Source organism: Plectrocnemia conspersa, unplaced genomic scaffold (assembly GCF_051122295.1).
Source record: "Plectrocnemia conspersa isolate PC_06_02 unplaced genomic scaffold, ASM5112229v1 ptg000009l, whole genome shotgun sequence".
Lineage (NCBI taxonomy): Eukaryota > Metazoa > Arthropoda > Insecta > Trichoptera > Polycentropodidae > Plectrocnemia > Plectrocnemia conspersa.
In genome coordinates this window covers 25,667,734-25,739,822 of record NW_028277173.1, presented here as the reverse complement: position 1 = coordinate 25,739,822, position 72,089 = coordinate 25,667,734, and the positions used below count along the sequence as shown (strand labels likewise).

General features: G+C 29.1%; 4 protein-coding genes across 12 annotated transcripts; 1 reads left to right on the top strand and 3 right to left on the bottom strand.

Annotated features, from left to right (window-relative positions):
• Nucleotides 1-29,126: 29,126 nt before the first annotated feature.
• LOC148232432 (fork head domain-containing protein FD4-like) lies at nucleotides 29,127-30,674 on the bottom strand. The gene has a single exon (XM_088192220.1). The coding sequence runs from the start codon at nucleotides 30,600-30,602 to the stop codon at nucleotides 29,886-29,888; it is 717 nt and encodes a 238-aa protein (XP_088048346.1). The 5' UTR covers nucleotides 30,603-30,674; the 3' UTR covers nucleotides 29,127-29,885.
• Nucleotides 30,675-34,011: 3,337 nt separating this feature from the next.
• On the top strand, nucleotides 34,012-36,493 carry mRF1 (mitochondrial translation release factor 1). The gene is made up of 3 exons (XM_088192218.1): nucleotides 34,012-34,800; nucleotides 34,864-35,118; nucleotides 36,243-36,493. The coding sequence occupies exons 1-3, from the start codon at nucleotides 34,123-34,125 to the stop codon at nucleotides 36,480-36,482; spliced, it is 1,173 nt and encodes a 390-aa protein (XP_088048344.1). The 5' UTR covers nucleotides 34,012-34,122; the 3' UTR covers nucleotides 36,483-36,493.
• LOC148232430 (uncharacterized) lies at nucleotides 36,480-39,968 on the bottom strand. Its single transcript, XM_088192219.1, has 4 exons — nucleotides 38,895-39,968; nucleotides 38,732-38,834; nucleotides 36,865-37,023; nucleotides 36,480-36,796 (listed from the first exon to the last, which is right to left on the bottom strand). The coding sequence occupies exons 1-4, from the start codon at nucleotides 38,922-38,924 to the stop codon at nucleotides 36,507-36,509; spliced, it is 582 nt and encodes a 193-aa protein (XP_088048345.1). The 5' UTR covers nucleotides 38,925-39,968; the 3' UTR covers nucleotides 36,480-36,506.
• An 82-nt stretch (nucleotides 39,969-40,050) lies between these two features.
• On the bottom strand, nucleotides 40,051-66,595 carry stj (voltage-dependent calcium channel subunit straightjacket). 9 transcript variants are annotated; one of them, XM_088192208.1, is made up of 26 exons: nucleotides 66,404-66,595; nucleotides 64,438-64,519; nucleotides 64,007-64,367; nucleotides 63,812-63,943; nucleotides 63,219-63,745; nucleotides 62,918-63,100; nucleotides 59,372-59,512; nucleotides 59,217-59,300; nucleotides 58,906-58,962; nucleotides 56,908-56,988; nucleotides 56,383-56,457; nucleotides 56,218-56,322; nucleotides 56,078-56,149; nucleotides 55,334-55,536; nucleotides 54,928-55,055; nucleotides 54,404-54,448; nucleotides 51,772-51,856; nucleotides 51,406-51,444; nucleotides 49,162-49,260; nucleotides 48,827-49,097; nucleotides 48,509-48,760; nucleotides 45,711-45,828; nucleotides 45,353-45,370; nucleotides 43,672-43,894; nucleotides 43,409-43,610; nucleotides 40,051-41,212 (listed from the first exon to the last, which is right to left on the bottom strand). In XM_088192208.1, exons 1-26 carry the CDS (start codon nucleotides 66,520-66,522, stop codon nucleotides 41,090-41,092), a joined length of 3,825 nt encoding a protein of 1,274 aa, XP_088048334.1. In that variant the 5' UTR covers nucleotides 66,523-66,595; the 3' UTR covers nucleotides 40,051-41,089. The 9 variants fall into 9 exon arrangements, with proteins under 9 accessions (XP_088048334.1, XP_088048335.1, XP_088048336.1 ...); XM_088192209.1 differs by lacking the exon at nucleotides 51,406-51,444; XM_088192210.1 differs by lacking the exon at nucleotides 58,906-58,962.
• Nucleotides 66,596-72,089: the final 5,494 nt, after the last annotated feature.

Below are 72,089 nucleotides of genomic sequence, written 5' to 3'. Positions count from 1 at the left end.
CAAAAAGGCCGATGTTTATTTACACGTGTCTCGCATAAAGCCTGATTTAGAGTGTCGGTCGAGTTAAGTCGGTAATCTGTTGTGCGGCATCTCTGAACAAGTCTTCACCCGCGTGGGGCGGAGGCCCCAGGGGGCCCGTACGCTCGCCCGCTATTAAAAAATGATTAACGTTAAATTTTGCAAAGCGGCGCTTTGTAACAAACAACATAAAACACGACAAGGATCACTCCTACATGGTGAACGCAAAGAAACAGTTACTTAAAAAATATTTTTTGTATATCAAACTTAACTTATATGAATATGATGAAAAAATACATCTTTTATTCCTTGACTTATATACCAAAATATGATTCTTAGAGCTCTCAAAATGCAAAAAGTACCCCCGAAAACTAGTGTAAATTATTCTAGAATAAATAATTTTCAAATAGAAAAGTATTTTTAAATCTTATATTATAAACCGCTAGATTATAATATATTTTAAATATGCACAAATAATAATGATATGTCTTTAACAAGTAATGCTAAAAATATAATTAAAACCATAATTACAATGCGACAACTAATATAAATTTAAATTAACTGAATTACAGTTCATTAGGTACCAAACATATGAAGCTATTTATTATAAAACAAAACTTACAATATTATCATGGAACGCTAACGGTTTACGCGGAAAAAAATCAGAATTTCAAGAGATTTTATTCGATGAACAAATAACATTGTAATTTATTAAAACCGTTAATAACTGTATTGAATTCCATACATACATTTTATTAAAAATATGATTTATATTTGATTGATTTTATAAAATACAATACAAAATTATTATTTGAGCAGTTTCAACTAAAAAATACGTGACTAATGCTGAAACGCATTATTCGCTAGCTACGTTAATAAATAAAATATATGTGAGAAATATGTAAATTTATCGCCCGCAATTCACCGCCAGCAATTAATTGCTAGAAGTTTATCGCCACATCAATTGATCGTATAAACAATTTATATATTACAAATGTTTGCTAGCATTTTTAATCGTCAAGAAGCAATGATATGTGTTTATACAAACAAGCTTATTCATTGGTTAATTGACGGTTTGGCAAGTCAAAATATTTTTTTCAATCAAGACGTATTTTAATATGTTTATATTATACACTGTTTTAAAGTTTCTATGAAACTCGATTTGACAGTCGCGAAACATCTATTCTCTGTTAAAACCCAAACCTAACATAAACAAATTAATCTATTGAAAGTTCAAAAACTATAATTAGTTTTTGAAATTTACGGGCTTAAACAGAAAATGGACGTTTCTCAAATGATACAGTTAAATTATATTTTCAATAGTATAGCTAGGCCAAATGTATTTATAATTCCACTGGTGTATAATAGTTTATATTATAAATACCGTCACTGATTCAAATATGTGTTGAAAAGGTAGTACTTTTGTGCATAACATTTCCTGATAATTAATACAATGATATGATACAAAATTTAGAAATAAATTGTCTAGTCTACAAAGAGCAATAAATTCATTTTTTATTTCTCTCATTGCTGAAGCGCCATCTGCTTACATTTATTTATTTATTTTTATTTAGTTACTTACATAATGCGCAGCACCTAACAGTTAAATGCCCTGCACATGACAAATTTACAAATATATACAGTCCGTCCAAGATATGAACGCTCATCGTCACAGTATTGGTGAGAAAATATAATAGGACGACCATGTGAAATTACAAGTGCATTTTTAAATTAATTTGTTGAGGAAAGTGTAAAATATTACTTTCTTACTTACTTTGTTTATTTATATACATATTTAACTCAAAAACATGATAGCAGTTATGGAATCACTCTCCAGGTTGAATATCTGTTTAATATTTTTAAAAATACAGGATATCACAGGAATTGTTTTATTGATTATAAAATTACACAACATGACAATAATTTATAATAAAAATATAACACATTATAATTTGTAATTCAATTTCTAGCATATGGTCACCCTACCCTTAAAACAACCCTGATTTAGTATTAGTAACGTTCTCCTATCGGTGTAAGTAAATTCGCAGAAAACTGTATATGTATGTACTCTTATTTCCAACACAACGATGATGAGCGCTAACATCTTGAATGGACTATACATGTAATATTTTCCTTGTAAATATTTTTTGTATATATTTTACGAAGTTAACGGCGGGCACTCAGGTGCCCGCGAGCACCAGGTTGCCGATCACTGGTTTATGCGATCAATTGATGTGGCAAAATTTATAGTGAGTAATTTCTGACAGTAAATTGCTGGCAGTAAATTGCGAGTAATAAATTTTCCAGACCCTGACTGATATATGAAGGACATGGGTTCGAATCTCCTATGTTTTTCAATTTCTATTGTGTCTGTGAGATCGGAATTAGTGATTATTAAATAATTATAATTCCGGTAGATCTTTACAGATTGTTTTTTCATAAATTTACTTAATGCCATGAAAAAATATCATGTTGAATAAATAAAATAAAATTGTATTGCTAATATTAGTTTTTAATTATTCACATAGATTACATTGAATTACATAATTTAATCTGGTGTCTCACTACTTAATGGTTGTTGAATGTGTACATTGTTGTTACATAAAGATAAGCTGCGTCTTTTGTCCATACCGAGTATATAAATATTTTTTGGAAGGCATGGAACGCTGTGTTGCAGATAGAGAGAAACCTATTGTGAATTCTGATCGCATAACTGATGACCTAATTTGATAAACGTTCTTCATGAATATAAACTGCATTTAACATACCTTCCTAATTTATATTTCATTACACAGGTATCACGATTGGTAATTCACAAAAAATAATTATACTAATATATGTACATATATCTAAAAAATAAAAATTATGATGCACATTTAAAATATATATGTAAGCACCACTTCACATATTTTTTCCAGCTCCTCAAAACTGTTCCCGAAAACATTTTTGTAATATTCTGTATTAACGCCATTGGCTGAAATACATAGATAAGAATCAGGAAAATTTAGAAAAAAAAATATTGATTGAATTTATAATTATAAGTATGATAAATAATTATTATTATTATTACATCTATACTCTTGTTATTTTAAGAATGTATTACTACTATCCCCAATTAATTTACACTAATATACTATATGTTGATTTATTAATTGATAAATAATATTTATATTATATAATAGTAGATAATAAAGTCAAAACACTTTTCGATCATCCGTTACATTGACTGAAATATGAGCGCATAACGTTGAGAAAGAAAGGCAACAAACGAGCCGCGATCGAAACTGAGGAGGGAAGAGTGGGAGTACGGGTCTCCTCCGTCCTCACTAGTGAATCGGTGGGGGGAGTTAAATGGGCGGAGCTTTATTTCGCGTGCATCCCCCCCACAAAAATCGTTCATGTTTACTTACTTTAACACTTTAATGACGGATAATGTGTTCACGGCACTAAATGCGACCGAACAATTACATATACGTGCAAAATGTGTTAAATGTGCGAACGACGCTTGTCTATTAGAACGACGCAAGCTGTTCGAAAAATAAACATAACGATCTCTTATCAATTGCAATTTAATAACAGATACATATTTATGGGATGCTCGTCCTTTGTTATTTGTGCTAAAGATTATGAACAATGAAGACAGAACAAAGGGAAGATTGAGAGTCATTGATCAGAAATCTTGGCAATCGCGCGGGTGATTGCCAATTAACGAGATGTCTTACAACCTGTTCAACACCCTTCGGCTCATGCAACATCACTTACGGTATCGTTACTCCATTTTATGAATGGCGGTAGTTGGTAGCACGTTTTATTTAATAAGAATAAATAGATTTTTGTTGTATAATTATTTTTTAAATAGTTTTTATGATAAAAAAAACAGTTTATTTCTTACTCACTACTCTACGTGTTTTTTGTTTTAAGAATGTATTACCAGCCGCATACGGCAACTTGACTTATGGGTCATAAAGTAGTATGCAAATAATATTGTATATCCATAAATATATATGGGTTAAATGATATTTTGTTTTATTTAAATAATGTATTATAAATGTCTGCAGTCTGTTCGTGCTCTTAAATTTCTGCCCTATGATTGGTCAGTTGCCGTCAGGGGCTGCACTAGTATGTGTAAATACACAGGTCGGTATTATTTTATTGTTTTTGAGGTATGGTTGTTATAGTTGTATTTTAGATTATTTATACAAGAAGTTCGTAGTAAAAAAATATTATATACTTATTTTACAAACGGTATTGTCTTTTTTATTTTTATTATTTGCAGTCAAGCAAATAATAAAAATAAAAAAGACAATATTTTTTTATTTTTTTTCCTTCTATGCATTATGATGTCTATAAACATTTACAAGTGCAGACTACAAAAAATATCTATTTGGTGTATGGTAAGGGTACTGTTAGTCAGAGAACTTTAAGACGGTTTTTCGAAAAATTTCTTATTAGCGATATTAAACTTAAAAATAAATATAAAATTCCATAAAAGACCTCCATTTTCCGTTAATGAAAAAAATATTAAATCACTTTTTATCTATTTATTTATTTATTAAATTTTCCGTTGTAACCTAAGTTGGCATAGGCCCAATGTGTTACAACGGAGTAAATCTGTACCAATTGAGTAAGTCAATCAGATTTAATGAATACTTATAAGTGAGTATTAACCACCAGACTTTAAGTCTGAGAATCGGTGAAATCTATATTTTTTTTATGTGTAATATAATTTATGACCAATAGATATCACCGCATCTGTGTTTTTTAATTAAAGCACATTTTTTTATAAATAAAAATTTGAGTGCCGCTGCTGGGGCTCGAACTTGCAACCTCAGAGTTAGACATTTTGTACTACTCTATTCCGTACATCCAGATACCAGAGACGTAATTTAAAGGGGGGGGGGGTATTTCCTGTGTTTATTACGTCAGAAAAAGTTATAAAAATTATTTTTTTATTCGATATTTTGTGTATAAAATTTTTTTTTGGAAAAATTTCAGTGTGATAATTTTACATAATAATCGAGCTATTTTTTTATTTAGTTAGTTAGTAAGTTAGTTTTGCTAAAACAATAAAATAAGTTGATTATTTTGTAAAATATTTTTTAACACAAAATATCGAATAAAAATATATTTTTTTAAACTTTTTCTTGAAAAAATTTTATTTTAAGCAAAACTCTTTTTGTAAGTAAAACCAATTGGTTTTACTTATAAAAAGAGTTTTGCTAAAAAAATTAAATTACTTGATTATATTGTAAAATTATCAATCTAAGATTTTTCCAGTAAAAAAAATATTTTTTAACACAAAAAATTTAAGACATTTTCTATGATAAATTTGATTTTATTACAATATTACATATTAATAAAATATACTATGACATAATATACATATTGATTTATTTTTTCATAAAAATCGTATTATTATCTAAAAATATTTAATGTTTTTATGAAATTAAATGAAAGATTGATCTTTAATACACGTTTAATATTTTTGGCAAAAAAATCGTACAATGGCAATCGGCATTTTTTAAACCAGAAAAATCAAAACAAATTATTGTAAATTTTATATAATTACAAAGTATAATTGAAATACGCATTGTTACATGTATTTACATAGTGATAGCTTACTATAGGTATTGCAAACCATAACTTCTCTTTAGACAAATATTAGTTGAAGAGTAAAAATGGATATGAAGACAATACTAAAAAAGTCGATTGTTCTCTTTGTGTGTTTTATACAATACGTAATTATTGTATTTACCAAAATCTTAAGATATGCATTTAATAAGATAGAAAATTATTGCTTGAATAGCTTTGTAATGAAAACAATTATATTAGTTCGTTACTCCAAAAATAAGTTTCTGCTTAAATTAGTTTAATAGTTTTTTTAGTAGTAGTAAATTTATTTTAATTAACAAAATTGCTTAAACACAAAAATATTTAATGAAGCTTAAAATATTTGTATAGCAATTTTCTTGAAACTAATTTACATATGTAAGAAAATAAATGATGGTGTTTGTGCATAAAATAAAATTTAGGACGTGAATAATTTAACTAGATTCTAAATCTATTTTTAGTAAAATTTTGAATATGGCGTTCTTACCTATTATCAATATTTAGAGACACTTAATTTAAATTTTACTATTAAATTTAAAGATGTGTGATTAGCTTTTAGACCTTATGAGTTTTATATAATTAGATAATTAACCTTTTAAATAATGACTTAAATTTGAGTTCTTAGTTGTATTTTTAAGCCAGCTTTTAATTAAGAAAATAAACACACAACGAAGTTAAACAATTATACATTGAGATAATGTTTATACTAGCTGAGAATCAATACAAGGACCTTGCACTTTTTTCTTTAATAAATAGTATTATTAAGACTTAAGGTTACAGTGAAACATTCACATGCTAAAATTAAATTTCATACTTTTAATGCTTGCCTAATTTTTTTTACCCTTCAGAAAAATTAAGATATTATATATAAAGAGCTTTCTTAAATGTCTTTAAAAAAAGGATGACGTACTAAAATATTTGGCAAGCAACTAAAAAGAGTATTAAAAAAGTAAATTGATATGTACGTATGCTTTTTTAATATCAAAAATAGCCTCTACTAAATTTGGAAATTAAACCCTTTCACTATAATATGATAGTTAAGAACAATTAAGATTGCATGCTTTCGCATTTTAAAGTAGAATAAAATTGAATTGTAACAATGTACTAGAAATTGTTTTCATTGTTATACATCATCTCGCTGAATATAATTTTATGTTTATGATTCTGCATAAAACTTTTTAATACTTTCCCATTCATATGTTACAAAGTACATGAGTTGACGTGTACCTACATTTGTACCTATTCATGTTCATACTGTGTAAAATTGACTGACGCTAAATTATTATTGCTTGACTATAACGAATGCGGCGAATTAAAAAGAGTAATTAATCATCCGCGTTCAGAGCACATCAAAAAAATAATAATAATTCATTGAAGTGAAAAAGATACAGGGTACGCATTAATAACGACAATTACCTTATAATTGCCGTGTTTTCGTTTAGAAAAAAATATGAACTGGGAGTCAATCATATTTTGCGCAAAATTATAACAATTTTCTTCTCGAGATAAGATCCGATAGGTGTTATTTTCGAAAGCGTTATTGCTCAAGTCTAACTGCTCATCTTTCGAAAGAGGACGGAAGTTGATTTTTTTGACGTTCGACTACAATATTAATTAATATGCAGATGACTCGAAATTGGACTGAAAGACAATTAAAAACAGAGTATTAGCTGCAGCGTTACGTGTTCAGAATCTTGTGATTTTCTTCCATTGAGCAATTATGAAATTCGTTTATATTGAAGATGGTATCTTTTTAATTTGATCTTTACGTGGGTAAAGAATAGTTTTGTTCGTTTTAACATGCGATTTTAAAAATACGTTTTGTCAGTTAAAATATTAATTTTGTTGGTAAAATTTAATTAACGCGAAATTGAGATAATAATAAAATATAATAAAAATAAGCAAAACGATTCGTTCACTCTATTTACTCATACGGTCTATTGTATTTGACTTATAGCAAATCAGAAGCAATTGTGGAAACATGTTTCTTATCTCTATTTTAAATAAAAAATCGAAGGTTTAAGTTTATTTTTTATTATTTAAAACTATATTGATAAAAAGAAATAGAAAACCATAAAACCTGATTGTAAATTTTAGTCACGCTCTTTATGTAATTTCATTAGAGATTTTGACTAGTATTTTTTAAGATTTTCGTTCAAAAACTATACTGCTTAATTAAATCATTTACAATAGATAAGACTTTTAAGTTTTACTAAAAATCAATCAAAACCAGCTTAATAATTAATAAATATAAATACAATTATAATATAATATTAGAAATGATAACCTAAAACTATTAAAATAAAACATAAATTACAAAGTTTTAACTTAAGAAAATATTTAACAGTTTCTTAATCTTGCATTTATTTTAAATACTAAATAACCTTAAATAAAAAGTACTATTTCGCTAATAGAAAATGGTTTTATTATTTTTTATGGTTGGCTCAATTTTTTTTGAAATTATATTTAATTGTTAGAGAAAAAGATTTTTACGGTTATTTTTAAGCAATTGTGTTAATTAATATCTTCTTTGGTTTATACTTAATCATATCTTTACTTTAAAATATTTAAGTACATTTTAAGCTATATTTATCGAGTTTTAAAACTAGTATGAAAATACTAGATTTTGCATATAAAAAATGGTTTGTCGTATTTATTAAGACTAAAATTCTTCACAAAGCTTAAAGTGTTAAGCTATGACTTATTTGTAATATATATTTAGGCTAATAAATAAATTAATGACGATTTAAAATCAAAATATTTTTAGTAAAAAATCTTTTAAGATATTTTTTTTTAGTATTTACAAATTTATTAAATAAAAATCAAATAGTATTATATCATTTTAACAGAATATTACTGACATATGTTTTTCCCCATTTTAGATAATTTTCAGAATCAAAATAATTTTCAGAATACATTAATGTTAATTCAGAAATGTTCATTTACATCATTTAAAAATAATTATTTTAAGCAAATGCTCAAATGCTATAAAAAATTGATAATTTAAAGTTTTAATATTAGGTAAATATGGCGTGTATTTAAAACCTTTAATTGTAATTTGATAAACATATTTTTTTTAATTATAATTCTTAAGTCTACAACTGATTTTTCCACTACCAAACATTAGGTATAGCTGAATGTATTAAAGAAACCATATATTTATAAATATTATCTAAATTATTTATATTCAATATATTATTTAAGTAATAATAAAAATATTCGAAAAAAAATATTAACACTAACACTGATAATAATAATTATCAAAATTACCAAAAGTAAAAGATTATTTTACAAAAATATTTATAATGTACTGGTTACAAAAATATAATTAAATATACACAAAAACTTCAATTTTTGGTTTAAATCCAATTAGTAAAATATTTATAAGAGTTATCAATATATCTAAATATTTGCTGTCAATTTTGTTTAATCCTGATTAATTTCAATACATCGTGTACCCTATAATAAGTATGAATATCATAAAATAATGCTTAAAAACTTAAAAGAACAAATTTCCGAAACGCAATTGCGTACGACTTTAAAAAGCTCGTCGACAAAGCTTATTAAATTTTTAAATACTGACTTTTTCAGTAAAAGTATATTAAAATCCTTAACTTTTTAAAGTATTTTTAAAAAACTGTTAGAATACATATTGGAATAAGGAAAAACTTTTTATTTAAAATTACTTCATAAAAGTGTAAAATAAAAAAATCGTATTAAAGATGTCAAATAAAAAAAAATATTTGAAGGGTAGGGACTCCGTCTTTAACAGTTTTATTTCAATTAATATTTTTGAACAGCTTATAAAAATGATTTTTTAACAGCTTATAAATATATTAAAAAATAATAGTTTTTTTTAAATTAATTAAAATTGCCATTTATGTTAAAATTTTTGGTTACTATGATTTCTGAACTCAGGCTTCGTAGCCCTGGTATGATTTTTTTTTAAATATGTTGTTTCAAATAAAAAATACGGTTCACACATAAATAATGACCCATGAAATACAATAATTTCTATTTAAATGGTCACCGTGTTACATGAATATAAAAAAATAATTATTAATATTATTAAAAAAATATTTTAATATTACTTTATAATACAGAGTATATTCGTTTATATTTGTAGTAAAACATTTTCAAATTTTTAATTTCTAAAAAGCAACCTTAACACAGTGTTTTATTTATTTTAACAACGCAGGTAGTCAATTTTTACATCCCGATTTACAGCTATATACAATACAATTGTGCCTCTTTTTTTGCTGAATTTTTGTTCTTAACTTTATGCTATTTATAATTACAATAACCTTAAAACTAATGGTAACAAACAAAATAACTAATAAAAAAACTTTTTGTAATTGCCGAAATTATATAAATTACTCATACTTTCCAGTTTATCTTTTGCAGTTATGGACTTTTTCAATGATTGGTGTTGAATTTTTAAACTCTTTCAAGTACTATACTAATAAAAAAATACTAATAGTGTCTATCTTTAAGTTTGTTTGAGTTATTTTTTTTTGTTAATATGACAAGTTCTTCGATAGCAGCAATAATTAAAATAAAATTACTGATTTAAAGTTTTAAGCTCTATTATTTTTATAATTAAAATAAACAGTTGTCTTATAACATAGAACCTGTATTTATTATTCAAACTTTACGAATATAATAAATATTTTATCGTTTACTATTCAATAATTAAATAATTATTAAAATATCAATCAATCTATTTAAAATAGTTATAAAGATCCATCAATGGAGCTGTAATATGATTTTTAAAATATGTACCTATTTAATATATTTATAATTTACGTAAGAAGAAATTCAATTTCTTGAACTTTTCACTACTTATGTATATCATTAAAGAGCAAAATTATAATTATTCTGAAAGCCAGAATATTTATGAATGATCACCATTTTATATTTTTTTCTAAAGCATATTTCTATAAGCATCACTTATAACTTCCAAAACGAAACTCATGACTATTGAATAAAACATTTTGAAGTTGTTTTCAACATAGTTAATTTACACGCCTCGCGACCCATACTTTGAGCATCGCCCTCGAATATCAAATTGAACCCGCTTAATGAACGCTTTTAATGAAATAACTCGTACGAGACGAGTACAAAAAACACACACACATACACACCTCCATCGACTATAAATCTTTCATATTCAATTATGAGTGCTGTAAAACAAATTGCCTTTGACGCCATTAAGCCTCGCATCCCATTGTGTATATGGAGTTTATAAGTCGTTAAAGGTCTGATTGAGCGACTTTTAAGTCCTCCGTACCCGTTAATTAATCAAAGGGAAAACCCGCAAAATGATACTTTACGACATTGGGAAAATTCGTTCTTTACCGAGCCAATCGATTGAAAATCGAAACGGTTTAAAGGCACTGTCGGCAATATTTCAGCGTTTCAATAACCATGGAAAATTAATAATATTAATTGAAATGTTCCTTTTTCAAGCAATTTATGGCACGGTATGGTGTATAATAAATTGTGAGGAACGATCGTTGTTAATGGTGCGTCGCAAATGTTTTAAATAGAATTTACTATATATTATTAACTATATCTTTATATTAAACATCACTAAATCAACTTTAAAATGTTATGTGTAATGTATAAAAATAATCCTAATTTTTTTTTCTACAAATATTACAAAAAAATATAACTGTTTTATGTTCAGTCTACCAAAACTCAGCGTCACAAGCATGAAATCACAATTACACAAAACCGTTGATATTTCACAGTCATAAATCAATTAAAACACACACTTACATGCATTTCGACGGGGAATGTTAATTTTATTCAAACACTTGACTCTCAAACAGTTTTTTATTCAACTGATTTATAATCTTAATTATAATTTCGCACACACATTTAGGGCAATCATCTCTCGAGTCTTTAGTGATATTGAATATTTTTTTTATTCTTCGGAAAACTTCCAAACAAGGCTACTTGATATGCGTCTCCCATCACACGGTACACGAGGACGGCGCAAACTAATTAAGGCCCTCTCGCTGCCGTGGACCATAAATCAATCTGTTCCGTATAATCACTATTAAATAGGAGTGTTTGGTCTCGACTAATCACTCCGGCCCTCGATGTTCTCGTTATCCCGAAGAAGTGTCTCGGCTTTCCTTCAATATCCATTACTCATTAACCGCGATGAGGTCTCGGACCCACGTGTGTAATGCGGTGAATGCTCAGGTGTGAATCAGCCGGCCCTCAATCACCTACAAGTGTTTTTGTGGTGCTCATGAGTGTAAATATATATATTACTGTAAAAATTATTTATTAATAAATATATTTTATTAATAAAAACGAATGTTTAGAACCGTCGTAGTGTAATATTAATTATAAAATAAATCTTTTACGTATTATTTACATTTTAAAAGCAAGCAAATAAAAACACAGCTCTTTTTAAATAAAATCTATACTATAACTATCCACGATAGTCCTTTTGTTTGTCTGTTTTACTAAAATTGCAATAGCGTAGTCCGTAAGATCTAGACTAGTAACTAAGAGGTCGCGGGCTCGAATTTTTATTTATCTGCCTTAAAAGTGACATCTATTAATTATAAATTATAAAACGCATATAAATTATTACTTATATAAATGTCATTAATTTCTATGATATATTAATTACGAGGAATATTAAAAATAAATAAAGATTAACGCATTTTATTTCAATATTATTCTAATAGTATATCTTCATATATAATATTAAATATTATTATACATGTAGATTGTATGCTTTTTACAACTTTCAGTTGCAGTACGTTAATTTTACTTTATTTGCGTTAACACAGGTGATTGATAATGGTATTTTAATAAATGTGACGATTGGACTTTATTATGTACAATATAATGCTTATTACAAATTAATCTAATCGTGATGTCAAATCGTAGCATGCTTTTAATAATATTTATTATTATTTTTATGTATATGTTGCAGTTAAAGTATACAATGACTAGACAAAGTATGCACTAATTATAAATTTTAGCTCAAGCTTAACTCCGTGCATACTTTCACTATACTAGATTTGCGTTAACACAGTCAGTTCGACAGCTATCTATTTCATCATTATTCATAATTGAAAAATAAATGGTAAGTTTGGGTTTATGCTCCTACTATTAGCTCTAAAGCATATTGTATTTAAATCTAAATATTTTAACAGTTGCTTCATCATCTCAAGAACTGAGTTCCAAGGACGCCACAAGGCCAAGGTCCAGTTCCGCGATCTAAGGGCCAACACGAGCGTGAAGTCAACCTAACCTGTCAACCTTTTGATCATCAATCAAGAGCCATAGCTTGCGGCTGCTGTCAAACCATGGCTCTCTTCGAAAGCACTTCTTCCAAATCGATCCTCTCGAACAGGTGGTTGGCCGTTGAACCTCGTTTCGGGTAAATCTCGAAAGCAATCTACACCAAAGATCGAACCTCACACGTGAGTACATACAAATACCTACCTACCACAATTACTACACGTGTATACCTCCATGTGTGTGTGTGTATAAATATAACTGGCAGGCACGAAATTTGTATAGTTTTCGAATTCGCCGAGGTCTCGCGTGTTTCCAACTCTCAAATTGAATATGTCAACTACCGCTCAACATCGGAAACGTGGCGTGATGATAAGTATTTGTGTGTGTAAACAATGCGTGTGTGTGCTTGTGTGTGTACGTCAGGGTTGACCAATCTTGATTGAGGTGCCTCTATAAATAGTAGAAATGGCTAAATGTTGAATATCTTTAAAAGCTCTTTGAGTACTATAAAGGCATATTATATACAACATTAAATATAATAATACCGTTTGCCTATTAGTTATTTTTTTATTTTATTATAAAATATATACACACAAAAATGTTATATTTATTACACACACACAAATCACACAAAATGTTAAATTATAATATAATTAAAAAACACTATTGTTTTGGACAGTTCTATGGCACTCCAAGCTTTGCAGCTGTAAAATTGCAAAGCACTAATGGATTGTCGACACCACCCTTTAGCAACTTGAAAAGACGCTACGCTGAAAATATAATGAATTATATCACATCAAAATGACACTACGATTTGAAGGAGAACGCGCGTTTTGTTCTGCACCAATAAATCCTACTTAATTCTTTATAAAAATAATAATAAAATAAAAATAATAAAAATTAAATATAAAACTCGTAGCTGACATTAAATATATCAATGTCCAATTTCAACATTTGAAGGAGCTGGATGATAATAGCCACAGGCAAGTCGGTTAGCGCGGACGTTCTAGCTCTAATGGACATTAGAAGAGGACGTGATCAAACTGAAATTCTTCGAGAGTTATTGAATTGTCAATAGCGTCATTCAGTAGTTTTAACAAATGCTTCTCGACATACAACATTCTATGAAAACTTAGCAACGCAAATAAAAGAAAGGCGCTGAATGAGATACAATACAAGAACGGATAGCTTCATAAGATTACCATGTCATCTGGACGAAGTACCGTTACACGAAAGAGCATGCTTTATCTCTTTCTTCGTTGCATGCGACACCATTCCCACTTTTATTTCTAGGAGATCGGTGTCAGTTCTGGATTGTTAAATTAATAAATTTGAAAAACCTACAATACCACTAACTTCATTCTATAATTTTACTACTTATGTATCTGATATTTTTAAATTTTGTGCAGAATTTTAACGATATTTTAAATAAATATAATTATTATAGTCATTATTAAATGTATTTCTACTATTTTTGTTTCTAAAAGCAATAAAATATTTATATTTATTATAAGAAAAGAGCATTATTATATAATAAAAATAAAATGGTAAATATTTCTTTAGAAGCGCAGGGTAACACCCCCACGGTGTATGGCTGAGAGGCAAATAGTAGTGGATTCTAACTAGAATGTACCGGTAAACCGTCGAGTTCGATAGGGAATCTTATGATACGAACGGATAATAACCAAATATCCTAATTTAAAGATATCTCAAGAAGCTTTCTTCATATAACAGGTATTTGCTACTTGGGATTTTTAAAGTATAAAACCTGATTTAAGAATGCTGCAAAAGTCTCACAAAGGACACGGTTAACTAATGCGTTCATTATAATGAATTGTTATATGTTATGTTATGCTATGTTATGTTATAACATAGCCAAGAATCTTGGAATATATTTGTTCTTAAATATGACTGGAAGATTCTTTAATATATCATAAGAATAATCTGATGGTAAATGAAAACTGGAACATGATACAATATGGCATTTTCAGGTACTCAAATCAGGTGGTTGAAAGAGGATCATCTCCACAAAGAATCACAATCACTCTGTAGATAAAAAACCGCAACACATGAAATAAAAATGTTTTTATCGAATAAATTGTTGGCCACACCTGTCGTGTATTATAAATATGGACGATTTGCAATTAGTAAATATTTGTAAAATCTTATTATATTCGGCACGCCATTGTAGATATTGAATATAAATTTTTAATTGCCTTTTCGTCAATTTACAGTAGCAAATTACAACGATCGTCAACATTTTTTTTTAAATATATTTATGTAATGTTTTATAATAATTTATAAAATAAAACTATAAGGAACGATACTTTATTATGATAAAAATAAATTATGTAGCCTAATTTACCTATTTTATTCATGCGTCAATTCACACGTGAAAAATGTACATGAGAATGACTTGTAGATTTTTTCCGTAACACCAAAGTCTATGGAAAATTATAATGTAGACCTTACGTAACCTTTCCATAATGGCGAAATAAAATACTTTAATTAAAAACGAAAATAACGTCGTAAGTTATGGGTTTCGTGCGCAAAGTTGCCGGTAAAAGTTTTCCGGTGTTGTGGTACTAGCGTTCTGATGGTAAAATAAAACACCATCAACTAGTTTCTTTCATTAAACTTATTGTTTTTCATAAATATTTATTCAGAGGTGGCGTGCCGTGGTAGCCGGGAAAACTCCGGAATGAAAACGAAAAGCCTTCCGTATTGCCTCACTTACGTGCGAGGCGATAGCATGTGAGGTTCTTGCGATAAAACTAAACATTTGTATTATTTATTTAATTCTTAAATAATAATATGAGCCAATAAGCAAAACTTTTAATTTATAATACTATTCCATAAACCTCAAAGATATCCAAAACTAACCAAAAAATAAGATAACGGCTGATTTCCCATACGCCCACCACTCGTACGACGTACGATGACTAGTCTTGTCCCTTAACTCATTTTTAAATAGTGTTTTTTCTCGAGAAAAATATAAAATCCATAATTCTCATTTTTTTTAGAAATTTGCTGATGAAAATTAAATTCGTACGAATATTTTAAAATGTTTTACAACTACTGCATTTTTTTATACCGCTGCATAATAAATGGTGAATCAGATGTTTTAAAATATGCATGCTTTCTTTCACTTTAACCCTTTGAGGAGTATCGCCGTACATGTACGGCGGTTGATCTTTCCCTGTTTTGAGGTACCCCAGATAGTTATAATTTTTTTATATAATATAATTGTTATATATTTACATATATCTAAAGAAATAAATTATGAAAAATCATTTTAATTATATAATACTTTTTTTATGATTTCTATACAAAATAAAACCAATAAATTAAAGAGTACGAAATAAATGAATTTAACAAAAAATACTTTGCATTAATTTTATGAAAAAAATATTTAAGGGCTCTAAATTGATATAAAAAATCCACAAATACTGAAAATATATATAATAAATAAGTAAAACAAATTAATAAAATTTAATAATAGAAAAGTGGCAAAATAAATTAATAAAACATACTTATAAATAAAAATAAAACTAATAGAAACATTGTTTTTTTTTATTATTATTTACTATAAATGCAATATTAAATAACAATAAATAAATAACAACAGAAATAATTATGGAAATATACGTAAAATGAACTCACTCCCAGATGTATACTAACAAATTAATAAATGTTTATAAATTAACTCACTATTCAAAGGGTTAAATAAAAGTCTTGAAACAAATTTTTTTCTAGAGACTGAATCGTAAATATTTGAGGAAGAAAAAATAAAATGAGTTTGTCTATATTTTTGAGACATTTTCTCTGAAAAAGCGTTACTATTTATGAGATTCAACTTATATTTAAATTACTGCCACATATGACATAGATCACCTTTGAAAAAACTGGACTTAGAAAAGCGCCAAGAGATGAACCACATATTAAAGCTGAAAAAACACTATTAAATGTTTTGATATTTAATTGCCTATTGATGTTACTCCCAATATCCTCAACCCACAGCAACTGTTCTTGCTGAAATTACTATATTTTATTATGACACATTCTTTTGACTGAATTAATTAATTAACCATCGGTAAATAGTTCTCTTGTAATAGTTAATAAATGAGATATCTGTGGATTGATTTTAATTACAGCCTGCTTTTTTATTTATTTTAAGAAAAAAATGCGTTGTGATTAAAAAATATTGTAAGCTCTCCAAATTTTCTGTAATGCATATAGTTGGTCACAGTTGACTTGATTGCGTCCCTTATTCGTTCAGCTATTGAAAACGCTTTTTAACACAATAAGCGTTTAAGCTTAAATATCTATATATGTATGTGTTTTGATTTATTTGAGACATGCCTACTAAAACGATTGTTATGGTCAATATGGTTGGACCAACCAGAAGCTTCCGCCTGGTCTTATATCGTTAAATATATGGCAAAGTAAAAGGCAAGGTATATGTTTAAAAAAATGTAAATAAAGTAAAAATAAATTATTTAAATCAATCTCAAATGTTTTCGCTGGTCCTTCGAACACGATAAAAAATACCTTTTTGCAAGGATCAAAGATGCAAACAAAAAAACTTTTTTTAACTTATCTTCAAGAGAAAAAACAGTATACATGATATGTGTTCATAAGCACTTTTTTATCAAATTCAATATCCAAATAACTATTTAACTGTGCCTCATTTAAATTCCAGGCTACGAAATTTAAAAATCAGCATTTTCTTCTAGCTCTACTGCGATTGTGTTTAGAAACTTTTAGATGTGTATTTTTATTTTATTTTTTTCATTTCACGTGCGTGCTTGTTTATGTCGGAAAATCGTGTTTACGAAAAATTAGGCAGGGCCGTTATTTATGCGCCGAGAAGGGAAATTGGAATTAGAATCCGCGCCGCGATACGATCGGGTCCTTCGCCCGGGCCTTAACGAAAATTACAGGGGCGACTCGTGAAATGTGTGTTTATTATTTTGATTTATGCTCCTCGTGATTATTCATACCCTAGTTATGCACCCCCGATTTTCCACCCACCCCGCGACGGCCATTTTTGTTACCACCGACATGTACACTGGTACTTTTTCACAGTCCAAAACCAACACGGTGCATGCGAACGCGAGACACGTGTAAATAAGTATTATTACGCTTGTTTTTTGCTTCTTACTGAATTTTACTTCTAGGCGGGAAGTCGTAAATTCGTCGATGTTAATTATTAATTTCACGCTTCGTTTAATTTGTGTGTTTATCTATACAAATGTGTACGTAGTTTTACAACTGTTTTTTTTTTAGATAGATAGCATTAAATTAAAGATAACTAGTGTTATCAATAAATATTTTTATTTTTTGTTAATTACACTGTAGAAGATGTTTGATTTATATTAGAGATAACTTTTTTATATGAAAAATCACACACTGCAACATATTTTTATTTTGATAAAGTGCAAATTATTGATAAAATACTCCACACAGAAGCAATCAATCATTTGCTTATATATAAATATATATTATTATTTTTTTATCAGAGCAAAATAGTTTATTGCAATAATTTTGCATTTATTTATGTTTAAACTATTTTTGTACTATTTTTGGCTTTTCAGTTTTATTTTCCCATTCGAAGGTTTCCCACAGGTTACCTAAAATGTATACAGTTATAATTTATAAAGCTTCTCTATTACAATCACTACTATCCTTTCCAATAACACCCATTCGTAGTACGTGTCCGCGGGCGCATGCGCACAACGCGAGGTTTGGGTGCGTCAATAACGAGCGAGCCGCCCATTACAGGTAATCTGATCCAAATTGCTTTTCTTAATTATTGATTTATCCGTAATCGTCGATTCGGAGTCGATCATTACGTACTAGATCGGACCGGTAGTTTGCAGTCGGATATGTGAACCGTGCGAACGGGAAACCCAACAAAAAAGGTTGGCCTCAGCTGGAACATTTCAAACCTCAGTATTCCATATAATCAGCCATACTGTGTAAAGCTGTAAGAGTTTAATGTTTATTAAACCGCTAATTTAATGCTTTTGACGTGAATTTTTGACTTCTGAGAAGTGATAATTGTTTTTTACGCCCTCATATTTGTCAAAATTCGGTTTATATATACTTAATTTGATTCCAACTTATTGTACACTTTTTAATATCAAAAACTTATTATTACATTAAAAATGCAATAAGATATTGATCTCGACAGATTTTTCTCAATAACAATAAACCAATATTTTAGGCACACCTCTCACGGCGTTTGACTAATCATAAGGCAGAAATTTAAGAATACATGATGATCACATTCATTGTTTAAGCAATGCACATACCATTAAAAATAAATCGATTATGTGGTCAGTGGCGTAGCTATGGGGGGGTGGGCCGCCCCGGACGGCACTTGCTTGGGGATGGCATATTCGCGATGGAATTGTCTAGTGTGGTTCTTAGCCCTGAATAAATTAAAATTTATGTTAATCTACAAATAGTAAGAGCTTAACAATAATCAATTTATTATTTTAAGAAATGCTGATTTTATGACAATGCAAAAAAATGTATGGGGGGGGCGGCACATACCCTAGCTACGCCATTGTATGTGGTTAATGATAAGGGTTACAATTTTTAAATCTACACAAATTGAGTTATTGTTACTTAATCTATTACTAGACTAAAACGATTGTTTCATATCATTTTTTATAGCAATAGAATGACGAATAGAAATTAATCAATATATATTAACGGTATTTAAAAAAAGTTGGTAAAGTTTTATAAAGGGCATTTATAATTTGCTACATATTTTGATATTCTCATTTTCACTTTATAAGTTTCCATGAAAATAAAATCTTTATTTAATATAATTTTGCTTTGAATAAAATTTTTATTTATTTTGAAAGACTTGTTTAAATGTTTAAAATCACTAATAAGAATAAAAAAACATAAAAAATGATAAAATTGTAATTAAGTCATATTAATAAAATTGCTATAAAAATAATAATTGTATTATTAGATTAAGAATCACAAACATACACAAGCTCAGATATTATTATCCAGGCACCAAATCGTTTAGCAGTCTAACAAATATTATTATTCGTCATCAAACGAACTGTATTAGAACGCATGCCGCGCGAGGAGCACTATGAATCGATTCTCAAAATTTGACTGTCGTACAAAACAGTTTAGCGTTACGATTATTTTAAATAACGTTCTGTATTGAATTTATAGTTTTACATAATTTAATACATATTATCTAGGTGCTAACTATATATAACATATTTTCATAATTTCTAATAAAAAAACCATGGTTTTGTAATAGATAATATGTTTTAATTATTTTTATATTTTATTTACTGATATAAATGTTTAAACCATGCTTTAAGAATCTTTAAAGTTTCTTTGGTTTAAAAAAACTTATAAAAGACATGCATTACATACATAAAATGTTAATTCGTTTCTCTCGATCATATTTTTAATAAGAAAAAACTTGGGTTATAATGATAAGACACATTCAAAATAAGTACATGATTACTTGAAAGACTAACAAATTGTGTAAAATATAATATTAAGCTTTTTTAACCCTTTAATTGCCAAGTTTTATGATTGCTATATAAATATCAATATTTTAAACAACAAAAAATGAATACCATATTACTCATTTTATTTTTTTTTTCTTTAAGGATAACATTGGTTCTGTCAATCTTTGCTAGAGTAGCAAAAAACAATATATCGGATTTCAGCAATCAAATGGCTTATTTAACATTTAAATTGTCCTTCTTTTATTAAAAATATGAAGGTTTATTAAATAAACTGTAGGAAGGTTTATTTACTTAATTGACAAGATCAATAATTTTCCACCGCTTAACCAGTTGTGTTTCTGAACCTTTTTTTATATATACAATTATTTTCTTATAAAATTTTGTATATACCATTTTTTGAAATGGAATTTTGGAATGCTTGTAAAGTATATATAAACTAGCTTACTATAATACTACAATATTTAAATGGAAGTCCACAAAAATATTTTTAATTCAAAAGCGGCTTTAAGTATAACTTACATTAAAAAAATCTGTTTTTTGATACAAAATTTAGACTATAGATTAGTGATATAAATCAGTGACTAATAACAGTATTTGAATCCCATATAAACCCTAATGTTTTTCAATTTTTATCGTGTTGAGGAGATCAAAATTTGTGATAATCATAGATTAAGTTTTTATATTCTCATGACTGAATATCATTATGAATAATTATAATAAAATCTTACATAGTGGCATATATATTTTTCAAGTACTTAAAAGTTATGAAGCTGAAGTAGCTAATTAATAAATATATTATTTATTGTAAGCTGTAATAATAATTCATAAAAAATAAAATAGATTTAAGGACTGATTTCAGTGTGATGTTCCACTACTTACTTATTAGTTGTGATTTGCGCTTATTTATTTGTAACGCATTGATCTAATGTCAGTTGTGTTGCAATGAAAGATTTACAATAAACTAATTAAATACATTGAATAGCCATAGTGATAAGATTATAGTACAACTCGAAAATATCATTAGATAACATTGACACGCCAACTAAACTTTTGTTCCATCGACACCGTTCGTGCAAAAGTCAGGCGTGTTTACAAATTGAATATTGTATATAATGAGATAACGACAATTTTAACTGTGTAAATTGTTATCTGTAATGAATGTTTTATATGTTTACAATTTTAATTTTGCGACACGTAGCGTATATTATTATATACACATGTACAATATAATATGTACCGACGTTATTATATTTTTAATATTGAATACCGCAATAATTATTAGTTGTGCTATTTTTTTATTGTAATAATATTTTATTGCCGTTCATTTAAATACGTCGACGGCTCGCAATAGCCCCACATTAGCATTATGATATTTTTATTGCAATCGTAAATATCGCAAATAAATATGACCAATCAGCGCATTGTAATGTGTGCACATGCGACGAAGTATGAAATCAATTTTACCACAGGTTTCATATCGCACATCAACGATGGTTGTATAATATAAAAATATATGTCAATAAAATAAAATAATAGGCTATTTATTATTTTTATAGCTATTAAAAAATCGCGCAAAACCACCCTTGATTGTTCATAATACTGAATAATTAAAAATAAAAAAAATATTTATAAGCAATCAATAGCTTTTTTCTTGATTATATAAAAGCAAAAGAAATGAGCTTAATTATTTTATTATATTTTTTTTAAGATCTATATAATCGAAGTAAATTCGTACACGAAATATTATGACTTGAATAATAATATATACACACATAAATATAGACTCACACACGCACACGTACCCATACGCACGATCGAAATGCGTAGAGCTAGCACAAAACGATATAACAAACTATTATTATTCTAAAAGTGTGAGTCTGAATTATTTCCTGTGCCTGTATCAGCATTTTTTATATTTATAAAAAATAATAAAATCGTGTGTAAAAACCGATTTAATCGTGTCATTGGTTTAAAAAGCAACTGAATTTTGTGTGCAAAAGTAATAATAATACCGACACAGGGCTGAAGTTACAGTATCTAATATATTTTTTCAGTTTCTAAGAAGTGTATAATATTCAGACGTGCGCTTTTTTTATATTTTTTTGTAGAATATGAACAAACATAGTATTCTCATATCATCAAGACATTTTTTGCTGGCCATAGTTTTTAAACATAGTTTGCAATGACTTTTGATGTGATACAAATGATGTACATTAATATGGCTTCTCATTGTGCATATTTTTGCAAAGATTGTCTTAGTTATACTCAACTCACATTTTTGCTTATGAGATTTTTATGAATTAAAAATAATAAAGAGAATGAAAACTTGATTGTATCACTAAACTGTTTTTCTAAGACAATTCACACTAAAGAGTATCATGTCCGTTTCGTCAACGTTATCTATATATTTATTATATGGAATAACAGCTAGGTTTGGTAAGGACAGAATAGCGTAGTCCTAATGTCTCAGACTAGTATCTCTGAGGTTGGGGATTCAAGCTCCGGCAGCGTCACTCAAATTTGTATTTATAAAAAATGCGCTATTATAAAAAAAATGTCCCAACTGCAGTGACATCTATTGGTTATAAATTATATTGCCTACACTACACTCTCTGGAAATTGTCCGAACCGAAGTTACAACTGAAGTCGGCCGAGACCTACGACTTCAAGTAAGCTACCACACTGTCGCAAATTTCATATGCCATCCGGACGGATGGCATATGAAATTTGCGTGAATGAGGTCCGGTCGGCGGCTTCTGTTGGCATAGTTCAGCTGGCATATTTGCGCGCGATCAAAAAATGTGCCAAATAATCGCAATTTTTAAATTGTCATTTTATTAGGTTTGTGTGGACTCACCAATACAATACCAGTACAAAACATTTTGATCGTAAATATTCAATTTACGCAAAATCTTTGTCGGCTTTTGCAAAATGTCATAAGGCATAAAAATTATACTTCATAATACGAACACCACATCTGTGACTATTCTAGAATTTGTCGCCATCGATTCTAAATAAGAATTCGTTATGGTGTGATGTTTATATAAACCGATCTAGAAAAATACATAAGGATATTCGAAACAATTTTTTTAACAAAATCAAATACCACTAATTATATTTTAAATATTAAATTTTATATGAAAAAAAATATAATAGCGATATCTGTTACAAGAATATACTATCAAAAATATAATTAATCCTTTTTGGTGCCCTAAAATATTCAAAGATGTCAGTAAGAGTCTGTTGAAGTCTCCGATAAGTATGTGGTATTATAACTTGACCACGTGACCACGATGCAGCGCTCGACATGCGTGTTAACCATAGGACGCCTACGCGCATACTGAAATTGAACCAAGTTACTCGTTCTATTTCAGTTTACTAATGACCATATCATTATCTCTCTCACTCTCGTCACATCGCTATAAAAACTTGTTTTTAAAATAGTTCTTATAAATATATCAACTAGGTTTATAAGTAAATCTTGTTTTAAAATAACAGCTAACAAAAAATACAAAAAAATATTAAGAAATTGTATATTTTTATATAAATAATATTTTTTTTTAATATCCAACAAGCGCTATTTTAAAACATGATGGCGGATCAGGATAGCTGAAAAACTAATCTGTGATAATAACAACAGTTGCCGTGCACTTAAATATTATATTATATTATTAAAAATATATTTTTTTTTTTACAAAAACATTTGTTTTCATTTTTATTTCGCGTACCTACAATATAAACTTAATATTTTTACAAAGCTGTACTTTAATTATTAATCTTGATACAAATAAAAATTGTTGCAACAAGTATTCGCCCCAGTAATGTCTTGATATAACTGCAGTTTTTAATTAAAACATTATTATTAAATACATTTAAATATAATGTCTTACACTGCACATCAAAAAGTCGACGTCGTTGAATAGTTGGACTGACACCGCAAATTATAAATAAACTCTCAAAGATCGCCTCGCATCCGCGATTAAACATCTCCTATTAAATCTGTTTAGTGTACATATTTACCCGCTTATCCGGCGGCGAATCTGTTACGTAGTTAATTACAAAACGGATCTTCGTGCGAAAAACAGACGCACACCCAACATATACATAGTAAATTTAATAGGCGTGCTTTTTTTCTATTTCGCCGCGGTAATCTAATAAGTTGGCGAATAGATTAGACGTGTATATACATATGTATACAGCATACGTAGGTATATACACATAGTATGCCGACACATTATACCAGTCGGCTAGATCCCGACTAGAGGTAATTACAGGTTGGGCAGGTAAAGTGAGAATGGCGTGCCGCGGCGATGCTGGCAAATATTTATTTAATGCCGCTAATGAGAGAGTGTGTGCCGCCATTGACCCTTTAGCTGTGGCCATTTTGAGCTGCTTTTATATTTTATATATTTTTTCTTTTATTTTAGCTGTTGCCGTGTTAAAACCGAGAACGTGATACAATGCAGGCGTGATCAACGCAGGGCATAAGGGCGCTCGATAAAAGCACTGCACGAATAATTTTATTAATAAAGGATTGACTTTTATATAATTATTTTTTGTAAATATTTCGTTAAAGCATGACAGGCGGCAACCCAATGCACTATAACATGATAAACATTATCAAAACCTACAAGTAAGTAGTAAGATATAAGACTGAACTCAATCTGTAAATCATGATATATATTTTATTAATTATGTACTAATAGTACAACTTCCAATCAATAAATTTTATTCATCTGTAAAATAAGGAAAATTATCTATCAAAATGATGATTTTCGAACATCGTGGCGCATTGGGGTAACCTGTTAGGCCACGATGGTCTTAATTTAAACTAAAAATAATAATAATAATAATCACTAATTCAAATCTTCCAAATATAATATATATTTAAAAACACTAGGATCCATAAAGAATTGGAACCCATGTCTTTTAAGTATAAGTCATTAATGTTATTTTATTTTTGATACACAAATATATTATCTTACAGAATATTTAAATAGCTTTTGTATATACAAAAATTGGTTGCTATAAACGGTATCATCATTTTTTGCATCTTCAAATTTAAAAGACGGCAGTTCTTGAAAAAAAATCTAAATTTCAGCTTTTAAGCCAATTTAAATAGTTCGGGGTTCAACATATTTTTTTACTTTATTACTAAGATCTTAAGAGTAGGAAATCTTTGTTATCAAAGACAGATTATAGTAATGTTTCATATTAAATTCTAAATTTGCAGCTTTTGACATTCAAAGAATCTGCCATATTCTAATATTCAATATGTTTTTAAAGCATATGTAAAGTGCTTTTGAAAACTTATTAATTACCCTCTCTTATAATTTTTTTCATGTTAAAATTAATGTTTAAATAAACAAAAATACATTCACAGATTAACCTTTATTTATTATATGAAATAAATTTACGGAAATTTAACGTTAATTCGGACTACGATTTATTATCTAATTTAATCACATACAATATTTTAAGCTATAAGAACAGTAATGTGATTAAAGCAATCTTGGATTTTTAAATCAATAATAGTTAATAATTATTAATATTAATTTTATTCATATTGAAAAAAAATTACGGAAAATATTGATTAACTGAAGTTATGTTATAAATAGGATTAATGTAACTCAGCATTTTAAATAAAATTTAATATATTTTTCTAATTAAATTTCTACAATATAATACAGTGTCAGGTATAAATTATGCAATAATCTATTTGTTGGTATACTTAATGAAAATGTAAATATCATATTAATTTTTATAAGTGAAAAAATGAGATTTGCAATTATGTAAAATTTTATATTTAGAAAGGTTGAATATTTTATTCGCAAAAAAAGTTCAATCTTTTTTGTCATGATTTTTTAACATTAGGGCTACTTTTAAATGCGCCATTTTAATCTAGATGACACAAATCTATGCCGTACTGAAAAATATGATTTCGAATGATTTTTAGAAAACAAACTTTAATTTCGACAAATCTAATACTTCTCTTTATATAATAGTAGATTTCATGCTGTACTCCTTTAATATTAATTAAATTTAAAATATACCATAAAAAATCTCAAAAATGATATTAAAATATTACAGTACCTACTGACAAAATGTATCATACTAATTCTAAAAAAATATATCAATGATTAATAATTATTTTATAAAGGCCAGTTTTATGAAACCTTAAAAATGACAATTGCTTATTCTTTGTAGCTTTCAGTATTTTTTTAAATTACATAAAAAATAACATTTTAGTAGAAAACTTATGAATTTTGTATAAATTGGGCAAATTTATTATTTAAAATGGTTTAATATAATATTTTATTCGCAAAAAATATTGTTAAAGTATGATCTTGAAAAATAGCTATAAGACGTTTAATTGCTTTACTAAAATTATAATATGTAGTAAAAGCGTATTGACTAAAAAATGTTTATAATTTTATTTTAAAAAATATGCTTAAATTGTACCTTAATTAATAAGATTATTTTTTTTAATCTGTCAAAGATTTTTTGCTCTCATATATTATTTATCAAATACATTTAAATGCATTATATAATAATCTTCAAAAAAATTGGTTTTAATAAATACGATGGCATTAATCTAAAAACTGCAAATGATTCTTATTGTAATATCGGAATAATAGTATTGAGGCTATTTTTAAATGAGCCACCAAGCTCGTAATTACTAATATAAACATCTGTCTTTGAAACGCCCTTATGAAAAATATGATTTAAAAAATATTATTTTTTCAGTTGCAAAATAATTAGGCTCATATAAGTTCTATCTAAAGAATTGTTTTAAGTCGTTAAATATTTTTTTGCCTACGATACTCATTTATAGAATCAAATCTACTTTTAAACGTGTCACGTAAATTTTAATCTTTTAACAAGACTTATAAATACAATTATAAAAAATGGTTTAAGTACATAAAATATTTTTTTAGCAGTGATAACCGAATAATCAATACATTTTTAATATCGAGGCTACTTTTAACTGCGCCACTAAAATCGTAATAAATCACATATACAGATATTATCTGTTTTTTGAACGCTATGACGAAAAATATGATTTATTGTAAAAGGTTTAATATATTAAGATCAAAAAAATTATGCTTAAATTATATTAAAGCTTTTTTGCCTTTGATATCTAATCTATAATTTATTTATAGTATCAAGGCAACTTTTAAATGTGGCACCTAAATTGTAATCATGATTATTTTCACTTCTTAAAAATATGATTTTAAAAAATGGTTTAAATCCGTCAAAGGATTTTCTAAAATGATGTCTGAATGATAATTCAGACATCATTACTGTATCAATACAGTAGACATCATTACTGTATTGATAAATACATTAAAAATATGATTTTTTTAAATAGCGATAAATTAAATATATATGTAATAATAATATATGTGATAAAAAGTGCAATTTAAAAAAATTCTAAATGGTTTATAACCTTATAAATGGTTTAAACCCGTCAAATCATTTTTCAGCAATGCTATCTGAATTTTCAATACATTTACACTATTGAGACTATTTTTAAATGCGCCACTAATTAATTATTTTAAAATATATAGACATTACATCTTTTTTAAATAATTAAAAAATAAAAAAAATTATTAGTTCGATTTTTATAAATGGTTTAAAACAGTCAAAAGTGTTTAATATATTAATCTCAAAAACTGTTTAAGTTCGATTCTTATAAATGGCTTAAATCCGGCAAAAGATTTTTCAGTAATGATGTCTGAATTTTCAATACATTTATAGTATTGCGGCTACTTTTAAACGCGCTGCTTAATAATTATTTAAAAATATATAGACATTGCATATTTTAAAGATGTGATGATAAGTTCGATTCTTATAAATGGTTTAAAATGTTTAATATTTTAATCTCAAAGTTTGACCCTTATGAATGGTTTTAAAAACAGCAATGCAATCTAAATTATCAAAACAATAAGTATCGAAGCTATTATTGCACATTTGAGATGCTGAGACGAAAAAGGTTTGATTACCAAAACAAGTATAAAGGATTACTTTAAGATATTCAAGGATTTTTTATTAATGATATCTGACATATCCACACATTTATAGAAGCCACTTAAAAATGCGCAATTTAAATCTTAATGACTCAAATCTGAATCTAATGCTTCAATTTATTAATTGTTTTAAAATACATCATAAAAAATACAGATTATATTGAAAAACTAATAAAAATTACTATACAAAAACTTGAAAACACAGAGATTTATAAAACCTCAAAAAAGCAATTGATTATTCTGAACTTACGCCAGCATTTCTCAAGTCACCTAACAAAAAATAACTGATCAATATTTTTTATAATGATCAAAAATAATAAATGTACAAAAATACTTTTTTTTAATTACTCCTAATCACTAAATTTATTTATATTTTTTTATTGCAAATAACAACATTTTATTTTATTAGTATGGTATTCATTATAAAAACACTTTTCTTATTAATTTTAATTTATAAATATTTTATAAATAAATAAAATTAATGTGTGTGAATTCAACGTAAACTTCACGGTCTATCTCACGCGGTTACAATGGAAATTGTAATTATTAACCATATAATATAATTACATATATTTTTTACACTTCCTATTGTGTACAAACTTTAGATTATATTATTGTTAACCTTTCATATTGAGGATGTATATAATGAATTAAATAAAAATCAGTATTGTTTGACAACATTAATGTTTTTTTTAATGTACATATTTATATTTTATATATGTATAATAATATATAATTTTAATAACACGTTATTAATTTACATCTTTTTACGCTACTACTACAATATATTGCAAGATCCAGTTAAATTATTTTATTTACAATATATTTTAGGATCGACATTAAGAAGCCTCATCATTAATTATATAATAATAACAATAATGACTGTGTTGTATTATTTCCAATTATGGACGTATAATAAACGTCTAAGATAGACTTAAATTAATCATATACATTAATATTTTACATATTTTGCACAACAAATCACATTTAAAGCTTACACTTTTTGCAGTCGATTTAATTATTTTAAAATCACGCTTGTTTACTTGTATTATATTGTATAATATAAATATATTTTGGAAAGTACAAATAAATAATGAATAATATTTATATTTATTTATAATTGGCACAGTATAAAATTATAGATTATTGACTGTTTTGATATAATCACTTTGATATTGCCAGATTGGTATTTTATGAGAGATACAGGGTTTAAGTACGTGATTACACAAATAATACTGTTTTAGCTCGATTAAAACAATTATAATAATAACATTTATTAGGAACTATTTAAGTTTATATGTACACTTACGATTGCGCAATAAATAATTTAATTCGATTAACGATTGGCTAATACGTACCGAAACTCGGTTTTCAGCTTTCGAACAACTAATAAATAGATCACGTTTTGTACATATATTTACATGGCGATTTTAACAGTTCAAATGATCCTCAGCGGCGCTGGTCCGAAACGATATAGGGGAGCTAGGGGAGCCCTCAGTGAGGCTGCTGCTAATAGTCCGGCCCTGTATTGAAGTTCTAAGGCGCTGCATGGCGGTGGAATGGATATTTGCGGCTCCCAGCATGGTTGAGGTCTTTGAGGTGGCGGAGGAGTTGGCCTATCTGGTGATATCAGGCTCTCTATGGTGAACGCCCTCTTGGGTCTCTCTGGGGTCAATTCCGTGAACGCTGGCAATGTGGTTGCCGACGGAGGAGAGATTGGAGGCATAGGCTCTTCTTTAGATTCGCCGCCGGCTAAGAAGAACCTGTTCAGATTGGCAAGAGCTGCTAGTTCTTCGTTCAATGTATCTTTATCTGTCTTGCGCAGTTTGAAGCGCTTCCTGCGTCTAAGTAGAGATCCGTTCTCGAACATGTCGAACGCTTGAGGATGTAGAGTCCAATAAGCGCCTTTGCCGGGCCTGTCCGGTCTTCTAGGCACTTTTACGAAGCAGTCGTTGAAGGATAAGTTGTGTCTCAAAGAATTCTGCCATCTTTGCGTGTTGCGTCTATAGTACGGAAAGCGATCCGTGATGAAACGATAGATGTCCGCCAAAGGCAGCATCTTGTCCGGAGAACTCCAAATCGCCATTGCAGTCAGAGATATGTAAGAATACGGAGGTTTTTGTTCACCGTAAGATTCGCGCGGAGGACGCGGCATCTTGATTTAATTATTTTTTCAAGTTAAAGTTAACCGTTGAACACTCGAGGTGCGAGACGACCGTGCGCGTTAAATCCCAGAATCGAACTGGAGTCCTAGCGAGACCCTGTTACGCCCTCGATGCTAGTACCGCCTTTTAAACCCCCACCATTACTGGAAAATAACCAATGAGAAGCTCTAAAGTTGGAGGCGGTGCTTTGTGGAACTGCAGCCGAATTTGTGGAACGTTCACGCAGCATATTTTTATTAATCAGAGATGTGCAAAACTCGGCACGCGATCTTTTTTTAAATAGTTTTTATTAAAACCACAGTTGGAATAAAATACAAATAATCAGTTCGCACGTAGTTGTATGTATTGAAATGAAAGGTGAATATTAGTACATTGTTTTGTGGTCCAGTTTGATTTAAATATGAAATGGAAATTTATTTCCACTTAACTTACTATAATAGGTTTGTGTAATAGGTGTTTTTATACATAAAACATTTGCGGGAAATTATTTGATGTCTAAGAACATTTTATATTTGATACTACGAACATTTTCAGGTATTATAAATGGTCCAATTTAATATCAAAATGCAGAAATTAATTAGAATTGGGCATTAACCATGAAATTATAGTTTAACTCAAAATCAATAATAAAATTAATATTAAATATCTTACTGACTGAAATTAAATATGTAATGAAAATTAAAAATTAAGCATGACGCCTTAATCCAGAGCGAAGGAGGACATAAGTAGGCTTAGAAAATGATTAGTTAATGTCAATGAAGAAAAATATCCATTTTAAAAGGCACATTTTTCGGAAGATTCGTCACTAAAATCACAACCACCAATTCCATATTTTTTCTACAAGTTTGTTGTTTCCATTGATGTGGATCAAACACCACATCTTATACCCGGGCCCTGGAAAAACAATGATTCAGAGCCTCATGACAAAAATAGCATTTTACATATGTTTTAACATCGTAATATAATTCTTGAATGAAAAATAATAATACGAGTTAACCCTTTATATGCTACAAATAAATATAAAAATAAGTCACCGTTGCGACATATTTTATGCGAAATATTTTAATTAGGCATTAAAAAATATTAAAAATGTATACTCATAATATTTACCTGATAGTCGTACTTTATTTGCTGCTCAGTGTTGCCATATAGTAAATTTCCAGTCCCGGTCAAAAGCAATAAAACCCCACATTACTTTTCGAGACTGATTTAAATCTTTAAATTTGTTTTCAAGAAATCGATTGGTTTATCTTTGTACTGATTGTGGTTCGTTCAAAATGGCGCTTTAAGTTGGATGGTTTCATGTTTTTATTTGTTAGATTTTCAGAAAAATGACGCTAAATGGAACAAGCTCTTTTTCATCTCCAGTCCATGAGAATCCAAATTTAAGATATTTTTTGTCGTGCTTGGGAGTTTTCCTTGCTTCTTTCTTAACATATTCTTTCAGAATTGAACGTGGTACACCCTCGGTAATTTTAATATTTTCTGTTTGTTGATTATTACTACAAACACTACTACTTCTTTCGATTTAAAAATCCCATATTTCAACAACCGATCCATAATCTTAAATGTTAGGGATAAAAATTATATTTAGTATGAATTAGCAAAATCAATGGGGCTTACAAAGCACAAAGCAAACGTACCTCCACCAAACACTTCCCGTACCCCCAAGGGTACGCGTACCACACTTTGGAAAACATTGCTCTAGTCTTACCATATCCCCACAGAAAATAATCCACATGATCTTGGAGGCTTATTCACATGTTCATTACGCGAAATTATGCGCTCATCGAATATTTCCTTTAATAAATTGGTTGTGGCGCGCTGTGTGGCATGTTGCGTCGTCTTGTTGAAACCAAAGCTTTTTCACATTAATTCAATACAATTAGACAACGAATAATCAGCAATCATGAATCTATAGCGCTCTCCATTAACTGTAACGTTCTGGCCGGCATATTTTTTGAAGAAATAAAGACCAATGATTCTACCATCTCATAAAGCACAGCAAACAGTGACTTATTGTAGATGTAATGGCGTTTCAATAATGACTTGTGGACTTTCTTTACTCCAAATACGGCAATTTTGGTTGCTGGCGTAGCCATTCAACCAAAAATGAACCACATCGCTGAACAAAATTTTGTGATGAAAATGAGGATCAAAAGCAATCCCGTTTTCAACCCATTCACCAAACGTACAGCGCATATGATGGTCAAACGGCATTAGTTTTGTAAGCTCATAAACCAAGATCTTTCCGCAAAATCTTCCATAAAGTGGATGGACACAGTTCTAATTGCTGTGCATGATAACGAATCGACTCATTCGGGTGCTCCTCAATGCTTCGCTCCACAGCAGAAACAACTTCTTCGGTGTGCACTGTACGACGTCTCTGCGGATGCGTATTATCAATTAGAGTGGTGTGCGTAATGCGAAAACAGTCTATGGTTATTCGAACTACTTGCTCGGATGGACGTTTATATTGACCGTAAAATCGACGTAGCGCACTATAAGTTTGTAAGCGTTGTTCTAGCGTATTGCCAATTAGAAAAACAAACCTCTAAAAAAAACACCCTTCATATATTTTTGACTATTATTTTGCCATATTTTGGTTTCTTTTTTATATAATATTACTTCATTAAATTTAATCTAAAAATAAAATTAAAATGTATTAATATAGCGACTGATTATTATCTTGTTGGCGCCTAATTCGTATGCCATGCGTTTTTGTGAATAAAGCTTTTCTGCAAGGCGATCAGGTAACGAACATATTCTGGCGTGCTTTGCCCGGTCTGTCGCAACCATTCAAACGAAGCGGTCGTTAAACTGAACCATTATTCACAAAAATAAATCTTTAGATTTTGATCTCAGTTATAATAACCAGTATGCGCATCCCAAAACCTTAAATATCCTACCGTGGTTTTAAATTTGTTATTGGTAAATCCTCAAAATATTTGCCCATATGATATTTGTTATTGGTAAATCCTCAAAATATTTGCCCATATGATATTTGTAAAGCCTTTTTTTGGCTACCTCTGATATAAAACATATATTTTAAAATAATTTTAATTATGTCATAAATAGCATTACATACATAGACACTCTGTCCAACTAATGATTTAAATATAATGTAATAGTGTATGTTGGGGGTATGATTGGCATTAAAATCACACATATAACAAAATACAATGTTAAAAAGTTGTAATATTCTAATATAAAATTAGATGTAATACATTTTCTATAAATATATTTATATTAGTGAAATTTTACCATAATTTAAAATAAAATCAAAATAATATTTTTATTGGCCATATTAATAAATTAACATTTTTTTAGATATATTTATTTCAAAATATTGTAGTATAAATTATAAATTAAAGCTAATTGAGTTATTTATTTAACGTCACATTTGTATGGACATTTTTTTGCGTCTTACGGCCAAATACGTCAAATGGCTATGTAAGGTTAGATTGTTACGTCAAAGTAATTCGCGCTGCATTTTTAGCATAAATCATAATGTTTTCGATTCGAAGGCTTTTTTATAACACTTTAACTCATAATTGGCGCCTATGCTCTAATGTATCTTCTTCGATCAATATAGACATGTCAGATCCAGTAGTAGAAAAATATTTAGAACATTTAAAAAACGATTGGTATACAATGAAAGCCAAGGGAATGTACGATCATTCACTTCTACAGATGTTGCAAAACCGAGATCAAATCTTAGACGATTACAAAATGTTAGACGAGCTGCAAAAGCAAGACACTAAAGATGACATGTCGGAATTGGTAGAGTTAGAAAAAAAGTCATATGAAAATCAATTAAAGACTTTAAATGATGATGTTTTAAAAGTTTTGTTCGCCGATAGGGTATTATTTCATGATACTGAATGTAACGTTGAGGTTACGGCTGGCGTCGGGGGTAAAGAAGCGATGTTGTTTGCCAGTGAAATGTTTAACATGTATTGCGGATATGCTAACTTTAAGAATTGGAACTGCGATATAATTAAAGAAGATTTGACTGAATTTGGGGGGTTGAGACACGGATCGTTAATAATCAAAGGTACTGGGGCTTTTGATCTTTTACGACAAGAAGGCGGAGTTCACCGAGTTCAAAGGGTACCTTCTACTGAAAAGAGCGGTAGGCTACATACGAGTACTGTTCAAGTTTCCGTGATAATGCAGCCGACTGAGGTTGGTATTAGAGTTATAATGTAATATATTATGATGTATTAATGATATTATTTTGCCTTTAAGATTGAAGTAGAATTACCTGATCGCGACATAGTCATTACAACAAAACGATCAACTGGCGCCGGAGGACAGAATGTTAATAAAACTGAGAGTTGTGTAAGAATAACTCATTTACCGACAGGGATTACTGTCGAATGTCAAGAGGAGAGAGACCAACACAAGAATAAACGTGTGGCTTTTGTTAAATTACGGATGTTGCTCTATGAAAAGAAATTAGAAGAAATGACCGAGAAGGAGAGAAACGAAAAAAAGGCACAAGTGAGAATTTTTCAACTTTTAACCAAACAACTTGAATGTTTCCAATAATTCACCATCACACTATTTTAAGGCAAATTTAATTTTTTGACATATACATAAATAATAGGTACTGTCTCGTTCAGTATTGCTACTCAAATCCTTTACCATTATCGGAAAGCGACCACAATGGTTTTCCTTATATAGGGTTACCCGGGACAAACAACGTATTATAGGTGGAGTTTAATAGTATGGCTATTGATCCAAATAAGCCTAATTTAAGTTACTAAGAATAAACATAAAAAAATCTTGAGATTCGCGAATTTCATGAGGCACTTAAGAGGACTTATTCAAAGACTCCACCACTTCACCTTTACAGGGACTTCTGTGAATCAATCCCGACTTTTCACTAACATTTTTTTTTCAGTCAACCTAGACTCATTCAACACCTCCGCCCGATACTGACACCAGTGGAGATTTATTTTAAACTTACTTGTCGGATGACATTTCTTGTTGAACGTAAATGATGCTTATAAAAAATCACTGCTCACTCCGACAGGTTCAAACTTGAAAAAATACTACACCAGACGCTCCATATGCTTGCTAGTTAACGACTGATGCATTCTTAATTTACATTGGAAAATTCCAATATTGAAATACCAGGCAAAAGTGGGTTTAATAATTGATTTCTGAAGCGCAGCTGCAACATACTAATAAAAGCCACTATTTAACAAAGGTAGAAACACCGTTAATGCCAATACAGAAAGATCGATATTTCTACAAATTTTTTTATAAATGGAATATGTGTAAATTGATTTACACGCCTTTAAAAAAATACGGCAAAAATATAAGCAATACACACACTTTCGAACCTTTAGAGTAGGGCTTTGGTATTTGAGCAGCATTCTAATCTGTATATTTGTTTGAGAGTTAATCAGAGAGCAGCCAGTAGTTTATTTAAATATTTCAACACAATGCAGAACTTGATTCAGAAAGATATTCTATTGATCTACAATGATCATATTTTCTGTTATACATATAATCATTTTATATTATTATTATTATTAAAATTCTCTAATTTATAAAATATGATCTTGTTACTTATCAACAGACATGATTTATATTGATTTAAAAAAAAAAATTTTCAGATCGGTGGAGGATTACGCAACGAAAAAATCAGAACATACAACTTCAATCAAGACCGAGTGACCGACCATCGCTTGGGAAGCTCAACGGGCACAGTTCATAACATTGTAGATGTTCTAATGGGCGGACAGACTTTAGACAGTCTCATAAACCGAATAGTGCAAATGGAGCACAAAAATAAAATTTTAGCCGAAATAGAATCATTCAGAATGGCCAACAAAAAAGTAAAAGTAAATAAATGATTTTAATATAATCGTTTATTTTATTCACTCGGAACACACGTACGTGATTGAGCATTGTTGCAACATCGGATCGAAGAGAGAACCATAAGGACATGTATAATTGTAATACACATTGTTCACACACAAATAATATTTTTGACATCTGGAATTGGAGATTGGAAATCGACCAGATTTGGCGCAGTCTAAGTTGTCGCTCGTTTCGGGACAGTCTGACGTTCCTGTCTCGGTGCAATATCTAGGTGGATTGCTCCCGTCATTGGCGTTACACTTTGTATTTTGTGGACAAGTGTAAAGTAATGTACTCGGCATTGTACCTGTGAATTAAATAGATTATGAGATATATATTTGTTAATATCAAATTGTTAGTAAAGAATTAGATTACCAGTACAAAGAGCAAATTGAGTATCACTAACGCACGTATAAGTGCCTGAGCATATACCACATTTACACTCCGGTGATAAATAATAACCGCATATTGTTGATTCGTCTGAATTGCAAATCATTCCCATTGGACAAGTACTTACTTCAGTGCTTGGTAAATCTATAATAATAGTTGTTAACATAAAAAAGTGAAATATAATATATATTATGTATAATGTGTCAAGTAAGAAAGTGTGGCATAATTTTAAAACCATTATTATAAATAAAAATATAATCTAGATATATACATCTACAATCTTAACATTTCTTATTGTTGTTTAGAGATTTTTGCTCTCAAACCGTTTATCACACTCAACTGATGTTTACTCATTTTTAATCACTATTTAATAAACATACAAGGTGTGATTAAAAAATACGGTGAATAATTTGATTACGAACAAAGTAATAAGCTTAGATCAAATTTGCATTAATCTCCTTGAACTAGCAATGCACTTATCCCAATGTTGATTCCATGATTGGAAGCATTTCTGGAAGGTTTCTTTCAAAAGGGCCTTTAGTTGCTTCATCGTGGCCTTCCGAATGCTGGGAATTAAGGCAAAACATTTTCCTTTTAGCACGGTTTTTATTTTTAGGAAGAGTCAGATGTGGCTTGTCGCTAAATCCTGAGAGTAAGGTAGATTTGAACAGACAAGAACTTATTTTTCGGCCAAAAATTCGCGGTTCAGAAGCGATGTGTGGCACGGCACATTGTCGTGATGAAGGAGGAAGCCATTGGCCTATTTTTCTGCTTTCTTTCTTCGTACATCGTTTCACAAACGCTGCAGTACGCCCTTGTAATATTCGGAGTTTACAGTGGTTTCCCTTGAAACAAACTGATCGCACTATGCCCTCACTATTGAAAAAAGCAATTAGCATGAAGTTGAGGTTCTACTTTGACTGACATACCTTCTTAGGCGAGGAGAGACACTCGTTTTCCATTGGGAACCTTGCATTTTTGTCTCAGAGTCATAGCCAGACACCCAACTTTCATCTCCAGTTATAAATTTGACCATCAAGTCCGGATTTGCATCAAGACGATCCTTCAATTCTGTGCAAACTGATGCACAATTTTGATTTGTTAAAATGCTTTGCATGGACCCATGCGGGATGTTGAGTTCTTTGTTAAGGTCTCAAATAGTCAATCGTATGTTTAAACAAACCATTTTTGAACCTTATAGCACGTTTTGAGGTCGAAGGACGTCTCGACCGTTGCTCATCTTCAACCACCGACTCATTTTAAATCGCTAATATAACTTGTAAACAGTCTTTAGAGCCACCTCATTATCGCTATACACTGATTTCAATATTTCATGAGCTTTGGCACTTTTATGCAACTGAAAACAAAACTTAATGTTAACGCATTGTTTGAAATCCATAATGCGCGACAGACACGGTATACACTACCTCACTATTCCGACTTTGGAAGCCGGCTAACAAGTCACAACTTATTTAAACTTGACACTAACTATCTCAACGGATCAGGCTATCGGACTTATTACTTCAAATGGATGTAGCCTCAGCAGTTGCTGTTATAAAAATTCATTCACTGTATTTATTGATCACACCTCATATAACTACGAACTTTATAACTTATAGCTTCTCTACTAAATAGTATTCATATAATAATACTAAGTTTTAAACAAATCTCAGCTTTAATTTACAAACTTGATATATACAACTGCGACTATCATGACTCTGCCAACGATCGAAGATTTGCGTAGTCAGGTTAAAATTTTTATGTCCTAAGTGCATCAAGTCAATCAAGAGCTTACAAATAAAATTATGTTGGCTACTTTTTTACTTAACACACTATATATGTATAATATTACTTGTTAATGGATCACACATTCTGTACTTATTAATATCAGAACATTGAATATGCGTGTCAGCTTTGCATTGCTTGCAAATACAATAGGTGTCTTTTAATAATAACTAAAAAAATAATGAAGATTGTGTTATAAATATTTGATAAAAAAACTATATTAAACGTACCATAGTAAGGAACATGCTCAATAGAAGCATTTTATTGAATGTTACAAATAATTAGTATCTCAAAATATATATATATATAGTTTTAAAATGATTTATGTGCTTGTATATGACATTATGTTGAACTTATAAATGTAATCCAAATGTAAATAATCTACCATCTGCAGTACCTTGAATTGAGAAACATAAATTAAACACAGACATATTATTTAATCTAGAAAAAGTAGATATTTTAGACATATCACATTACTAAACTTTGAGTAAAATTAATAGTTTTACTTACTGTGCTGAATATATATTTTTTAATTATGTTGCTGTAAATATAGAGATAAACGAGTATATTATATATAATATACCTCAAATATAAGCATTAATGATATCAGCATATATTATTGTATTTTGGTATATAAGTATGTATTAATACAAACTACTACACTTGTATTATTTGTGGTCGTTTTTTTAATATAACCATTTCATTAGGTTCATAGTAATTCATTAAATGGCATTTTTCTGGCCAAATTCAAGGGGTCCCTGTTTAAAATCCACGTCAAAATCACTGAAATCATGCCGTCGCATTGGAAACGCTCGGTTATCTAGTGTTCATAATAAGACTTTTTTATAATATTCGACTTACAATAAGTGATAATATAATGAAGCATATCTAAACCGAATTTTGACCAATAAGAGAATGAAAAAATCAATTATCCCTTCTCAGAAGTCAAAAGCGAAAAAAATCGTGTCGGCACCGTTGCGGTGGGAATGCTCGTTACCGAGCACCCACAATAGCTTCAAAGCTTATATCTACTACAGTATATGCGTAACTAACATGAGGATGTTTCTTGTCTATCATCTTATTCAAATTGCTAGGGAGAGCAACAATTGATAACCACTGTCGTCGAAATATATTCTCCGAGAACAGACCGATCCTTTTTGTGGGTTTTGTGGACCGGGTTTGTGTACATACACAGCTTATGCACGCACACTAAGATCAATGTCCACTGTGACGTTCCCTAAAATATAGCTTACAGTAAATAATAGCTATACAACTAGTCGCTACGACTGTCGGACGACGTCTCTGGTGCATGAGGCGTTGCTACTTCGGTTTGCCTACTAATTTTAGATATATACCGAGTGTAAAATTCAAAGAAATAAAAAACAATTCAATTAAATTTGTAGTTTATTAAAGGCACACAAACTGTACAAAACCATTTTCATGTATCTTACAAAGACAAATACAATGGTTCATAAATAGCTTCATATCTTTTATCTATATAATACGATTGTACCAGAGTAGTAAACAACCATAAATCTCATTTAGGTTTCTTTATACGTTTGCTCAAAGCATACATACATGCATCGTTTCGAACGGGTAACAACGGAAAATCACTACATTCAACGCAAACATGATCATAAACAATTCTACAACTTGATAACAGATTTTGTATAGGAATAAAATATAATTGAAACATTTTTTTTATAATGAAGGTTACACACACGGGATCACATTCACATCTCACCGACATCTTGAGCGACAGGATCGAGTATATTTCTTAATATGCAAAGTACAAACGTCCCCCGAGAGTTTCATATTCGCAAATTGTTTCTAATACGGTCCGTTGAATATGTCTTGGGACACGTTTGTACGTACAGAGTAAAAACTTCTAACCTATAAATTTATACTCCATCGAAGAAGTTAAACGCATTATAATACAAGTTTAAAATCCCTTGTAGTTTAGAAGAGCAAGATAAACAATTTTAAATGATTTTACAACTTAAACAGCGTATTATATAATATAAACATTTCAATAGTGTTTCACAGAATAGTGCATTTAAAAGGTTAACTGCACTTGTAGACTTAGGTCGAATGAACTTATGCTTATTTAGTGAAATAGTAATGTTTTAATAATACAAGTTCAGAAAACTTTTAATTGTGCTACTCTGTGCAAAATATTGTATTATTTTTTAAATTTCAACTGCGTAACAAAGTGTCGATAAATATATTTATTAATAAAGAACACAATTCACAAATCGTCCACTCTAAACCGATCTTAACCACTTAACTTTTTTTTCATTTATTAAGTTAGTTTAGAAACAGTAAAAATTTTCATATAAATTTACAATTGGCAGGTAATTTGATTAATATAGAGTCAATTATTAATTCACTATTATTATTTTGGCCTAAGGTTTCTTTTTTAAATTTATAATAGTGTCGTCGTTATGGTACGAAACAGTAGACTGTTAGCCACGGCAGCCAGGAACATGTACAGTGGTCGGATTCCTGCTAAAACGCTGCCACGCCCACATAATTTGATCTCACTTTCCTACAAAATTAACACATTTATTAGATAATATAACGTTTATTAACATTTAAAACACATAAATACTTAAAAATAAATAATAATTGTGCGTTTTAAATTAAATGCCATTAGTTGCAATTTTTTCTCAGTTGTACTTCAGGACCCTGAGCAGAGCACTATATCCACGCAAAGGCAAACTTGATAAGTTCCATAAGAGCGCGTGTTCAATCACAAAGCATATAAATCATAAAAAGCGCTCTATTAACGCACGTGGAATATGGAAAATCACATGAGAAACATTCTGTTTCGCTCGCTCGCGTGTATAGTGACGAGAGTGAGTAAGAAGTGGGCGTGCAATATCACCAATACAATATCAGTGAAAACTTTTCGTCGTAAATATTCAATTTACGCAAAATCCTTGTCGGCTTTTGCAAAATGCCGTAAGGCATAAAAATGATACTTCAGAATACGAACACTGCATCTGTGACTATCCTAGAATTTGTCGCCATCGATTCTAAATAAAAATTCGTTATGGTGTGACATTTATATAAACCGATCTAGGAAAATACATAAGGATATTCGAAACGATTTTTTTTAACAAAATCAAGTACCACTAATTATTTTTTTAATTATTTAATTTAATATGAAAAAAAATATAATAACGATATCTGTTAGAAGAATATACTATCAAAAATATAATTAATCCCTTTTGGTGCCCTAAAATATTCAAAGATTAAGTAAGAGTCTGTTGAAGTCCCCGATAAGCATGTGGTATTATAACTTGCCCACGTGACTACGATGCAACGCTCGACATGCGTGTTGACCATAGGACGCCTACGCGCATACTGAAATTGAACCGAGCTACTCGTTCTATCTCAGTTTACGAAACACCATATCATTATCTCTCTCACTGTCGTCACTTAACACGCGAGAGAGCGAAAAGGGAAGTATCTCACCGCTTGCGCTCAAAAGAGCAGCTCCCACTTCGGTTCCTTTGACTTCGGTCCGTTTGCCGACAATGTTTGGAAGCACTCGAAGCTGGCCAAGTCGACTGAATTACCCCCACTTTACCTCCCGTTCTCGGTAACCTTGGACAACTTCCGAGAGATTTTAGAGCGGGCAGAACCGAACTCGACCGAAGTAACCCACTATATTCTCCATCCTTGGCCAACCTTGGCCAACTTCCAGAGAGTGTAATGCAGGCATAATAACAGATGCTCGCGGAACATGTTTTAAAAAATGGTTAAATATTTTTTATAGAGGAATTTGCATTAAAATATCTGATATATTGCTGTGTTTGACAAAATATACATTTTAAATGTCAGTAATGTCAAATGACGCCCAATGAGGAAACGACGTTTCTCGGAATCACTTTAAAATTGAATGTTACAATAACTTCAAAAATTTTTAAAGCAAAAGTAATTAAAAATAATTGCTTCTGCTCAATAAAATGTGTGGATCTCTTTGAATATGAAGAAAGAAAATCTAATTTTAAACAATTCTGGGAACTGAAAAATCTAGATAAGCTAGATGCAAAATTTATATTTCAAAAATAAATCTAGCAGATTATACAAATTTGAAAAAATTGTGTTGCGTAATATAAAAATATTTTTTAATCAGTTCAAACATAAACCTTTAAATATCTCGAAAGAAAGAAACGTTACTAAGTCCATTTTCATAATTATGGGCTCATATATGCATCCACAGAGTGAGGCCCTCGTTAGATGATCAAACATAAGCCTGCGCATTGCCGAGGGTCTGCATAATAAAATTCTCATCGCCACGCACACCCAAATGCATAAATTACAAAAATTATAATTATGCAAGCAAAAGGCAGAAAATCTATATAATGCGCTACCGGGAATGACAAGTGCACTGTTGCCAAATCGCCACCTGCTTAAACTTCAACGAAACGATTCTTATGAGAAAATCGACGACAATAAGCAAATTTAATTGCTAGAGACAAAAACATCTCTATCCTGACCTAGTGTATATAAACGCACATTATTCATTTTAATTCATAAAATATTTCCGTCCGAAACGTTCATTAGATACTGAGCATCGACTGAGACTTGAAAATACACAAATGCAGCCGCTTCCCTCTTTACGTTAACACTGATTCAGCTACGATATTCAAAATCCAAATTTTAACCCAATATTTAGAGACAATTGTCTTGAATCCGGGAACGATGAAGACTCGAAATCGATAATAGTACTTACATTTGGATGGTGACGTATGCAATATTCAAATCTGCGTCTCTCCAAAGGTAGAGTATTCGCTCTGATGCAAGGAAGAGACGAATTACGCAGAACAGGTGTAGGCATTGTCCTCATCGGAGGTGTGTACTCTTGAGGAGTGCAAAATGTATCAATTACGACCAAAACTAAATTGCTACCAGGTATCTGCTGAACAACATATCCCCTGAAATACAAATTTATTATTTAAATATATTTTTCATCAACATATAAATTAATCCTAATACCTTTCGCATCCTTTGGCTAAATTCTTATACGGTGTATGCTCTTTGTCGTTATATTGTTGAAGCTGGTATAAATATACCTCCTTATCGCAAGGCGTTGGTCTCGTTCTGTTGATCAACACTAATTTGTCAAATTCTCTCTCCTTTGCCTTCGACGGCGGAAATCTGGATATGCCTCCTCCGTCGTTTATGTTTTCGTTATCACTGTCGTAGTTTTGATAGTTGGCTGTAAGAATATGATAGTAATGTTGTAGATACGACGAGTTTACTATTTCAGTTTATAAATGTACATTAGTGATGCTAGCTCTAACAAAAAATCTATGTAATATTATATTTACAAACACTGATTGTTACATATATTCAGTTTTGATCTTGAAGATTTTAAACATGATTTACACACATTATTAAATCTGGAAAGTCAAATTAATTTCAACTATAAGCTTATTTTATGTATGTTCAAAAACACAAGAAACAATATTCACAATTATAGCATCCTTTTGAGTGTAAATATTATTATTATAAAGTCATTCATCTTATAAAATTGTTTCGTTTAATAGCTGAACTATGAAAAATACATATAGCAATAATTTTAATATTTTTTTTTATATATCTGAAATTTTAATTTTGCCACTACAATAATATGTTATTTTGCAAGATGATCTTAGAATGACAATATCTAATAACCAATGCAAGATCTAGTTTATTTTAACTATATTCTATAGATTTTTATAATTTTAATATATCTAAAATTATCCGTTATTTATTATTTTTATTTAACTAAGAAGCCCATTGAGATGTAAAACTCATATATTAAATCGACCTGAATTTTACTTTTTCAATGGCAGTTTGCTACCCAAATTTCACCTAATTAAATAAATATTACTATTAGTTAACCACATATATTTACTAAACGATCATCACTAATGTACATATTTTATATGATTTATTATTTTATCTATATACTTAATAAATAGAGATACCTAATTTTGCAAAAATTTAGTTTAAAAAATACCAAAATCAAAAGCAGTAAAAATTTCATCGATAAATAATTAAAAGCCAAAAACTGTAATTATTATTATTATTTTAAATACAGTTGTATTTATATAACTATATTAAATTTAAAATATAAAAAAAAAAACTATATCAAATCTTAAATTTTGAAAACATGTGCCGAGAATAAGCGGTGCTATAAATAAAATACTCACTTTAATATAAACAAATATTTAAAATACAAACCCTTTGAAAAATCAGGGATTTTTTTTTTAATAAAATGGTATCTGACATATACATATATTGAAAATATGTTAGATTCATTTAAACTATATGTTGTTTAAAGATTTTTAAGATAACAATAGAAATGTGTTTTTGTAAAACGCATACTCACACACACTTGTTAATTATATTTTTTTAATGCCAAAATTCATGCTGAATCTTTATTGGTTTTTATTTAACATATGATACATTATGATACAATACATTCACAGATAATGTTATTTAAGATTAAAATTTAAAAAAATAAACAACCATTATCTGCAATCATATTAAATATTTTTTACAACTACATTTTTTTAATCACACGTTCTAATGAAGCATTCAAAACATATCAAAAGAACCATAATATAATACAAATTGAAAATCTATTGCAAAATACTGTTTTTTTCTACTAGTCGATCGTTCGACTTACCGGTGGGTGAAACAACTTCTGAAAAATCAAAATTGGGATTTTAAGGGTTAGTTACTGCATACGTTCGAACAAGTCTACAATAAATCTTCATTCTTAATACGTTTGAGGTGAAATTCTATATCAATCAAAACTACATGCATTATTCAATTTAAATTAGTATCTCATAGTGTTTACAGTGTTTCTCAATATTTACTGTACATCATTATATGTCAATGGATTTTGTACATTTTTTCTTTAACGATAGTGTGAATTGTATTAAATTGTTTGAGGAGCAACAAATAGGGGTTTTACCATTAACATACCACGCAAAGTCATACATTATCCAACAGTACAAGTGAAATTTCATATGAAATGTTACCTTCTTCGCTGGAATATGAGTAGCCGTAAACTTCTGTGCCCCAAATTGAAGTGTGTTGCCAAATCCATATCAAATATGTCAAGATGTATCCTAAAACTTGTCTCAAATACGTAAAAGGCTGAAAATTAAAACATATATGATGAGTGTACTACATATTACTTCTAGGATCATTATCAGACATATTCATACACAAATATACAGAACTATAGAGCAACTAAGTATTTATTTAAAAAGTCTTAAAAGAAAATATTTAATTATTTGTGTCTTAAAATGCAGACAAGTTAAAAAAAATACGCCACTAGTTGTTATTATGATTATTATCCACTCTGCCTTCATCAAGATAAGTTCAGTAAAAGTCTGAAACAGACATTAAGTTTGCTACTATTATTTGTCTCTAGTAAATATGAGACAATCTAGGAAGATAAATGAGCTTAGAATGCCAATATCTAATACACAATGGAAGGTCTGGATTTTCTGTTTTATTAAGGCAGAGTAATATGGACTTAAACAATGATTCTATTACTAAATTTCTCTACGTAACTAATGACAGTTGATGCATTGGTATTTTTAGAAAAAGTTTTCCTAAATAATTGCAGTCATTATTTGTGATTTTTTTTAAAACTTCAATAATACATTTTATTCGGAAGTTGTAAAAGTTTTAAAGATATTTTAGTGATTGCTTTTGATTCGTTTTATAATTTTTTATGAATTTTTAAGCGATTTTTTATTCATTTTTTTATATATTTTCGGGTTAATTTAAAGGTTTTTACAAACTTTTAGCAGTTAGTCTACAATTTGTTCTAGATAGATATTTTTTTGCTACTTTTTCATTGTATATTTTATAGATTTTTAGTAACTTTATATAAAAAACTTGGTTTTGCAAGATATTTTTATAATTTACATTTTTTTCTTGGTATATTTCTGTGATTTTTAAGCCTTTAAGCTTTCATAGATTTTAACAGCTTTTATTCGAGATTGTAGCGCTTATTTTTTTTAAATACTAAATTGTGAACAAAAAATTGTAATTACAACTTTCTTAGTAATTGGTTTACAATTTTTTACGTTACTTGAACCAACTTTTATTTTTAGTATATTTTATATCCCATTTTATTTATTACATACAAAAAGTTGAGGATGAAATCTTTTAATAGTTGCTTTTTAAAATTCTCTACAACAGCTTTAATATTCAAAATAGTTCACTTTTTTTAAAAAAAATCGATTATTTTAATTCTCTATACCTTTTATTTTTAACTAAGCATTTTAAAGATAATTTATAATGTTTTTCTAAGAACTTTTAGCAGTAATTTTTCAAATATATCTACGTAACTTGTAACAGATTTTATTGTAAGTTAGGCTTGCGGCACAAAAGCACAACAGTAGCTTAAAATGTCTGCCGCACTTGCTGTAGTGAATAGTTGAAACACCTACAAATGTATGTTTAATATACTGATGCATATCTGCAGTGGCGTAGCTAGGGTATGTGCCGCCCAGGGCAATCCTTAAAATTGCCGCCCGCCCCATACATTTTTTGCAGGGTCATAAAATTAGCATTTCTTAAAATAATAAATTGGTTACTATTAAGCTTTTATTTTAGACGATCGTATCGCGAATATGCCGTCCCCAAGCAAGTGCCGCCCGGGGCGGCCCCGCCTTCTCCGACCCCCCCATAGCTACGCCACTGCATATCTGTCACTTCAGAAAGTGTAAAAGTGGCTCATTTTTAGAAATGAGTCATGGATAAAAACAATTTATTTCGTTCTTTAAAGCAGAAGATGATGACTTCCTAAGAAGAGATGAAACCAGCCGGAAACCATAAAAAGGGATTGGCCTTTTCAATTAAATTATACATACTACCATCTACATAAAGTATTGTGCTAATCTTTTGAATATGTTTTAAGTAATAGATAAGTGCGCAAATAAAACTCTTTTAGCAGTACGACATACGTAAATGTCTTTAAAAAGCATATTTAACCTTTAGTTGTCTAAACCGTTAAAAAAACTGTATTGAATGTCATGGATACATTTTATTAAAAATATGATTTTTATTTGACTGATTTTATAAAATACAACATTATTATTTGAGCAATTTATAAACTCAAAAATATGTACTAATGCTTAAACGCATAATTTGCTAGCTACAGTAATTAATAAAATATGAATCTAGGAAAATTTATCGTCCGCATCTTACCGCCAGCAATTTACCACCGCGACAGTTGATCGAATTAACAATTTTAACATACAAATGATTGCTTGCATATTTTACCGTCTAGATGCAATGGTATTGTTTATAAAAATCGTTAATTAATTGACGGTTTGGCAATTCTAAAATTGTTTTTTTTTAAATTACATGCGGTTTTAAAATGTCTATGAAACTCAATTTGACAATTCCATAACCTCTATTTGCTGTTCAAACCCATGCTTAATCTAAATGAATTTATTTAATGAAAGTTCAGAAAGTTTTAGAACTTTCATTATGTTTGGGTTTGGACAACAAATGGACGTTTCGTATCTGTTACAGTAAAGTTATATTTTCAATAGTATGAATATAATTTTATTATACTAACTAGGCCAGTTTAAATGTATTAAAAAAATATTTATAAACCACTGGTTGATTCCACTGAAACTGCATTTATTTAATGCGCGAATAATAAATTTATATAAATTAAATGGCTAGAAAATATGCTAGCGATCATGTTTTATGCGAACTGCTAGATATTGATTGCTGGCGACAATTTTCTGGACCCCATGAGAAATATTATCTCGTTTTTAGTTAATTTACGAAAATGTATAATACATACCGTTAATAAAATACTAGCCGGATTTGACGAGTCAGTTTCTTCAAAACACACCGCTTGATAGTCCGTAAGATGAACCTCACGGAAGATTGTCTCGTTGACCAGCTGTCTCATCACCATCGGATTTATTTCGCCGAAGAACTTTCCTGACTCTTTATATCTCTCACTTACAACAATATATCCATTATTATCCACCACAAAACAGTCCAGTTCTTCAGAAATGCACGTTTTCACACAATTCGCGGACTCTCCGCACTGCAAGTTTTTTTTATCAATCCATAAAATTCACAATATGATCAAAATATATTATGATAATCTTACCGAATATGTTGTATTGATGAACAGAGAATGAAGTCGGCTGTGATGGAATTGGAATCCTACGACCGCCGCTGGCGCGGCTTGGTCGTCAACTGTGTGAAAAACTGCCCTAGTGGCCGTCACCAACTGTCCAGGGGCGTTTTCTACAATTTTGTCTCCAATATCGAACGGCACAGAGTACACAAAACTCTGCGGTTCCATAACGTGCTGCTCCACAGCTCTGCGATACCAAATCTCGTCTATGGCTCGAGGGTAAATCTCTCCAAATTCCATACTAAAATTATACATCATTTTTTTAATTTGGGTTAATGTTTCATCAGTGGTGTTAAAAATCATACCTCTCATTTTCAGACTTATAAAACGATTGCCAACGCGTTAATCCGCTATGGGTAGCCATGAAGGCGACGGTGATTCCGAATCTTTCTATGAACTCTTTCCTATACGCCACGAATGAAAATCATATATTAATTTGAGAAATTATATTTATGTATCAGGATCATACAATGTAACATTTTAAATAATTATGAAAAATCTGTAAAGAATCTTTATTAATAAATCTCCTCAGCTGGCTATAAAAAAAATATTCTGAAAATAATATTTATTAATATAATTTTTCTGCGTTATTAAAAACTCTTCATATAAATTTGTATGTCAATAGCTTATTAATTTTTCAGGTTAATAAAAGTCGATTAAATTACTACCTGAGTTGAAAATAAAAACCCAGTTGAAGCCTATATTAGTTATTTAGTTACTTTCTTAACTATCTTAATCAAAGTTTTTTCGGAAAACAATGTTATTTAAGCTTTTTATATTAAGTTTACAATAAAATACATACATAAAATTTATTAAGATATACACAGACCACTACAAAAATATATATGTCAACCATACAGTCTTTTTATATAAAATAAACTAGATAAAAATATCAGTATTTATATTTTATAATTCTTTTCAATTAAATCATGATTTAGTTTTATTTGTTTCCAAAAAAATGTTTAAGCTTTTGATTTTCAATTAGTCTGAATAATATTGACCTAGGAAATCAAAGATTTAACTTTGAACTGTCACTTTCTCAAGAAGTTGTCGAGATTCATTTGCTAATTTAGTGATATATTTTAAAAACTACACCTTTTGAACAAAAGTATTTGTTTAAAAAGTGTAGTTTTTAAAAAACTCAATTTAAAAATTAAAAATAGACATCAGCTCAAAGTAATTTAATGACAAAGTATTTTATAAAATATTATAATTCATAACAAAGCAGCATTTTATGTTTTTCGGCCCATAACGGTCTCTCGCTCTAGACTTTCGGGGCTTGTTTTTTTCAATCCATTAATAAATAACACATTAGTTTTACAATAATTTTTATTCTTTGGCAGAACAAACACTAAAGTATATCAATGATGTAAGTCGATGACTAACACTCAAAAGACCAAGGTTCGAATCCCATATAAACCCTTTTTTAAATTTGAATTGTATTTGGAAGATGCAAATTATTGATTATTATTTTATTTTATTTTTTTATTTAATCTTCCGTTGTAACCTGACAGGCGTAAGCCCAATGCGTTACAACGGGAAAAATTTGTACCATCTGAGTAAGTCAATCAGATATAATAAATACCTACAAAGTAAGTATTAACCACCAGACTAAAAGTCTGGTAATCGGTGACATCTATATTATTAATTATGAATTAGTATATGTAATTAGATGTCACTGCATCTGGGGCCATTTTTTTTTTATAAAAGCGTATTTTTTTAAAAATAAAATTTGAGTGCCACTGCCGGGGTTCGAACCAGCAACCTCGGAGTTACTAGTCTGAGACGTTACTATTTTAATAATTGCAATTGTCAATCGCAGAATATGTTTTTTTATATTTCCCTGATCTTGAATCAATATTCACGGTGATAGGCAAAGGAAGGGGGTTTCTCGGAAAATTTCGAAATGCCGAAATTTATTATAATAAGCTAACGCTTACTTTGGCTCTTTACAAAAATAAGTTTAATCTACAATAGTTTCAGTTTTAAAATGGTTCAAAGAAACGTTGTTATCTCATTGCCAAACGGTCGCTACAAGTGAAAACTGATGATAAATTAAAATAAATTACATCAATTTAAATACGTATATAGTCACATATGATATATAGTCTTACTGAGAACATTAAATGTATATATATAGATTAGATTAACGTTTTTTTAATATGATTAATGAATTGCAGAAAATAGAGCTGTGTTCAGTTTACTCAGATCCTTCTAAAGCTCTTTATATAAATAGTTTCACTTCATCTATAATCTGCAATTTATTAGACGCACTACTAAAAAAATATACAGTGCTCTCTGTAACACAATTTAGTACATAATATAAGACAGTGATGTTCAACTTTTTTGTAGAGATTACAGATATAATACGCTTTTATATATTTTAAATAATTTTAGATAAATAAAAAAAAATATTTTTATAATAATAATACAAAATATATTGAACATCATTGCCAATTTTAAATAACATTTAATCCATTTTCACAGATTTACATATTATATCTAATAGTTCTAAGATCATATGAAGTTTCTCTCCAGTCATACGTTACCTTGGCAATAAAACCATCAGCATTGTTATGGGGCTAGGACTAACAACATATCAAATATGTTCAAATTCAAAAATGTATGAAGGTACACATGTATTATTTATAATGTAAAATATTAATAAAATAATAATTAAAAATTAAAATATATTATTAATATAAACTTCTACACTAAAATATGTCAGACAATTCAATATTTAATGAGTAGTACTAATTTTATATATTTTTTGCAAGTTTAATTATCATTAACAATATTAAAATATATTTTGCTATAAATTACTTTAAAAATGTTATGGTCAGTTTCTTAATTTTGAATGATTCACTAAGTGATTTACTTCATAATGAATATATTCTTTTGGAATTATAACTTACCCTTCTTTCGAACTGGAAATGTTTTGAGAAAACCAATTAGTAACTCGAGCGTCGAATACAACTGCCTGCATCAGAGTTCTATCGCCTGTAATAATTTAAAATAGTAATATATATATAATCAATTAATTATATTTAATAGCAAATCATGCTCAATTTATTTAGTATTATCTACAAACTTCATAATCATTTGTATAAAAGTATATAAATCCTAAATAAATAAGTTTAAGATTTGGCTTCACGAGCGGGGTTTTTAACTCAGTTTCAAGTCCATAAGATTATATCAGAAAGACATTAAAGGCCTTTAGCGTTGATTATTGAAAATAAATCTTATGGACATACCAGAGAAAAACTCAGTGACGCAACAAAAGTGCTCGTGTGTCATGCCCTTATGATATATCCTGTATTCATGTATTGTATCTGTACAAGAATTACACTCATACACACAAAAAGCGTACACAGTGGTGATATTCATGCATCATGTATTTGTGTATGTAGGTATTTATTTATATGTATAAAAGAATATATATGTTACAGTGAATGTATATTTTTCAGTGAAATTATATTATCACTAACAAAAATATAAATTCCTTAACTTGATAAGTTAATATATATATCAAACAATTGACTTATATTTTTACTGATACATGTAACACTTTGCATTAAAGTTTGATCTTAACGCTCTACTGTACTTGAGACTGAATTTGACAGTTGCGAAACACCCATTTTATTTTCATTCAATAGGTTAGTTTTGGGTTAAAACATTTTGGCTTTAACAGTAGTATTAATTTTATCAAAAATTAATAATTAGTTGCTTATCTCAGATTGAACATTTTTTAATATTTTTATTGACATTGTTTTACAGCTATCAAAAGAGCAGCATATAATTTCACTAGTACCCGTCAGTAAATTTATATTTTTTCTAGTAGAACTATACGCATATCTAATGGTCATTTTATTAAGATGCACCTAAAAATATATTTTTACTAATAATACACATTCAGTGTAACATATTATACAATGCAGTAATGAACTGCATATTATGTGCCTAAAAAAATATTGCACAATAAAATAATAATGAAAAAGATGTGTCAGTATATAAAATAAATTAAAAAGCGCAAATGGTGATAACGAAAATAAATAGATGTGATTTTTAAAAAGTAATACCTAAACAAATCAACGCGTGTTAAATATTTTAATAATATATAAATAGACAATCATGCGATTTGGTGCAGTATTGCATTTTTTAAGTTTGTGTTTTTATTTTTTATTTATAGCATTAGATCAAAAATAAAATGTGTGATAGATTGCTAAGAATATAATTGCGGTTTTTATTTTATATTTACGCCTGTATTTTATAATAAAAAAGTCAAGTAAGATAAATTTTTGAACGAGCTCAAAACATATGGTAAAGCAAAAGAAACTGCTCATAAAGTAAACAACTACTGTTTTGATGTTGATACAACTGTATGTTCCATAATTATGGAACATCGAAAGAGAGAGAGAGACACGGTGAAAACCGAGAAAGCAGTAGCTTCCCTCTTCACGGCAAATCTATTCCAGATACGACATCCAAAATCCAGTGCGCAATCCGACCCATGGAAACGACTGGATTCTTCAAACGCAGTAAATACACGAACTCTAAATAAATCTTGCAAAATAATAATAATTTTTAATTAATAACTTCATTTTTATAAAAAAAAACTTGAGTTTTTTTTATAAAAACGACGATTTTTGTGGATATTGTTATGGACCGTAATAGTATTTCCAAAAAATCTAAAGAGAAAGACACTGCGAAGACCGAGAAAGCAACCGCTTCTCTATTCCCGTCAACTCTGTTCTAACCACTACGTCCAAAATCCAAATTATAACCTATTTTTTGGGGACAACTACTTCTTCAAATGAAGACAAGGCTACGAGGACTTCACGTATATATGTATATAACAGTAATTAAACAAACTGTGCGTAGACTATCTCAATTTTTTTGCAAACAAAGCATTTTTAACATGACAATACAGCATGAAATCTAAAAAACTTGCTGTTTTAAATTTTATTATGCGCTTCTTTTACGACAAAAGAAGGCAGTCTACACATTGGATTAAAATAAAGCCTTAAAGTATCTCGTGAAAACTAAATTACAGCGAAAAATATATTTTTTGAATTCGAACAAAGCCATTGTCAAGAACAAGAGGTTCCATGTCTGAGCCCTACAATCACTCTAAAAGGTAAAATTCTCTTTCACGACAATGCCCGATCACACAACGCAGATGAGGCTGTAAAATATTGCATCGTTAACTATGTTTACTATACATCTAACACTTGTTAAAATAATTCGAAGTAGTTCTTACAGCGTAAGGTTGTCATCAACAAAATTTTTACGGTATCACTAAAAAAAATATATTTATATTTACAGGTCATAAACCGCATTTATTTTCCTAGCAACCTAAAATTATCATGCATCTATCCACAAAACAGCTATTTTTATCGTTGATCTCTCACGTCTATGCTACTCTTTTATTTTCTATTTTAGTATTTGATTTAACTAAACATTAAGCTGTTGTTAAAAATAATATTCTTGTGTTTAGTTTATTTTTTGTTAAAAATCTCGTCAACATCGCTGTACTGCCGTACTCACAGAAATAATCCATTTTAGGTTCCGATTTGCCAGAACTTGTGTTAGCTGCGGACCAATTCAATTTGAGAAACATGGAAATAAGAAAACGAACGTATTAGCAAAGAAAAAAATACGTCGAAAATAGAAAATAAAATAAAATTATAAACACTTTCTTTGAAAATATACCGCACAGAGTCGAGTATTGCCATGAAGAAAAAAAATATTGCGGCTTATACGCGTATGATCATGAAAAGAGAGGGACTTGAAATATAAATGAATAAGATACAGAAAGCGCCGGATATTAAAATCAAATAAAAATAACCTAATATTGATAATTTTAATCGACGCTTGCTGCTATAGATATGATCATAAAAATGACACGTTCGTTCGTCATGATTGCACTAGTCACCTAGCAATAACAATTAACTGGATACAGTCTACCTATAATTTTTTGGGGAATTTTAAACCAAAATATATCGAAAAATTATTATTTTTTTATATTATTTTGTATCATACTCAATAATAAAACTACAGTCATATCTTACAGTGCATATGTTCTGGAGGGCTTGGTTTTAAGGGCCAAACCCATCTTGGGCTCACCATCCTCTTCAAGAAGTATAAAAGTTCCTCTTCAGGCGTGTTGAAAGTTTTTTCATGATGGCGGCAATATAACCTAAAATTATAATAAAATAAAAACATACACATCGCTCGTTACAATCGTTAGTTCACGAGCTATTAACTTCCAACTGGTCAGACGGCGAGTGATTAAAAGTTTGCCGGCTGATCCGGAAGCTGATATCCGACCTAAACTTGATATTTCGCTGATATTTACTTCAGTAAAAATTATGTTAAGTGTCATAATTATAGTCACTACAATATATTTATATTATGAAACACACTCCAGTAGTTCTGCCACATAATATTAGGTGAATAAATAAATTTGTTACTCACCAGTCTGGATGAACGCGCCATCGAGATCCTTTGAAGTAATTTGTGACATCATCGCCATTTAAACGTTGCCTGTGAATGTCTTCTTCTGGTCTTAAAGACAAACGATGAACGCCATAAGGCTCTGATAAGGCCACAACCAAAGAAAAGGGCGAATTTGCAATGCCAGTCCAGAAATATTGACGCCTAAGGCGAGACACCCTTTTCTAAAAATAAACAATATACGAGTTCATTGCAAATACAAAATAATATTATATACAAATTAACATTAAAATACTACAGTGAATGTGTGTTTTTCAGTGATGTTATATTTTCATGATTTTTGAACTTTTATTATGACAAGTTAGATTTGATGTATTTATTTAGATTTTAGTTTTATAAACATTTTAGTGCAGCATTTATTTTCACTAGTGCCTATAAGTCAAATCATATTTTCGCTAATCTACCAATAAAAATATACATGGGCTACTAGTATGCTCGAATTACATATTTAGTATTTTTTTATTTTTATCATGTGTGCAAAATCAGAATCAGTGATTTTTATATAATCATCACAAATTAAGTATCCTAAACTCACGGATGCATAACGTGATACATAATTCGTGCGTAGTAAAATCAAATATTTTAAGCTATAAAAATAGTATGGAACTAACGAAATAATTTTTGATTTCAATCTGATGTCTCACTACTTACTTATATGTATGTGTTACAACAGAAGATTTGCAAAAAATAAATACAATAACTCACCATATTATCTAGGTGAAATTTGACTTGCATCCAACGGCTCCCGTTCTTTTGATTGACTACGTCTGATCTTATCTAGAATTAAATTTGGCATTAGATTAAATAATAATATATTATACAATAGTAATGATAAAAAATGTTACTTGTATAATTTCGGGGCCAAATTCTCTAGGACCTCTATCGTCATCCATGAGTTCAACCTCCGCCATATCGACGCTGTTGTAACTCGGTTTTAAAATACCTTGAAACTGATTTAAAAAAAACATTATAAACAATTATTAAAAATTAAATAGTTTAATAATACTTACGACGGGTCTGAGGTCAGGATGTATTAAGATGTACCCATTGTTGGTCACTATGAAAGCGTATCCATTTACTCCCAACTGCAAATTTTTAATATTAAGTTAATCGTTTAATATTTGAGATATTTGGATAACTATTATTTTTGTATTATTATTTATTATTATTAATAGCAATATAATAGTTTGACACCCAGAAAAAAAAATTTTTATATGGCTTACTTTGTCGGTCAGATTTATATTTATTTAAATTAATAACAGATTATTATTTTAAGAGATGTGTGAATTTAATAAATACTTTGTTTCATAAAACGAATTATTTGCGAGATTTATTAATGGGGTGTTCACTGTTCTGAACAATAATGCCCAAATAATTTGTAATAAAAACTTTGTCTTAAATAAAAATAAAAAAAACTGACCATTATTTTGAAAAATATGAGTATTTTGCGTTAAAACATAAATTTTTTTTTTACAAAAAGATTTTTTTTTCTAAATATTTTTTTTTCTTATAATGTACATAATAGCATAAAATACCTGATGGGGCATCATTAAAGCTTGTATGTCTTGAATCGGTACGTCAGTTCCTGCTACTCCGAGAAGATTAGCTACCCGCGTCTAAACACACATTAAATCGCGTGTGAATAAATAATTTAATAAATATTTTAAACAGGATTGAAATAATTTTATGCTTTTTTATATATTGACATAGTATAAACGTCATTTATATAATTTTTAAATATTGTATAAATTCTTCAAAAAATAAATATGATGCATTTCCTTATATAACATATCATTTATCTAGGCATGACAATCTTCCTTGCATATTTTTCATAATAATTCATTCAAAAAATATAAAATTCAAACAATTTCGTTTCTGATCCAATATAACATATGTATTTACAAACTGCTTCATTTTCTTTAATATATATATTTATAATATTTATATTTTAATTAAGATTAATTAATAAAAATAAAGTTTACAACAAACTGTACACATACATATCTATTTAAGATCGATTAAAAATAAAATATTGTTAATTAAAAAAACAAGCCAGATATGAACTGATCGTATTGTGCAGTTCAACCTAGCTTTATTAAAATTGTATATATATATATAATATATAACGTACTTTCAGAGCAACTATAATATTTACATTATGTATCAAAAATACATGTGTATATATTTATTCATAAACAACTACAGACCGTTGTATTATAAAATTTATTTTATAATATATAAGAGTGATATGTATAATAATAAAATAAATAAATCATTCAAGCTCGTCTTTTATAAATTTATATTTATAATGATTTTTAATTATTTAATAATAAATCATCATGCATGCACGTTCTTACAATACCATCCGTTCATACGAAATTAATTAAATTTTAATATAGATATTTTTGCATTAAGTAAACGTCTAATGATAATATAAATATTATATTAATAAAACTAATATAAACGGCGGTTTGTCAAAGCGTCAAAAGTATGTGATGTTAGTCAATTTATTTTTCATACTGTTTACATTCATTCACTAACGTGCTTTCAATTCAATTATTAAGAAAAATATTAAATATTTAATTAAAATAATGAACAAAACGAAAACGTCAGTAGCTTTCATTTTATTAACGATATGTTAATGATTTACTTTCATACTTGTATTCATCATAAACATGCTTTTTATATTTATAATATTTAAAATTGATATGAATCATTCATCACTAATCACCAATCATATTTTTTAATTCATTAAGTTTAGATGTATTTAACAAATATTTCATAATCACTTAACATATGAGTATTCAAACCGATTCATACATTATGATTATTAAATTTTATTTTATTTTCAAGGGTGCAGTAAATCGGTTTGAATGGTTTTTATACACTTTTATTTATTATAATAATATATGCTATAACTGAACAAAGAAAAAGTTTACGTATATATAAATCTGTCTTTTATATAATATAATCTAATGATAAATTTTATATATAATATTAAGTAATAATGTTAAACTGTCGATCCTGAAAAATGTATTGAATTCAAAAACCCTATGGGTCTACGGAACAACACTCTTTATCGTGGCAAACTAAAATCTATGTCAATCTACAAAACTACAAGCAATATTTTTCAATTGAATTACGTTATTTTAATTTAATAAAAATAATTACACAACAATGAAACGTCAGTGGATATTTTTATAAAATGTGTTTTTTTAATTTTTTTTTTAACATGTTCTATCCACTCAGGCTTCATTATCAATATGTAAGACACATATAGTTGTCTTTGTATAAATTTATAATAATTCTAGAGACTGCCACGACTTCTAGATCTGCCGCTACGGAATGAATTAGGTTCCTATTTTCTCCAACAACTCGATCTGTCTCTAGCGGGACAATATGCACATATTGCTAGGAGGGTACAAAAAACAATAATATTATATCGAAAAAATAATTAATTAAAAGAAAAATTCAACTGCAACCAATCGAATCTGATACTGTTTTATACTGAAGTTGATAGATCGTTGATATACCTCTCTCGTTATAGTAACCCACAACGCTTCGTTAACGAGCACATTCTCTGAGATGTTCTATAGGACAAGTATTATAACGTCTTCAGTTAATATTAAACATATTTTTTATAATTTGCTTAAAAAAATTATTAAAAATAAATATGACTTGCGAATCGATGTTTCAATTTATATCATAAATTTACACAATAATATAAATTCGCAAATCAATAATCACTTAAAATAACTTAAATCTAAATATGTATCACTTAAAGACTAGCTGAAATGTCAGAAAGATTAATTTATATTTATTTCATTACAAAATTTGAACTTACGGCGTTTTCCGTTCTGTCATAAACCGGCATCGAAACAGAAGTCATCAGCTGGTATTTGCGAATGTCTCCGTGTTGATCATCGTACTTGAAATTTTTTAAATATTTGTTTTATCCTTTGACTTATTAAATGCAATCCTTATTAATATTACCAATACCTGCTTCTGTTTCTGACTGAGTCGCCTCTCTTGTTCTTCTTTAGAAGCGAAGAGTCGACTGTTGTGCTTGTAACTCAAATATCGTTCTTTCTGGTCTTGACACTCTTTTTCTTCCCAAAGATAGTCCATCATTTTTGGATCCTAAATATTATTAAAAATCCAACATTTAATATAATAATATAAATTAATAATGTGGTTCAAGGTAAGCTTAACACATTCAACAAGAATTTTTGCCACAAAAATATATGTATAAATTATATTTTAATTGCATAAATTTAATTTCACTATATTGTGTATTTTTCAATAAGATTGCATTGCCAAAAATATTTTTATTTACAGTTGCATGATTTATTTAAAAATAAATTAAAACATATTTTTAGCAGAGTGTTCACTGCTAAATTTATGATTTTTCAGAAAGGTAAGGTGAATGTTTCTTATATTAAAATCTCTACAGATAAATTATCAAGTATTTTTTAAATGATGCTACTTTTTACTATTATGGTTATGTATGAAGTCGTGAATTAATTAGGTATACGCATATAGCTTTTGCCATTATCATTTATTTTTCATGTAAAAGTTTGCGTTGATTTATAAAAAAACAGAATATTATAGCAGCAAAAAACGTTTTGTGTAACGTTTTAAAAAATACAGTTTTAGATCAAAACTTAGCTCTATAATATTTAAATACATAAATGTATAATATTTAATCATAAAAAGGTAATTAAATTATTTTTTTGATATTAAAAAATAAATTACTCATAATAGGAAAACCTAATTTTATTGATTTTATTATTTAAAATTCTAGATTAGGTTTTTATTAATTATAAAATAAATATGTATCAGTTGTAATAAAAATGTTGTTTATATTTAGTTCTTATTTTAACTATACTAAAAAGTCTTTGTATTATAATTTTAAAAAAATGTTTTAATTTTTTGTAAATCAATTATAATTCCAATATATAATAATTTTATTGTATCAATTTTACATTTTTTAATTTTTAAAATCTACAAATATGAACCTAAAATTAAGCTAAGCAAATATCTATATAATGTATCATAATCAATTATAAAAATATAGTTTATATATTTTTGCATAACTAGTAAATAAATTTGATAAAAATATCTAAATCCTAACAAAAAATAATTTTGTTGTAACAATTCCATTATTTTTCATTTAAAAATGTACACATTTAGTTACAAAACTATATGTTATTTTTTATTAAAGCTAACTAATATATTATAACTTGCAGGCGTAAGCCTAATGCGTTACAACGGTCAACTCTGTACTAACAGAGTAAGTCAATCCGAAAAAATTCACCACCAGACTGAAAGTTTAAGAATCGCTGGCATCTATATAGATCATTATAAATTATTATGTCTAATAAAATGTATAACTAATAGATATCAATGCAGCTGAGGCTGTTTTTTTAGTAATAGCGCATTTTTGAAAATAAGAATTTGAGTGCTACTGCCGGGGCTCGAACCCACAATCTCAGAGTTACTCGTCTGAGATGTTTCGGACTACGCTATTCCATCCTTATTTTTTTATAAAAAAAAAACATTTCAGCCTCAAATTAAGTTTATATTACATTAATAAGTCTTTGTATTCCAATTTATGATATAAATAAAAATACAAATTTAATTTTTCGTAAATTGTTACATAAAATAAATATGTATATGCTAAATTGCTACATAAAATATTTTTTTTGTAGCATAGCAATTTAACATATTTTTTAATTTTTTAAATCTACAAATTTGTACCAAAAATTAAACCAAACAAATATCTGTTTTTTCCATAATTAGTATTATATTTTTATTCTAGCAAAAAAAGGATTTTGTTGTAACAATTTTATATATTTTTCATTCAAAAAATCTACACATTTATGTACAAAACTATATAACTTGCAATTAATTAAATCAGGACTATAGATAATAAATTATAAAAATGTAATATTATTTTTCATTATACATAGAACAAAAATAAAATTGTTTCTAATTTCTCTATTTTTAAAAAAAAAAATTGAATGTATAAATTGGTTTGTATAGTTCTTAAACTAAATATTCATAAATTTAAATAATAATAATATAAAAATGTTTTTTTTAAATAAAAAAACGTTAAAAAATATATGAAATATTTATATTAAATTAAGTTTATTAACTTATATATAAAAAAAAAACATATTTTGAATTTCTTAAATCAACTAAAATAATACAAAAATATAATATATTCTCACCAAAAAAAATTTTTTTTTGACATTTTAAATTATTTTAATTTAAAAAATCTTAAGTTTTTAAAACAAAACATGTCTGTATAATACTCTAATACAGGGCTTCCCAAACTTTTTCAGCGACGGAACACTTGGCAAATCCGAAAATTTTGGCGGAACACTTAAGCTTATTTTGCTGTACCCAACTTCTAGGTACTAAAAACTTCGCCTTCTCTTGACGTCATAAATCTTAATAAGGTTTAACCGTCACTTGCCTTTCATTATGAAGTAGAATATGTTTAATTTTTTTAATTTAGTATAAATTTTTGTGAAATATCTATTTAGGCTCCGCGGAACACAAATTTTGGATCCGCGGAACACCAGTGTTCCGCGGAACATAGTTTGGGAAACCATGCTCTAATATATACTATGTTTCTCAGACTGTTATATAAATAATATTTTTATATATAATAAAGCAACTTTATTAAAAATAAAACATACAGTCCAGAAAAAAAGGAATTTTAGTAAACCGATTAATTTTAAATTTTAAACTAAGCTTCAAAATATTTTAAATATATAGTAAATATATTAACCGATTAAAATCATTCCCCATAAAAAATAATGAGCGTATTAATCTATTTATAATTTAAAACCTACAATTTTGAGCCCAAAACTAAATGTCTTAACCATGAAAATTAAAAGACACATATTTTGTATTATTTAATCAACAATATATAGAAAAAAAACAAAAACATCATAAAAAAAATTTACGTTTCAATTAAATTATAGTTTTCCCAAAAATATGAAAATAGTTTATAAAATTATTTTAAATAAATTGTCGTATTTAGGAATATTGTTATTATAACTTATTAATTAGCTAATCGTATTATAGTTATAATCAAGGCTGTGAAGTCAGAGTCAGTGGAGCATTTTAAGCGGAGTCGGAGTCGTAAAAATTGATTCCGAATACTTTTCAACCCTTTCCACTCCGACAAATATGTTTTTAATTGTTCGTCGACTCACATCCTATCATAAAAAATAAGAACTCGACAATATTTCCAATATTTATAGAAAAATCACGTAAATTATTAATTATTTTTGTTCTTTCTTTTTTGTTGTTATTTACATGAAAATAAATTTAATATCGAAGTTTTTAAATTCGGAGTCAGACCTTGTAAAAAAATTTGAGTCGGAGCCAAAAAAAATTTCAACGACTCCGCAGTCATGGTTATAATAAAAAATACATAAATATATATTTATAAAATCAATCTTTAAAAATGTACTTAATGAAATGTTCAGCCTAGTTAAATTATATATTAATATGCTAAAAAATATTCACCGTAATGTCAGCATAAACTGGAGTCCATATTATAGGATGAATATCACCCCATAATACCAAAGGTCTTGCCATAACAGGAACGTATTGTAACACTTGTTCTCGAACTTCTGCTAAAGTACTTAGATGAACGTAATACCCCATATTCGCACAAGCCATCCATTGAACTTCCCGGACATCAGCAACCTATAATAATAATAATTTTAAAACGTGTATCAATCACCTTAATTAATAAATAACTCGCAAATAAAAAGATAAATCATCACTGCAATTGAATGATAAGAATTTATATGTATGTATTTACCTCTCTGCCTATCAAATAAGTGAATACCCTAGCCGACATGTTCTTCTTATCTTCCCAATTATAAGTCTCGAAGATTTCTTTATAATTATAAGGTACACCATCAGACACTAACATTATTGCTTGATTACAATGAGCCCCATCTTTCTCTTCTCTATAACTTTGAAGCAGCTCGAACGCTTTTGTTAAGGCTGCCGAAAAGTTTGCTATTCCAGTCGTTTCTATTGAATCCAATCCTAGCTTCAGTTCTCGGACGTTGCCTAACGTGGCCTGTACTAACGTGTCGTTGAAACAAGGAACAACTTCTTTGACAGTGTCATTAAAAATAAAGATATTGACGAAGTCGTTGTTCCCCAGCGTATCCAAGATGTTAGAGACCACGTGTTTGGCAATGTCTTTCCTCTGGCCAGTCATGGACCCAGAACTATCCACTAAGACGATCACGTCCTTGGGACTGGTAGCAGCTTCGATGTACCAAGAGCGCGTTCTGCAGTCGAACAAATCCACAGGATCCGCTTTCCATTCCTTAGCTACAATACAGATTATAACGTTATCGCAGCAAAGAGAAACCTGACAAGTGCTAAGAAAATACTCGCCTGGATAGTGTCTCATGAAGCCCGTAGAGCTACCAAAATACTGCCAAGATAGCGATGGATCGGCGCGATAGTTATTTGTAAAGATTGAATCTAGATTCTCTGACCATCTTATGGCTTGTATAACATTGGGTGCTAAATCAAAAAATATTTTTTTAACATCGTAGTTTAAGGACCATAAAAATGATTTACACATACCCCAATCATAGACATTCGTTGGTATATGAACACTGCTGAAACTAGTGTTCACGGGAATGTCATTGAAGTGCGGATTTGGTGTCAGAACCACTTCTCGTATGATCGGAGGTTCCGGTTCGCCTTCGGCCAAAACTTCGGGCTCTGGAGTGGGTTCGCCAGGTGTTGCTATATTCTTGCTGTTGTAGTAGACGAAGTCTTCCGGCACTGGAATGTTCTGCTGAGATACAGCCATGTTTTCAGCCGTGTCCATGATCCTTTTGACTGCACTGACTTTCAAAGCCATCATGTTGCAGATGTCCGCTGCCATCTCTTCTACCAGCTTATTGCCATCTCTGATCTCCACCTGGGCGGTCTTAAAACTCTAAAAAATATAAAAATACATTAGATTTTAATTTAAAATAAATGAATATTTTATTAAATATAATACTCACATCCTGCACTTCCTTTCTCCTCGTGATGTAGTCCCCAAAATGCCATAGTTCACCACCCAATTTCTCAGCCCATGCATGGACGCTATATATGAAAAAAAAATTATAAACAATGTATGAAATTCGAAATATTTGCATATATTTATATGATAATGTTTCTAGTATCAAAACTTAATCACACAACAGGAAATAATTATATAATTTAGAGCAATCTCATTTACTTTTAACTATGCATTTAAGAAAAATGAAGCATTGGTTATTATCGACCGTAAAAATATTAAGAATGTGTTTATTTATTGAGTCATATTATTTCTGTATAAATATAATAAGTTAAGTAACCACATGTTAAAACCAAATGGTATTTTTTATTATATTCTTCATAAACAGCTACTGTTTCTTTAAGAAAAATATTGAATATAGATGCTGTGTAACCTGACGTCAATGATTTAAAATACAATATGAGTTTTAAATGTAAACAATAAAAAAAGTGACAGATGACAGTAAATAAAATTTAGTTTTGACATGACTCGAATTTTGATTAGCCATTAAAAGTATTTTTAAACATTCTTCACGAGCTATTTTTATACTTTATTTACAGGAAATATTAGCAATGGTTTATTTAATATTTTATAAAGAAAATAAACCAATGTAATTATTGGAGATATTAAAATTACCAATATTAATATTAATTTAAAATAATTATTTAGTAAGAGATTTTATCTTAGTATATATTTATGACACATTTTTTTAATGCTAGATATTCGTTGAATGATATCGAGAGTCTAAGTAAAGACAAACAATTTATAACCTAAATTAATTGGTAAATCATAGCCATAAGTCAAATATCTTATGCTGATAATAAAACAATCAAGTTAAACCACGTCTTCGTAAACACACAAAACCCTATGACGCGCATGGCGATCGTCAATCATATTAAACGCATAGTTTGTATAAATAATGACGTATTTTTTCACTCCTGCCGATTTGTTTATTTTGAAAATGACAGAACTAAATTTCTGCATAAAATTTGTATTAAAAACAGAATTAAGTGCAGTGAAGAAAATTTTGAAACGAAAAGTTTTTGAATAATACTAATATTTCCAAGGTGCTGTAAAGATTTTTGACAAGAGAAATAGGCGGCCTAAAAATATTTTAAATCATAAATCACTATTAGGCGTTAGATTTATATTTTAAATCATAGAGCAATTTTGAATTGCCATTTTAGGCATAGAACAAGTAGCAACTCATATAGTAATTGCTGATAAGAATCACAGCTGATTTGAGATTGCTTAAATCCATTAAAACATATGATAAGTTATGGGTGTATAATTATGACATTGAAACAAAAGTCTAATAGTCTCAATGGAAGTGCTTTGAAGAGCGAAGACTAAAAAAAGCACGTCAAGCTTGATCAAACGGCAAAGTTCTTTGACTATAACTGTATATTCCACTGTGAATTTGTATCACTAAAGCATACGGTTAATAAGGAGTATTAACAGTAGACAAATATGTTCTAAAAAAATACCATAATTATGGCAAAATCATCAATATTTTGCACCACGATAACGTTAGCAATGTTTTCGATCATTGAGAAAATAAAGGCAAAATCGTTTTTTCACATTTTTTTTTGTTGCAATATGGCTTACGGCCCTGAGAAGTTTAACATGCTTGATGTACAAGTGATTATTGCCTGTATTATATTATATATTTACATATTCATATAGGAATTGAATGCTAATCTACTCACTAAAAATGACAGGGTGTTAGTACCCAGAAGCTAAAACCTTTGTTTTGACGAGTCGATGAAACTAGAGCATACATGAATATTCAACCCTAGGAATAATATGCTAGACATGAGCGATTGCGTGCTCATCTATTCACACGGGAATTGAACTGGTCCGCGTCACTGTTATCACTGTCGAGATAAGGGTTCCAAATGATGGCAGATGGCAATGCCTACGATGCTTACAGGCCATGGTTGATTCTCTCTTCGGGTGCGTGGGTGTCGGCTGAGGGCACGTTCAGGGCCGTCAGAAGAAGAATCACCCCCAGACAGGCAACGAAGAAGTAACTCGCCCATCCGCCCATCGCGGCGAACCGCCACTGAGCGCATAGGCGACTCCCGCCTACCCCACGAGCCGCATTATCTAGAGCGCCTGCGCCAAAACCGATCAATGAAATCTTAACCTTCAAACTGTGGCCAGGAGAGAACCTACTTCCGAGGCTAGTGGACATGTACAAGCCGTGCTGCTAATGAACAACTTTCATATCCTATATATCTAGGGTTTCATGAATTATCTTTGAGTGACGCTATCGTACTTTTTTTCTGATTATGCGTATGTATGTGTGTGATAATAATTTAATATTATAATACAGTATTGTGAGCTATTTTTAACAGTGACTCTTAAACTTTTTTTGTGCTTTTCACACTTCCTTAGAAAGATGATACATAACTTGAAATGAAAACGCGCATAGTAAATGTTAATGTTGCAATGATATAAATAATTCAAAACTAGCTCATTGTCAACAGTTATTCAAGTGTTAAGATTCTGATCTTTTCACATCTAAATAAATTATTAATGAAAATGAAATATTCTCACTTTACAGTATTTTAATATTATTAAAATAGTAGTTATATTAAGTTGCAATTTAAATACATTTTTTTTTTTGCTAATGATGAATTTAATCAATTTTAATATTTTATTGCATTTAATTTTTTTATTTCCGAAAATTTTAATTTTTAGCAAATTGTAACCTAAAATGGATTATTTCTATGAGTTGACCAGAGATTTTATTTTTAACTAAAATGTTAGCCAATAAATTTGTTTTCGAAACTATTATTTCGAACAAATTGACGGACCCGCAGGTTTAGAAGCACTGGTTAAATGACGTACTTGACAGATATATATGTGAAACATCATAAGGAAGCTACATATTAAATTTCAACATAATATCTTAATTGGTTTACAAGTTATAGTGAATTTACTGAAAAAGATAATTGTTTGCTATTTTTCCGTGAATCGCCCGGCCACCAAGCAAAGTTCGGCAAATAAACACCGGACGTTAAGATGTTAATTTTTATTTGAAATGAATATTAAAATAAACTATAAATGAGCAGTATAGACGTAAGAGATCAACGATAAAAATAACCGTATTGTTTATAGATTTTAATATTATATTGCTGCGAAAATAATTGCGCTTCATGACCTTCAAACTATATTCTTCCAAGAAATTAGTACTTGTTAGAGATGTGAGAGCTTTCTTGTTTGCCGACGTTTCGAACACCGATGCAGGGGTCATCATCTTGGGCGTAATTTTGATCATATCTTAGCCGCTGCAAACACTTCTTGACTTGATCTCGTATTTTATTATTTTTTCGTATGTTTGTTACTAAGGGAACAACAAGTGCATTTCTTTGTAAAATCCCACTTTTTGTCTAACCAATGTAAATTGTGTCACAATCATTACAAAAATTTTTGTATATTTCTTCTGAGTCGTTATTAATTTTGTCTTTTCCATTCGGTAGAATGCTTCCTATTTTATTTTAAGATTTAAAAATTGTGCTAACACCTTCTTTGTAAAGAACTCTTTGGTCCTACATTTTCTGAAATCTCTCAAACATATGCTAAATGGGAAATGCTACTGAATTTTTCATTTACATTATTATTTATCTTTCTATTTAATTTTAATGCTTTTTTGACATTTTTAAATTCTTTAATTTTATGTTTACTATCCAAAAGTTTATCTGCTTAATATGAAGGATGATGATGAGAATAAGAGTTTAAGTAGCGATTTGTATGTTTTTTTCCATAAATAATTTCACAAAGAAAGAACATAGAAACGCGATAAAATGCTTTAGTAACACTTTTAATATGAATCATCATAGAAACTTTAGACTGAATTGTAAAAAATATAGAGAAGCAATTGAAATCGAAATTAAAAAAATAGCACTAAATAAAAATGACGCGAAAGCAATTTCGGATACTTAGTTACTGGTTTTAAACCAAGATAAATTAAATTTTAACAATATTCATACAAATATAAATTCATTTAAACACACCAGTTCTAATATGAATGAACTTCTCGTTTCCTTAGTAACAAACAAACGGAAAAATAATAAAACACATGGACGACGCAACTCAGGTGTTTGCGGCGGCTAAGATAAGCTCAAAATTAGGCTCAATATGATGACCCCCAACATCGGTGGTCGAAACTTCGGCAAACAAGACGCGAGTAAGAAAAGGCGCGGTACGAAAACCTTCACGACCCAAAAAGCTATGTATGTATATATTTTTGCACTCTTACTCGCATCTCGTTTGCCGACGTTTCGACCACCGAAGTTGGGGTCATCATCTTGGGCGTAATTTTGACCTTATCTTAGACGCCACACACCCTTGACTCGATCTTGTGTTTTATTATTTTTCCGTTTCTTTGTTACTAAGGAAACAAAAAGTGCATTATTTTTCGAATTGTTTTGTTTAAATGGATTTATATACATTTTTGTTAAAATTTAATTCAGCTTGATTTAAAACCAGTAACCAAATATCCGAAATTGTTTTCGCGCCATTTTATTTAGTGCTATTTTATTTTATTTCGACCGCAATTACTTCTCTATAATTTTTTACAATTGTGTTTTTAATTTTGCTTTAAGTTTTAGTTGTATCAAAGTATGGTTCTCCAAAGTTGGTTTTTCATCAAAGCATTTTATCGCATTTCTATGTTCTATCTTTCTTTGTAAAATCCTACTGTTTTTTTGACTAATGTAAATTTTGTCACAATCGTTACAAGAAATTTAGTATACTCCTTCTGATTCATTATTAATTTTGTCCTATCCATTCGGTAGAATGCATCCTATTTTATTTTGAGATTCAAAAATTGTAGTATTCTCTATTAATTATTCACTTAATTAGCTTCTGTAAAATATAAGATTAAAAAAATGACACAATTATAAAATGTTTGTGTTTTATTATTGCCATTCAATATATACCAGAAATACAAAACTATAAATATGCCAGAAGTCCTTATAGTAACGTTTTCTCCTTCCCTCAATACTCATTTTTCCGTTTTTAATTTTGTAGACTTGATGAGGATCGTTCCTTTCTAACATCCTTGGTATTGCATCTTTATTGTCATTATGTTCTATTGAAATATTTCATCTTACTCCTAGCTTACTGCACCCAATTTTCAGGAAAGTAGTTCCGATTTGAATGGAGGAAATGCACTTTTAAATTCATGTTACAGCCCAAAATCTTGAATTTTTTCAACATATCTACAACAATAACTGGTAGATAGACTCTTTCTTTATTTCCAAGAAAGCTGGTAATGCCTCTTTCTCACTTTTTTTCATTTTTGTTTCGAAATTTTCATCCTACAAAAGTTTTCTAATGTCATCTTGCCTCTGACAAACTAGGGAATTGCTCACAGAGATACTTAAAACATTCACGGCTTGTCGAAGTACTTTTCATTCTACTAATTGTCAAAATTAGAAGTATGATTTATGTAGAAAAAGTACGTGTACTATTTTTTTCTTATTTTATTATCAATAACTAAAAGGAACGTTGGACCTCTAATTCTGAAGTATTAAAACCAGAATATGGCCGTACAGTCCGCCCAAGATATGAACGCTCATAGCTACAGTATTAGTGAGAGAATATAATAAGGTGACTATGTGAAATTTAACATTCAATTAATTTTTCCTATTTTAATTTAATTTATTGAAGATAATGTAAAATATCACTTTCTTACCTATTTTATTTATTTATATACATATTTAAATCAAAAACATGATATCACTATACAGGCTGAATATCTGTTTAATATAATATTTTTAAAAAATACCAATAGAATATTACAGGAATTGTTCTATTGATTACAAAATAACACAACGTGACAATAATTTATAATAAAAATATATCATATTATAATTTGTAATTCAATTTCCAACGTATGGTCACCCTACCCTTAAAACAAGCCTGATTTAGTACTGGTAACGTTCTCCTATCGGTGTAAGCAAATTCGCGGAAAACTGTATATGTATGCATGCATGCGTACAAGCACATTTGCTTCCAGCACAACGATGATGAGCGTTAACATCTTGGACGGACTATACCTTTAGACGTTTATCAGGAATTTCATTAACTACAACTTTGCTTTTGACTTGGAATAATTTAGAGTTAAATAACTCACCAAACGACTTTTCCTTCATATCCTTAACCCTTTGAACGCTTAAATCGACTCAAGTCGCCCATTTCTTTACGCAAAAATCAGTAAAAAAATGCATTTTAAGAAAAAACTTTTTTTGGTGAATAAACATAAAATATCAGTTAATGTTTATTCACAGTATCAAGGTAAAATTTGCATTTTTCAAAAAAAAACAATACAAAGGCAATACACTATCGTGCGTAATCACTTCCTTCAGCCACTTCAGTCAGGAATTTCATTCAGAACTTTGCTTCTGACTTTAACCGTAATAACGATAAAATTACAAGTAATTCGCAAAAAGCAGAGCTACGCCGAATCGACCGAGACGACCGTTAGAAGCCCGAAAAAGCAGCAGATTTCACATAGATATTCCAATCTGGTTCAGTTAAGCAATCACTTGAATGACTAAATCCTAAACATTTAACGTTAACATTTGTCACATGGATGGGAAAAACAAAATTAAAATATCCCAAAAGAATGTTTATAGCTTAAACGAGAATTCTGATTGGTGATTTAAACACCTAAATTCCACTTTTGAATTACATTTTCAACAATCTATAAAAAAAATGTGAAATAAAGGAAAGAGAAGAATACTTCTTTGGAAAAAATTAATGATTTTGTAGCGGCCAACATGTGTTACACAGACGGGAAAAAAATACAGGAGTATTAATGGCCTAAAATAATGATAAAAAAAATAACAAAAAAAATAATAAAAATAAACAGTACAATTAATAATTCACCAGAATACATTTATTATTATAATTTTCAGTGATTTTATTAATAATAAATAATTATCTTCTACAGCGCAAAACTTTTGTTATGTACTAATATTTTATCAACGCAAATGTATTTAAAATATTTTTAAAAAAATTGGAAATCTACAGAAAAATATTTTTTTAGTCACCAAAAATCAAATGCTGTTGTGGCGACCAACATGTGTCACGCAGACACGGAAAAAAATAAAGGATTTAGAATGGTTCAAAAGAATCAATGGCATCAATAAGAATTTTGTTTATGAATCCAATCATGCATGTACAACATAACATAAAGAAACAGTGGCATCCATGAAGCGGAAGAATACTAGAACCAATTGTGTTTTGGCGGCCGACATGTGTCACATGGACAAGATTAAATTACCAATGCGAAAAATCGCGGGATAAGGAACAAAAACATCAATGGGAATTATGATTAGTGATCCATACTACATAACACTTTTGAAATGCTTTTACTGAAACATAATATAAAAAATGTAGATTTTTGAGAAGAAAAAGAATATTATATTAGGAAAAAAACAATTTTGTTATGACGGCCGACTTGTGTGACACGGATGGGAAAAACTATATATAAACTAAAATATTGAGTGATACTTTTGAATTACATTTTTAGCAAAAAAATGAAGCGAAAGAATACTTTATTGAAAAAAGCTGTTGTAGCGGCCGACATGTATCACACGG

Bases quoted from the DNA above. Each gene is read 5' to 3' on its own strand.
- LOC148232432 (XM_088192220.1), bottom strand. From the start codon at position 30,602: ATGCCGCGTCCTCCGCGCGAATCTTACGGTGAACAAAAACCTCCGTAT.
- mRF1 (XM_088192218.1), top strand. From the start codon at position 34,123: ATGTTTTCGATTCGAAGGCTTTTTTATAACACTTTAACTCATAATTGG. The intron at 34,801-34,863 runs GTTGGTATTAGA...TTTGCCTTTAAG, and splicing joins TGATAATGCAGCCGACTGAG to ATTGAAGTAGAATTACCTGA. The intron at 35,119-36,242 runs GTGAGAATTTTT...AAAAATTTTCAG, and splicing joins GAAACGAAAAAAAGGCACAA to ATCGGTGGAGGATTACGCAA.
- LOC148232430 (XM_088192219.1), bottom strand. From the start codon at position 38,924: ATGCTTCTATTGAGCATGTTCCTTACTATG. The intron at 38,835-38,894 runs GTACGTTTAATA...TTATTTTTTTAG, and splicing joins TGAGCATGTTCCTTACTATG to TTATTATTAAAAGACACCTA. The intron at 37,024-38,731 runs GTAATATTATAC...CTATTATTATAG, and splicing joins AATGTGTGATCCATTAACAA to ATTTACCAAGCACTGAAGTA.
- stj (XM_088192208.1), bottom strand. From the start codon at position 66,522: ATGGGCGGATGGGCGAGTTACTTCTTCGTTGCCTGTCTGGGGGTGATT. The intron at 58,963-59,216 runs GTAAGTTCAAAT...CTTGTCCTATAG, and splicing joins ATGACAGAACGGAAAACGCC to AACATCTCAGAGAATGTGCT. The intron at 56,989-58,905 runs GTATATCAACGA...ATGTGTGTTTAG, and splicing joins GGGTTACTATAACGAGAGAG to ACGCGGGTAGCTAATCTTCT.